The following is a 72,089-nucleotide window of genomic DNA, read 5'->3' as shown; positions in this document are numbered from 1 at the left end:
AAGTGGAAGGATGATAGTAACCTCAAGTGGAAGGATAATGTCTTTGTTGAAGTCATTACTTCTTCTCATTCTTCAGGTCTTCGGAGTAATACTTGTACGTCTCAACATTCCTAGACTTTCTAGTCTAACCTAAATGAAGTTGACTCGAGTATTTAATCAAGCGACTATAAATGAGTTTTGATACTAAAATATGAAAACCAAACTTGACATACCAACGCTTGTTGGGTTCAACCGAACTATGCTCTAACAATCTCCCCCTTTGTCAATTTTGTTAACAAAAGTCTATTACATATGGAGATAAACGAATTACAAAATAACTCATTCTTCATACGCTCGATTCCAAGTTTCAACAACACAATAACCTACATATATTTCAAAAAATAAATGCCGTTGTTGACATTTGAATAATAAAAGATTTACTTCTCCTAAAGGCAAGCTAGGTAAATATTCAATCCAAAAATCTTTGTTATTCCCCTTTTTGTAGTATGAAATACTACACATCATGATGATATGTTTCTCCCCCTTAGTCTATGCTTTACTCTTTTGTTAGATATAACGTTTAAGCACATATATCCTTTCCTAGTGATTGAAAATCACTTGTTTACTCCATATATTTCTCCCTTTTTTGTCACAAAATGATAAAGGTACGAGCAAGCAAAAGAGCAAACCGAAAGGATCCTACAAATCCATAAGACTTGTATAACCTATAAGAGTTAAGCACAAAGGTTTCACATACCATTTTAAATAACCAATACTAAAACCGAAACTACAAAAGAAATCTAGCTTTAGTATGTTATCAAGGAAACGATTTCCCGAAGCAATTTTCCCTTAGTCCGATAAATCAACTAAGATAACTTAGTTATTAATCGAACCGATTGTGTATGTACAATCGCTTGTTTCAACAAGACACAAATAGAAATCAGAATTAACTCTATTTCTCTATCAAGATCTAATTATTCCATAAGATAACTTATACCTTTCTCTTTAGACAAGACAAACGCCATGTTAGTTAACTAGTTTTTCTTGTCAAGGAATAGCCGAATCCTACATTTGATAAGTCTACTTAAGATCATAATTAACTTAGTTTCTCTTATCCAGAATCAAATGGACCAAACAAATGATCCCGTAATTTTTGTTGAGCAAAAACAATAGATACAAACCAAAAATTTACTTGCCATATTTTTTTCTCAACCTAAAGCAATCGAAACAAATATAATCAATGTAAACACCGCAATTACACCTAATTTCATTAAGCGGAAACACTTGATACCAAACAATAAAGAAGATACCAAATGATAAGCCAATAAATTGACACAGTTTTTCTTAACTGGAAACAATTGAATCACAGTCTTCAATCCATACAACATAGTGGAACATATCAATTGTACCTAAATTTTGTTAAGCAAAAGCAAAATATATGCAATAAAATCAAGCTTTTCTTAAACAGGAAAAACGATTAACTAACAATAAAAATCGTTACCTCAATTTCCGCAGCCACTTACCCGAAAGATATATCATATAAGCGCAAGTTCAATACAAACTCCCCCATGTATGTTGTCATCCTCTCGCAAGAACAGAAAAACAACAAGAGCAGCCTTTACCAGAAAAATGTGGGATCGGTTTTAACTAATGCGTGCCAATAACAAAAGTTTAAACCTCAAACCCACATGTTATGATAAACACAACTTATGTAAACATAAATTGATATCACCATATTGTGGCTTTTCATACATGAGTTTTAATCGTATCACCTTATGATCCTTTGATAAAGCCTGCCAACAAGGGCTAGAACTTAATCCCGCTATATCAAAAAGCCATACAAATCATAAGGGAAACACAATATGAGATCGAATAATTTAGTTGATATAACCGAAACTAAGCATCTCATAAACCAAGCACACATACATACAGAGTGACTACAATTAGTCTTAACAAGTACATAGAACATTAAGGACAATAATAGGATTATTCACAAGACAGAACCATAATAATATACATAATATTATGCAAATTAGGAGTATGGATACTAATCTGAGATATCTGAATCAGTATCTTTCTCATATGCAGTGTCTTGATACTTGTCAGAGATAGCATACAGTTCACCAGTGAGATGTGGATATATGTTTGTACCATGATCAATTAAGTAAATGTTACAGTCATTCTTCCTTTATAGTCTCTCTTGATTGTTTGAGTATCACCCTAAACTGTTACAGGAGCAGGAGCTAGAGCATTGTACACTTGTCTTCTCATCTTGTTAAGAATTCCTTCACCTAGTTTCTTTGGAACTTTCTCTCTGGAGTTCGGCCATATTATCCCAAAAGAGATGCAGATTCTTATAACCAAATAAGCAAACCTAGGAGTTATCCTACCACTTCTTTGAATTGTAATCATTTGTCTAATTATCAGACCACAAAAATCAAAGTTTTTAATTCCTCTGACAAGATGATATACCGATTCAAAAACATCTCTTATACATATGGACTTATACATATTGCTAGGACAAAGATTTGCATAAGCCAGTTTTCCAAACACCTTGAGATGAAACTCAATATTGTGGATAAGAAGAGTATTACCTGACCATACTCCACATATCACGGAAGAAATGGCGTTGTTTGACTCTGATCACCACATTGTAAAAAGGTGTTTTTGTAAGGGTAGAGAATTAGTTCTGAAATTACCTGTTTGTTAACCTCAAAAGATTTTATACTGTTCATAGTACGGAAACTACACCCTTCTAAATTCATTTTATGCATATTTACATAAAAAAGTTTCACATGGTCCGGAGTAGCTTTGATGGAGCTATTGTGAAGAATCCCCTATTTCTCTACAGTTCACAAAATCCTTGTACTTCTCATCTGTAACTTCAACATAGAGCATCTTCATAATGGGTTCTTTGATTTAGTGAAATTTGGTGAGACATTCATCATTCAAAAAGTAGTTTTGAGATGCAACGTCATAAACTAGGCTACGCATGTTTTCAAAATTGACATCACTAGTAGAGTAGAACATCATATCCCTATGTGAGCTTTCTCCTCTAGCAAAGTTTCTACAATTCACACCCCTATTTATCATCGAATCAAATGGAAAAGAGAAGGACCATTTACAATTAAAAACGCATGTTGAGTCTTGAGTCTACTTGATTGAAAAGAGTTGGGTCGATTCAAGAGATACCCTTTGCTTCTTCTGAATCCTAGGGTGGGAAGATATAAATTTCTCTTATTGAAATTCACATGCAAGAATTTGGAGTTGAGAAATTTCGAACCCTAGTACACTGTTTGGGTTTCTTTGAAACACAAGAATGAAAGAGAATAACCTGTCTCCCTTTGGTTTTATCGTCTGACCCATTTTGAGTTCGAATATGAATTCAGACCCAAATAGGGATGATCTACAAGCACCGATTCTTGGTTAAGAGCAACCTGCTATCAGGCCTTTGACATTTGTCATGCGGTTCACAATTTAAGGAAATCCCTTTGCTAGGAGTTGACATGATTTTTTCAATAAGAGTGAATTTCAGTGGGTTTACAATTGATATTTAAGATTTCATAATCTTCTTGAGATAATTCTTCATAAGAGTTATAAACATCGTTTTCTTTGCAAAACTCAGAAGTATAATTCATAAAGTACTCATGAATGAGTTTATTTCCTATAAAATTGTTACTAGTCTCTTTTGAGTGATCTAGTTCTTTCAGAAACTCATCAGCCTCATTTTGAACCTTACTGCAATTATCCAGAATCTCGAGTGTTTTGGATAAAGACTCATCTTCTTTTTGTTCATATATATCATTCTCATTTGTTAAATCAGAAAGTTGTATTTCTAATTCAGCAAATTATGAGATTTTTTTGTTTTTCTTGCTCGAACAATCTTCTGTGGAGACTAAGATATAGAAGACATTCTTCAAACGTCCAAGTTTCCTTGGAACGAAGAGACTCAACAATTTCATTGTCTGATTTTATTTCAGACACGTTGAAGTCATCAAATCTTGATGATACGTTAATTGAATCTCTCATAGATTCAAATCTTATACGTTGGATCGCACAAAACACATATTGTTAGATATTTCCATTTTTGTCTTCTCTGACACCAATTTAATAGACGAGGGTACCAAATACACCACAATCTTTTAAATATCAACCTATAAGTCCTATACCAAGTGTGATCGTCTATGGTCAAAGTCGAGACAATATGACAACTATGGTATACACTTTGTGTGATCGTCTATGGATACGAGATCGATAAAATACAACAACAAAGTGATCACTTGATAATAGGTACAATATAAAACTGAAACAATCTAAGATTACTATCAAGTGATTAATATTAACGCACAAGTGTATTTACTTTATTATAAGACAATTATAATGCGGAAGTAAAGTAAATAACACAACACATGATTTTGTTAACGAGGAAACCGTAAATGTAGAAAAACCTCGGGGCCTAGTCTAGTTTTGAATACTCTCAGAATTAAGCCACTATACAAAATCTAATACCAACTTCGTATAGTTGAGACCAAGTAGACTACCCTCCAGCTACTTAGTTTCATCAGTATCCCCGCGCCTTTGACTTCTAGAGTCACGCACGTGAATAGATACTCCTTTGGATCGTATTCTAAACAACAAAGGAATGAATCTGTTTGGTAAACACTCTAATCAATCTTTGTAAAAGATATATATGAGTTATTGAAAAAGGCTCTTCCGTTTAAACTAGTAAACTCTTTTGTCTGGTTAGATCAATATAAATCTTGATTACCTAAATAACCAATTTCTATATTCGTAACAAATCAATATAGAACTCAAAGAGTAACTATAAAGCGATGCCGATCTTACACAACTAAACAATAAAGTCTATCAAATATAAACACGATTCTAGATGGATCCTGACCCATCAAGGTTTGTGCACAAATTCACAAGATGCGAAAACTAATAAGAAAATCTTCTTCGTCTTCAAACCTTCAATTGCCTTCAATAACACAACTTGAAACCTCTTGTGATCAATCACACATGGAATGAAGTTTGTTAACAATGTATTATCACAAGATGTCTTTAGATCCAAAAATGGTTCTAAAGATCTCGTCGATACTTTGATCTAGTTTGAGTGACCCTTGTGTCAGAAGAGAAGGCTCTCAATAATAATTAAACTAGGTGCAATCAAATTTTCAACAACCGTTAGTCAATCAAATCAATAATCGAAAACTAAAATAACAATGCTATTATCTAGTTTTCAACCAATGGTACTCGAAGAGCTTCTTTATCCCACAAAAGTCATTAAACATGCGGTCGTAAGAGATTTCGCCTAATTAGGGTACTTTTCTCTCCGGATAGACGGCTCCACCAGAAACAACACGAATGAAGTTTGCCCGACTCTTAGGATAATTTTCAAGAAATGAAAACTCAAGTATTTATAGACCAGGGTTGTTTGGACAACAAGGAAATTCCAAAACTGAAAATATTCCCAAGATATTCATTAAAGTACCTAATTTCGGTTTTCCTATTTCCAATAAATGTTAACCAATATTTTACGGAAACAGCCTTAGAAAATTTCTATTATTAGTGTTGCACATTAACTAATAATATTTTCCAAAGGATATGTTTTGATTTATGGTAATTAAAATATATATTATGAAAATCATAATTAAATGCTTTTTAATATTTCAGTTTGGAATCACCTTGAGTATCAAGGAATATCTTTGAACAATTAATGATAAGAATTATGTGCATGTTCAAATAATGTCGACATCTAGAAGTTTCTTATTATGCAAACCCTAATTTCAAGATCTTACAAAACATAAATGGCATGTTTGGTTGGAGGGATTGGAACCACTTTCCTGGGAATACAATTCCATTCCCATTTTGGTAATAGGAGTACATGTCGGTTAGGAATATGATTCACAAAAAGTAAGGGAATTCTAATCCCATAAAGGGTGGTGGGTTTAGGATTCCCTCTTTTGAGAATAGGATTCATGGGAATAGAGTTTCCTTCCAACTAACCAAACACGCCAAAAGAGATATGTGAATATTGGAAACTCGGTTTTGCTCCTTGGGATCGGTTTTACCATGACTCATAATTTAAGTTGTGACCGGTTATATGCTTCCCAAAATAGGTAGTGACCGGTTACACCATGCTTCCCAAAAATAGCTTGTGATAGGTTACACCTTACTTCCCAAATTAGATTGTGATCAGTTACACCTTACTTCCAACAGTAGCTTGTGACCGATTACAACTAACATCCCAATGTAGCTTGTGACCGGTTACACCTTGCTTCAAAAAGTAGATTGTGACCGATTACAACATGCTACATATTATAGGCTATGACCGGTTATACCTCAATTCTTAACATAAGTTAAGATAGGTTCTACCTTTGGCCAAAGGTTACCATGCATTGTTTGGTGACTTTGGATGGCTAGGATTTGCATCTAGGATGGAAGGGTAGCCGTTGATCGTCGCACGCCTTCGTTTTGGTAGCCGCATGGGGAAGGCCGACATGGTATGGCGCGGCAAGGTGGTTGGCATGCTATTGGCACATGTGGCATGGCATGCCTTGGCGTGGCCAAAACTAGGGTTTTGGGCCAAAGGTTACCATGCGTTGTTTGGCGACCTTGCACGGCTAGGATTTGCATCCAGGATGGAAGGGTGGCCGTTGATCGTCGCACACCTTCGTTTTGGTAGCCGCATAGGGAAGGCCGGCATGGTGGTTGGCATGCCATTGGCATATGTGGCATGGCATGCCTTGGCGCGGTTTGGCGTGGCCAAAACTAGGGTTTTGGGCCAAAGGTTACCATGCGTTGTTTGGCGACCTTGGACGGCTAGGATTTGCATCTAGGATGAAAGGGTGGTCGTTGATCGTCGCACGCCTTAGTTTTGGTAGCCGCATGGGGAAGACCGTCATGGTGGGGCCAAGGGTTTGGCATGCCATTGGCGCATGGTGCGGCTAGAATGGTTGGGACCAAGGAAAGGTGCGGTTGGCTTGGCATAGTGGGGCCAAGGCAAGGTGCGGTTGGCTTGGCATGGTGGGGCTAAGGGTTTGGCATGCCATTGGCGCATGGTGCGGCTAGCATGGTTGGGGCCAAGGCAAGGTGCGGTTGGCTTGGCATACTGGGGCCAAGGGTTTGGCATGCCATTGGCGCATGGTGCGTCTAGCATGGTTGGTATGCCTTGGCGCGGTAGACGTGGCTGGCATGGTTTGCCATTGGCACAGTGGTGCGGCTGTCATGGTTGGTATGCCTTGGCACGGAGATGTGGCTGGCATGGTTCGTCATTGGCACAGTGGTGCGGCTGGCATGGTTTGCATGCCTTGACGCGGAGATGTGGCTGGCATGGTTTGCCATTGGCACAGTGGTGCGGTTGGAATGCCTCGGCGCGGAGACGTGGCTGGCATGGTTTTCCATTGGCACGGTGGTGCGGTTGGCATGGTTGGCATGCCTTGACGCGGAGACGTGGCTGGCATGGTTTTCCATTGGCACGGTGGTGCGGTTAGCATGGTTGGCATGCCTTGACGCGGAGACGTGGCTGGCATGGTTGGCATGCCTTGGCGCGGAGATGTGGCTGGCATGGTTTGCCATTGGCACGGTGGTGCGGCTGGCATGGTTGGCATGCCTTGGCGTGGAGACGTGGCTGGCATGGTTTTCCATTGGCACGGTGGTGCAGTTGGCATGGTTGGCATTCCTTGGCGCGGAGACGTGGCGGGCATGGTTTGCCATTGGCACGGTAGCGTGAGAATTAAGGTTTGGTATAGATGATGTCGGTCAATGCTAAGGGTTCTGCCGTGGAACATGACATATGTAAAAAAAAGGTACCCTGGTAATTCTGACATAGGCATGCTGATTGGTTCAATAAATGCGCTAATGGTCATACTGACGTCATGTCAGATGTGCGGTTTTACGATTTTAACCCTACGCTAAAAACCACCATCAACATTAAGTCCCCAGCTTAGCTCGGAACATGAGCATTGTTGCGAGGTAAGCATAAGATGGTGACAGGCAAGGACATAACTGAAATGACAAGTCGTTGAAAGAAATGGCAAAGAAGACCCGGCTAACCTTTTTCGAGAGGTAAGGAGAGTTTGTGATTCTCGTGTTGGGAAGTTTGCGTATATTCTGCTTGTGGTATTGCAGGTTAGGTTGCGGAGTGGTAGAGGACGGTTGAGATGCAAGTTGTTGGCCTCGATCTGTAATGGTTGCGCGTCTTCTGGGCTAGGCTTTGGAATGCGGGGAGGAGATGCTAGCATAGACTTGGCGTGAGGGGAAGCCGCTGGCATTGGATCAGCTTGGGATTAGCCGTCAGCATTGGTCGGCTTGGACTTGGAGCCGTTAGCACTTGATTGGCTTGGAATGGGAGCCGTCAGCATTGGTCGTCTTGAAATGGAGCTGCTTGCGTTGCTCGGCTTGGAGTGGAGCTAGCTTGAGTTCCTTGGAAGTATGGCGACTGGCTTCAGTTCCGTGGAAGGATGACAATCGGCTTCAGTTCCGTGGGATGATGGCAACTTTGTCTGAATTAGGGTTTGGCATGCCGAAATCCTAATTAGCACCCTTTACTAGAATCGCTGTATAATTCTCGTACGAAATCGGATTTTGACGGTCCGCACCTCCATTCTTAACGGAAAAGAATTTCCTATCTCCCTTCGCGGGAATATTTAGGTTTTGATCTCGCTCGGAAGGTGAAAACAACTCGATAGTAAAATTCAAGAAGAATTGCGGGCCCGTGCAATGATGGAAGCTTGCTTTAGTTCCGTGGGGAAGATGATGACTTTCTTTGGGAAGATAACAACTTGCTTTAGTTTCGTGTGAAGATGATGACTTGCTTTGGGAAGATAACAACTTGATTAAGGTCCCTGGGAAGCTGACGACTGGCTTCAACAAGATAACAACTTGCTTCAGTTCCCTGGGAAGGTAACGACTGGCTTCGGGAAGGTAATAAGTTGCTTCAGATTTTAGCATGCTGCAACCCTAATTAGCGCCCCTTACTAGAATCGCTGTAGAATTCTCGTATGAACTCGGATTTTGACGGTCCGCCCCTCCATTCTGAACGGAAAAGAATTTCCTATCTCCCTACGCGAGAGTATTTAGGTTTTGAGCTCGTTCGGTAGGTTAAAACAGCTCGACAGTAAAATTCAGGAAGAATTGCGGGCCCGAGGTGGCATAGTCTAGAAGGAATATTTATTTTGCTCAAACTCTAGAAACTCCGTCTGCATGAAAAGAGATATTGACCTTCTTCTGTTTTCTGTTGCCCATCCGGATCCGCGCCTTCGTCTGCAGTGTCTCTCCAATGGATTCCAAAATTTACCGAACTTTGTCGCATTCTTGGGACGGATGGATGAAATATGTGTTCGGAAACGACCATGTTAGGGCTAATATTGGAGATTGTGGTTACGTTGTCGGTTAATCCTCAGCTTTAGGTTGTTCAGTTCCTGGACTTTCTGACCGTGATGATGATGTTCTGTGAATGCTTGTATGGTTGAAATCTTTCGACGCCACTGGATAAATAGATGAGTTGGGAGACGTTCCGTTGCTGATGTATTGCTATGAAAGTCTTCAAGGACTTTGTTCCAAGTGACATCCTTCGAACCATCTTCTGAATCTTGGGCTATCCTATGGAATGGGATGCGGTGAGCAGTCTCCAGTTATACTTCTATTTGATCCGATGGTCATGGACGAATATGTGAATGTATCTTTGTGGCGTGCTTTTGGAGTTTTCGGTGCATATGTACGGCTTCATGTTGAGAAATTCTTGCGTAAAACTTCGACAGTGATGATGTTGAAATTATAAATAACCTGGTTGAGGGGAGTGAAAGCGTCCCATGTTGGTAGTCCCCATGTGTAGCATACTTTCATTGCATCGCCTTGAATCCATGTCCACGGTATTTGATGCAAGCTTATTGTACTCTTCTGGATGTGATGTCGGGATGCTTAGAATATCATATGGATGAAATATTTTGGATAGCGAAGAGGTAGAAAATGATAGAGTTATATTATTTATCGTGGCTCCCTCTGTTTCTTCAGGAAAATGTTTCAGTCGCGTCTCTGGAGTTATCTCACGAATCTTTGATGGTCGTCGGAATGGACTGCGATGAGCAGTGCCCAATCGCGCTTTTCTTTAGTTTCTGAAGTTGTTTCCCCTGAGCAGGCTTAGGATCCGCCGCGGCCTCGTAGAGTATTGAAGGCGTCTTCTAAACAGAGAGGTGATGATATTCTTACGCTACACCCTTGCAGAGCAGATGGCTTTGTCGTGTCTATGACCTTTGGTTGACCGTGTCTTCTGAGATTTAACAGCGAAGGGATTCCATGTAGATTCCCAGTCCCCAATTGTGGTTTGCATGTTTCCATCTTGTGTGGTCGGTGGGTTAACCATGATAAGGATATCACCATCGTGTGTTCGTACTTGTGATTTTGTTACTTCTTCCACGTGTGACTAAAATATGGAGGAGTACGGGTTACCTTTACAGTGATTGTTGCCATGGTGAAGCTCTGGCTGGTATCAACAAACGGGAGGCAACAGTTCTTGGCAGCAGATGTGATCAGAAGAGATTGTCCATGGAAGTAAAGGGATTGGCTGGATGAGTAGGCGAGCAAACTGTCTATGACCACAAGCTTTGGTGGGATGGAACAAAAGGTGGTCACGACTACGGAAATTTGCTGGTTGCGATCATAGTCCTTGGCATGGGGAGTGTGGTGGCACGAAACTTGGAAGGAAGGAGTGGCGATTACAGCACGATCCTCGGCAAGGAAGAGCGGCGGCTACGACAAGATCCTTAGAAAAAAGGAGGCGTTGAAGTGGCTTAGGTTCTTGGAGAGGACGTTGAAACTTATGGATAAAAAACGGCGAAGTTTCTTCTTCAGATCCTGGAGCAGCTTATGGAGAGAATGCTGAAGCGGAGCGGCTGTTGGAGCGAACGTTAAGGCGGAGCGGCTGCTGAAGCGAACGTTGAAGCGGAGCCGCTGCTGGAGGATGTTGAAGCGGAGAGGCTGCGTCAATCAGTGTGATGTAAAGCTGGACACCCTTCAAGCAAACAGTGGTTAGGAGCCCCCAGTTCCATCTATCAACCGTGCTTTCCAAGAGAGGTTGGAGTTTGGGAACGGCTTCCTGGCTGGAAACAGCTGCTTTCCTGATGAAGTGCGGTTGAGGATTGCAAATATGTCTTGACGTTGCGCCTTGGGGAAATATAAAATCTCACATAAATGTTTCACCATAGACTGCACGATTTTGCGGGCGAAGTCCCCAGAAATCATGCATCTCCTGACAGGAAAAGAGCCTTTGTGAACTCAGGGGGCTTGCTGATTTTCTTCGATTCGATTTTGGAGAAGTCGTTCCTGATCTTCACGTGTGATGAAATTGGATTGCTGATTCCCTTCTACTGGGCGATCAAGTGCAACGCTGGAAGGATGCAAGCTGCTAGCGCTGGGAAGATGCAGGCTTCCGGCGCTGGAAAGACGTAAGCTGTCAGCGCTGGGAAGATGTAAGCTGCCGGTGCTGGAAGGACGCAAGCTGTTAGCGCTGGATCGGCTTGGAACGGGCGCTGGATTGGCGTGGACACTGGTGTATTTGGTATGGCGCGGATTGTTGGTTGGGCATGGCGCGGACTGTTGGCTTGGCACGGTGTTGGCTTGGCACGATGTTGGCTTGGCATGGCGCTGGCTTGGCGTGGCGTGGCACGAACTTGTTCTTGCGGGCCCAGTTGCCTCTTCCCATACGTAGCTCAAATAGGAAACCCTTCCTTATTCAAATTCCAAAGGTGCCTATGAAAGGGGTTGGCTCTCCTTTTTTATCTCGTACATTTGTTCTCAAAGGACTAAGGACTAAGAGTACTTTCTTCACTAATTGTCAAGTTTTCAAAGCTGAAATTTCCAAAGACAGGGCTCTCAAAGGAAGAGTCTTCGAGCTCCCCGCCTTCACAAGAAGAACTACTAGGTTTATCACTAATCAAACGACCTAGAGTGTTCCTTTTCCAAGACCGCTCTTTAATAACCTTGGGCATACACTAGAAAAACAAAAGAAAAAGAAAGAAATCCTAAAATGAAGGGAAGTTCTATGAAAACACAAACAAGGCTGACTCCACCACAGCAAACCTACTAATTTATAGCAAACAAAAAGCATGATGACTCCACTTAGATTGTTTCTAGACCAGCTTCTAATCCTTCGAAAGGGGATTCGTTACAATTTAAGCAAACCCCTCTAGAACCAATCCGAGTTTAAGTAAGTTGAATCGAGACGAGGAAAGCTCAGTGGAGCTTTGATACCCAAGGCCTCACCGGCGTTACAAGGCGGGGTATTTAACTCACGGAAACCATCATGAACTTTGAAGCATGCTTAAAAGAGTAACCAATATTTTTCGAATGACTTTCCTATTAAGCTCGTTACCCTATAGGTCTCGTTCTAGTCAAATTTTAGGCTTAGGTTCGCGTTTGGTTTCGTTTTCCTAAGGCGGGAAAGAAGGGAACGGTGATGAAACCCGAACCCTTATCTTGTATGGCCAGTCCTTGCCCTTTACTAGGAAATTAAAGCAGCCGTTTTCAAATCCTCAGCATATATGCAAACGAAGGAATACAGTAACTCGCTGACAGGGGATTCACGAGTGTTTTGACAAACTTACCTCCCGTACCATACGGGGGATGAACTGCTGAAGTCGACTCGGGCCACGACTCCTATGTCATATATGAACCCGAGGGGCCGAGGCGATATCGTAATCGCCGTCCTTCTCTGTAAACAATTTATATTTAAACCACCCTTCCGTAGGGTTTTTAAAAAAAATAAAGTCCCAAAGTCCGCAGTCCAAAGTCCAAAAATAAAGTGCAAAAGAAAAAGATAATCTAAAAAAAATTCTAAAAAAAAATTGTCTCTCTCTCTATCTTTTTTTTTTTAATTAATTTTTATTCTTCTTTTCTTTCGCTCCCTTCGCTTTGATTTTACTCCAAATCTTTAAGTATTCACCAAAAACTTTGGCAAATTTTTATTTCGCTCCAAACTCTAAAATCTGTAAGGAAAAGACAAAAACCCAAAAACGTAAAGAAGAACAAATAAAATAAAAATGAAAAACAAATAAAAACCTAAAAAAAAAATCTAAAAATCTAGCATAAAGACAAGTCCGCGTCGGCGGCGCCAAAAATTGATGGGATTTCAAGTTGTTGTAGTAGTAATAGGTTCGTTGAGACTTGTGAAAGCAAAAGATTTCAGAGTTAATGAAATTTAAAGACAAACAAAACTTAATTCAAGATTATTAGGAATAACCAAGACACTGATTCCACTATCATGCATGAATAAATTATGGCAAATGATCCAAAACTCTAATTATCTTTTAAGTCCCTTATTTCTTAATTCACAAATAATCTGGAAAATTCTCAAATATCAATTGTATTCCCTAAGCATAGATTATCAATTGACTAAACAAATTATAACCTATCAGATTGAATCACAACTAATTAAAAAAATTATGCAAACAATTTAAAACTCTGCAAAAGCAGTGATTTAGTGAATTATAAATTATAAATTAGAGAAAATAAAATAGTTACCAATTATTCATGCGTAAATAGCTTCCTCATTGCCTTGGTTGTGGGAGATTGAGCTCATTATCATGTTGGAAACACGCTCAAAAGTTGATTTTATTGCTCAAATGGTGTTTACAAATGATGAAAAGAGAGAAATAATTCAAAACCGAGTTTGTAACGCTTATAATTGTTGCAAACCAAAGAACGATACAACACTACTGTCGCTGATTCTGTGGCTCTCGACCCACGCCTGTGTGTCGTTTCTACTATTGAAAAACGACTGTCTTGGATGGTCTGTTCTTCGTGTTCTTCAGATGAGCAGCAGCAGAAGCAGGTTTCTCTGGTGATCGTATTTCGCCTCTGTGATGTTCCAAATCCATCCCAATCTTTCTGTACCCCCTCTCTATGATCCCAGAAGCCTATATATAACAAATCTGACCGAGAATACATCCTCATAACTCCAAATAATTCCGGCAGTAAAGGAAAATTATTCTCGAGAATAATTTCCTTTTTTTCTTCTCTGCATGCGATAACTTTTGCTGACTCTCTTTATTTACCTTCTGCGTGCTCCAATATAGAGCTAAACTTCCTAAAACATGAGCAGTACACGTCCCAAACTCGCTGTAACTCATATAGAACCCGCGAAAAACTCGTGTCCTCTGTTTGCTTCAATCCAACGATGCAGCCCAACTTAGTCGAAACAACACACCATACCACCCCTGTTAAATCGTAACATGATGATTACAACTCACTAGGGTGATTAAGTCTCGCCAAAACTCCCGGAAATTCTTCACTGAAACTCTCGGAAAAACATGCAGCTTTGTTTTCTTTACCACGGATTCGCTAACCAAATTCAATCGAACCAAAGACCCATACCAAGCCTTTTAAGCTATATCAAGTCATCCCACACAGTTCTATCCATTGAGTCTCCTTCTAACACGCCCAAATCTCGAACCAAAAATCCACCAGTTGGCTGCAACATATTCCCGCCAAATCTGAAAATTTGAAATGAAGAAGAAGGTGCCCCTTAACCAAACCAGGTGTGCAAATAGCAGGTGGCGCTCTGGGGGTGCAAATAGCAGGTAGTGTGCCCCTTAGTAATTGGGTGCTGAGGATGAATTTGGGCTAATCATAACCCTGGGTGCCCCTTAGCCAAATCTGGGGTTCGTATATCAAATTTCCTTCGGGTTTCCAAATAGTACTTTTTGAGCAACTTTTTCACACAAGTGTATTTCTTCAAAAACACCTACACAAACATAAAAACACCATAATAAGTACAAAATCAAGCACTAGCAATAGAGACACTGAGGACAATTCAGACACAAAAATGTGTCTATCAAATACCCCCAAACCTATTATTTGCTAGTTCTCGAGTAAAACTAATAAAAATAAAAGCCTAACTTACTAGGTGGCCCCAGTGACCGAGATATAGTCTCGGGAGGGTTTACCAGAGGTGTACCCACAAAACCATGACTTCTAACTGGTCACAAGTATCCAAAGAGTTATGGGGACATACAGATTCTCAACCTATCTCCAAGTAACTAGAATGCCAGAGAAATTAAAGGTGCCAGCTCTAAAGCTGAACAAAGAATAGGGGAGACACATCCGCAACACTGCTAGATAAAGAGATATCCGCTACACAGCTAGATAAACATTGTAAGATGCGTCCGCTTTACAGCTGGATAAGATTAGGAGAGAGATAAAAATGAGAGGGACAATCTGCTACACAGCTGAACTAATTACGTGTGATGAGTTCAACCAGTGCTAGAAAGATCTTGTGCCGGATGGAAAACGGACTAACAAAGCAGCCAATATGCATCTCTCCTCGACTCTCTCATAGTGCTCAGTCGAAACAACGTCTTCTTCGGTCTTCAATTGTTGATGATAAACTCTCGAACTTCGTAGAACCTTGACAATTAATTCTTCTCTTCGATTTCTTGCTTGAAACTTCCTTATATATTTCTACTTCCCTATGGCCTTATTAAACAAAATTTAAATGTACTCTTTTTTTTGAAACAAAAATAACAAGACAACAATTTACATGGCCATTAGAGAAGGACTTTAGAACTTGGATCTTCATAACTTGTAATGTCTTGGTATCATGAACTTCAACAACGTATATCGTTTGATTTTCTTTGCTCTTGTAACTCAATCTTCAACTTTGATTTTTTGAATTATTCTTTTCTATTGTTGCTTCTAAACCTTAAACGTCTTCAACTTTCTTCATAGATTTTTATGTCGCTCCGCTTGTTGATGATGATAAGTTTCTACTGAGAGAGAGTCGTAATCCAGTAACTAAGACTACATTGTGAGGTTGCTTTGTCTTTCTGGCATTTCCTTCTGACCTACTTGCCTTTCCATCATGGATGGTTAGGTCCATCACGGTTACCCTCTAAAAGAAACAAGTTCTCTCCTGAATGTCAAAGATCTTAATGTCTTTTTCTCTAATGTCTTAGAAGAATGTTATCCCTAGCAGTTCCAATTTCCATCTTCTCGGTGATAAACATGTAAACTTAGATAACCGGATACTATGTGACGCTATAAGTTTCAAAAATGCAACTAAAAAGTTCTTCCCCACCCCCAAACTTAAATCTAACATTGTCCTCAATGTTTCTAATGAAAGAGCAGTACCAAAAGTAAAATAACACGAGGAGAAGTTGGAAAGATAGTACCTGGGTGAAGAGAGAAATCAAAAACTAATATACAACATACAATCGCCTCGATGGTCAATCAAGGGTAAACATGTTCCTCCAGAGGGACCTCCTCAACATCACCTGTAGGAAAGGGCTCTAAAAAGGGTTTCAATCTCTGACCGTTAACCTTCGAAGAACTACTACCATCCGGTGTCTCAATCTCAACAACTCCATGAGGAAAGACAGTGCGAACAATAAAAGGACCCGTCCACCGAGAACGTAACTTCCCAGGGAAAATATGCAAGCGGGTATCATACAGAAGAACTTTTTTGACCTGGAGAAAATGACTTTCTTAAAATATTCTTATCATGCACAAGTTTCATTTTGTTCTTATACTCCTTAGCACTATCGTATGCATCTCTACGAATTTCTTCCAACTCATTGAGCTGGAGTTTCCTATGGGCTCCTACCTTGTCTAGTGAAAAATTTAGCTGCTTAACAGCCCAATATGCTATATGTTCTAACTCAACAGGTAAGTGACATGCCTTGCCATACATAAGTCGATAAGGTGACATTCCAATGGGGGTCTTAAACGCAGTACGGTAAGCCCATAAGGCATCAGTAATCCTAGACGACCAGTCTTTCCGATTAGGATTAACTGTTTTCTCTAATATACGTTTTATCTTCCTATTGGAAACCTCTACTTGACCACTAGTCTGTGGATGATACCGGGTAGCTACCTTATGTGTAATACCGTATTTCTTCATCAAAATATTAAAAGGTCCACTACAAAAGTGCGACCCTCCATTACTAATTATAGCTCGCGGTGTACCAAAATGTGTAAGTATATTATCTTTCAAGAACTCAATCACAACCCTATGGTCATTAGTCTTACACGCAACCGCCTCAATCCACTTAGAGACATAGTCTACAGAGACAAGGATGTATAAGTTACCAAAAGAATTAGGAAACAGACCCATAAAGTCAATATCCCACACATCAAAGACCTCAACAATTAAAATAGGGTTCAAGGGCATCATGTTCCTACGGGAAATGGTTCCTAATTTCTGGCAATGTTCACAAGTAACACAGTAACTGCGGGAGTCTTTAAACAACGAAGGCCAATAGAATCCACATTGCAATATCTTAGCAGCAGTCTTCTTAGCACTAAAGTGACCCCCACAAGCATGATCATGACAAAAGGAAATAATAATGGACTGGTCACTCTCAGGTATACATCTCCTAATAATCTGGTCGGGACAATAAATAAATAAGGATCATCCCAAAAGAAGTGCTTAACCTCGGCTAAAAACCTAGAACGATCTTGTTTACCCCAATGATGGGGCATTCGACCAGTAACAAGATAATTCACTATATTCGCATACCAAGGTAATTGGGTAACAAAGAACAGTTGTTCATTAGGAAAGCTATCCCTTATAGGAAGGTGATCATTAGGGGAATCAACAACTAGCCTAGACAAGTGGTCTGCTACTACATTTTCGGCACCCTTTTTGTCTCTAATGTCTGGAGAAAACTCTTGCAACAAAAGGATCCACCTAATCAATCTAGGTTTCGTATCCTTCTTAGATAAAAGATATTTCAAAGCATCATGATCAATATATATTACGATCTTAGAACCTAAGAGATAGGGTCTAAACTTGTCTAAGGCAAACACAATGGCTAGCAGTTCCTTCTAGGTGGTGGTATAGTTCAACTGGGCATCATTCAGAGTTTTGCTAGCATAGTAAATCACATGCAGTAATTTGTTTTCTCGCTGACCTAGCACAACACCAATAGCATAATCTGAAGCATCACACATGATCTCAAAGGGTAAGTTCCAGTTGGGTGCCTGGACTATGGGGTCTAGAATGAAACTATTGATGAGGGCAAAGAGGTCTAGAAATCATCAAAGACAAACTTAACGTCTTTTGCAAGCAAATTGCAAAGAGGTCTAGAAATCAAGATAAAATCCTTAATTAATCGACGATAAAAACCTGCATGCCCTAAGAATGACCTAATATCTCTTATGGTTTTTGGGACCTGTAAAGTTTTAATAAGGTCAACTTTGGCTCTATCTACCTCTATACTCTTCGAAGATACGATATGCCCTAGAACAATTCCTGAACGAACCATGAAGTGACATTTCTCCCAATTAAGCACTAAATTCTTTTCCTTACACCTAGTTAAAACTAATGACAAATGATGCAAGCACTCATCGAAAGACGAACCAAACACTAAAAAATCATCCATAAAGACCTCTAAGAACCGTTCTACCATGTCATAAAATATGCTCAACATACAACGCTGAAAGGTCGCAGGGGCATTACAAAGCCCGAAAGGCATGCGTCTATACACAAAGGTACCAAAGGGACAGGTAAAAGTGGTTTTCTCTTGGTCTTCTGGGGAAACAACAACCTGATTATAACCGCAGTATCCATCTAAAAAGCAATAACGTCTACGTCCAGCTAATCTCTCTAGCAATTGGTCGATGAAGGGAAGGGGAAAGTGGTCCTTCCTAGTGACCTTGTTCAATTTTTTATAGTCAATACAGATACGCCAACCCGTGGTCACCCGGGTTGGGATTAACTCATTATTCTCATTCTGGACTACAGTGATACCGGATTTCTTAGGAACAACCTGAACGGGGCTGACCCACTTACTGTCTGAAATGGGGTAGATAATGCCTGCATATAACAGCTTAAGAACCTCGGTTCGAACTACTTCTTTCATATTAGGGTTCAGTCGACGTTGCATCTCCCTAGAAGGTTTGGTGTCACTCTCTAAATAGATATGATGCACACAATCAGTAGGACTTATACCCTTAATGTCTGCTATGGTCCACCCTAACGCTTCCTTGTTGTTCTGAAGGACGGTTACTAGCATACTTTCCTGATCACTATCCAAGTCGGATGTTACAATCACAGGTAAAGTCTCAGACGGGCCTAAAAACACATATTTCAGGGTATTTGGTAACGGTTTTAGGTCCAACTTAGGAGGCTATTCTAACGAAGGAACTAGGGTAGGCTTAAAAACTGGTAGTGGTTCGAACTTAGGTTTCCATCCATTATTAGTGTCTAACAAAGGGGTTGAGTCTAACAAAGCATTCACCTCATTAATCACATTATCAATCATCAAAATCAATCCCAAAGTGAGCTAGGCATTTCTCTAATGGATATTATAACAAAGTGTTTGGTAATGACTCCTCGACTAATGTTCCTATCATGTTCACCTCTTCTACGTTCGAGTCATCTAGTTCAGAGGGTAGCTTACTAGTATTAAAAATGTTCAGCTCAATAGTCATATTACCAAAAGACAAATTCATAATACCGTTTCGACAGTTGATGATCGCATTGGATGTAGCTAAAAACGGGCGACCTAAAATCGCTGGTATCTGGTTCTCAGGGTCAGGGACAGGTTGAGTATCTAGGATAACAAAATCCACAGGATATATAAACTTGTCGACCTCTATAAGAACATCCTCGATCACACCACGAGGAATTTTAACGGACCTATCAGCTAACTGAAGTGTCATCTGGGTAGGTTTCATCTCACCAAGTCCTAGCTTAAGGTACACATGGTATGGAAGTAAGTTCACACTGGATCCTAAGTCAAGCAAAGCTTTCTCGAAACGGTATTTACCTATTGTGCAAGAAATAGTAGGGGACCCTGGGTCTTTATACTTAGGAGTAGTGGTATTCTGAATAATAGAACTCACATGACTAGCTAAGAAGGCTTTCTTCTGGACACTAAGTTTTCGCTTTCGCATACACATATCCTTAAGAAACTTGGCATAAGCGGGAATCTGCTTAATCGCATCTAATAATGGAAGATTGATGGTTACCTGCTTAAAAACCTCCAATATATCATTAAAGTTGGACTCCCTCTTAGTTGGAACTATCAGTTGTGGGAATGGGGCTCTAGGAACAAAGTCGGGCTCAATATGACCCTCATTGGTCTCTTTAGAGACTCTATCAGTCTCCTCAGTTTCTGGTTCAGAAGGGTGAACTACATCATGTTCACTAACAGGCATGAAAACCTTGTTATCTATCACTCTACCACTCCTAAGGGTTTTAATAGCATTTACATGTTCGGATGGTCTTTCACCTATTTCATTAATTCCTCTAAGGTTGGGTTTAGTTTGACTAGGAAACTTACCTCTTTCTCTTAAAGACTAATTTATCTGACTAACCTGGGTTTTCAACTCGGAAATAGTCTGAGAGTTAGCCTGACCTATTCTCTTATTTTCTTCTAAACCTTGAGCGACAGATTGCTGAAACTGCACAGTGTTACGAGTTAACAAAGCAAGAGACTCTTTTAAACTCATAATCTTCTTATCCGAAGGGTTCTGAAACTGTGCCGGAGTTGAAGGATTCTTAGTATAGCCAAAACCTGGGGGAACCTGAGAGTTACTAGACTGACCTTGATTCTAGCCCTTAAACCAAGAAATGTTGGGATGGTTTCTCCAGCCAGGGTTATAGGTTTCTGAATATGGGTCAAACTTCTGACGGTTATCGAATCTAGTGTTGTTATAAAGAGCATTGTCTTGCTCCTCAACAGTATGGCCTTCCCAAGAAGGCTCTATTCTACCATTATTACCACTAGAATGACCTAATTCTAAGGCTTCTAACCTTTTGGCTATGGCTGCTATTTTAGCATCTGACTCATAAGATCATTCCACCCTATTGACATTTCCTCCATTTAGAAGAATTGTTTTCTGGGGTAACCTACTATTTTCCCATTGTTGGGTCTTATCGGCAATTTCATTCAAAAATGTCATCGCCTCATCAATAGTTTTATTCTCAAACCCACATGTGCATAAGGAGTCAACCATGGTTGTTGTTGAATAATCTAAACCCTCGTAGAGGATCTGAACTAACCTAACCATATCTAAACCATGATGAGGACATTGAGATATTAAGTCATTGAACCTTTCTAAATAACTATATAAAGATTCTCCCTCTTGTTGAGAAAAAGTACAGATTTGTGTCCTAATAGACGATGTTTTGTGCCTTGGGAAAAACTTCTGTATAAAGGTAGATGTAAGTTGGTCATAGGTTTCAATTGACCCAGAAGCCAAACTATACAGCCAAGATTTAGCTTTGTCTTTTAAGGAAAATAGGAATAACCTAAGTTTTAACACATCATCACTAAGGTTTTTAATCTTCAGAGTACTACAAACTTCCTCAAATTCCCTAACATGAAAATATGGGTTCTCATTTACTTTTCCTAAAAAGATTGGGACCATCTGTAAAGTCCCAGGTTTGAGTTCATAATTTGCCTCGGTTTCAGCTAACTTGATACAAGACGGACGAGAGGTCCTAGTTGGGTTTAACAAAGCTTTCAAAGTTGCCATTTCTGGCACTACCAAAGGACTAGGAGTACTTTCTTCACTAATTGTCAAGTTTTCAAAGCTGAAATTTCCAAAGACAGGGATCTCAAAAGAAGAGTCTTCGAGCTCCCCGCCTTCACAAGAAGAACTACTAGGTTTATCACTAATCAAACGACCTAGAGTGTTCCTTTTCCAAGCCCGATCTTTAATAACCTTGGGCATACACTAGAAAAACAAAAGAAAAAGAAAGAAATCCTAAAAGGAAGGGAAGTTCTATGAAAACACAAACAAGGCTGACTCCACCACAGCAAACCTACTGATTTCTAGCAAACAAAAAGCATGATGGCTCCACTTAGATTGTTTCTAGACCAGCTTCTAATCCTTCGAAAGGGAATTCGTTACAATTTAAGCAAACCCCTCTGGAATCAATCCGAGTTTAAGTAAGTTGAATCGAGACGAGGGAAGCTCAGTGGAGCTTTGATACCCAAGGCCTCACTGGTGTTACAAGGCGGCGTATTCAACTCACAGAAACCATCATGAACTTTGAAGCATGCTTAAAAGAGTAACCAATATTTTTCGAATGACTTTCCAATTAAGCTCGTTACCATATAGGTCTCGTTCTAGTCAAATTTTAGGCTTAGGTTCGCGTTTGGTTTCATTTTCCTAAGGCGGGCAAGAAGGGAATAGTGATAAAATCCGAACCCTTATCTTGTATGGCCAGTCCTTTCCCTTTACTAGGAAAGTAAAGCAGCCATTTTCAAATCCTCAGCATATATGCAAACGAAGGAATACAGTAACTCGCTGACAGGGGATTCACGAGTGTTTCGACAAACTTACCTCCCGTACCAGACGGGGGATGAACCACTGAAGTCGACTCGGGCCATGACTCCTATGTCATGTACGAACCCGAGGGGCCGAGGCGATATCATAATCGTCGTCCTTCTCTGCAAACAATTATATTTAAACCACCCTTCCTTAGGGTTTTAAAAAAAAAATAAAGTTCCAAAGTCCACAGTCCAAAGTCCAAAAATAAAGTGCAAAAGAAAAAGATAATCTAAAAAAAATTCTAAATTTTTTTGTCTCTCTATCTCTCTTTTTTTTAATTAATTTTTATTCTTCTTTTCTTTCGCTCCCTTCGCTTTGCTTTTACTTCAAATCTTTAAGTATTCACCAAAAACTTTGGCCAATTTTTCTTTCGCTCCAAACTCCAAAATCTGTAAGGAAAAGACAAAACCCCAAAAACGTAAAGAAGAACAAATAAAATAAAAATGAAAAACAAATAAAAAACTAAAAACTCTAGCCTAAAGACAAGTCCGCGTCGGCGACGCCAAAAATTGATGGGATTTCAAGTTGTTGTAGTAGTAATAGGTTCGTTGAGACTTGTGATAGCAAAAGATTTTAGATTTAATGAAATTTAAATACAAACAAAACTTAATTCAAGATTATTAGGAATAACCAAGACACTGATTCCACTATCACGCATGAATAAATTATGGCAAACGATCCAAAACTCTAATTATCTTTTAAGTCCCTTATTTCTTAATTCACAAATAATCAGGTAAATTATCAAATATCAATTGTATTCCCTAAGCATAGATTATCAATTGACTAAACAAAGTATAACCTATCAGATTGAATCACAACTAATTAAGAAAATTATGCAAACAATTTAAAACTCTGCAAAAGCAGTGATTGAGTGAATCATAAATTATAAATTAGAGAAAATAAAATAGTTACCAATTATTCATGCGTAAATAGCTTCCTCATTGCCTTGGTTGTGGGAGATTGAGCTCATTATCATGTTGGAAACACGCTCAAAAGTTGATTTTATTGCTCAAATGGTGTTTACAAATGATGAAAAGGGAGAAATAATTCAAAACCGGGTTTGTAACGCTTATAATTGTTGCAAACCAAAGAACGATACAACAGTACTGTCGCTGATTCTGTAGCTCTCGACCCACGCCTGTGCGTCGTTTCCACTGTTGAAAAACGTCTGTCTTGGATGATATGTTCTTCAGATGAGCAGCAACAAAAGCAGGTTTCTCTGGTGATCGTATTTCGCCTCTGTAATGTTCCAAATCCTTCCCAATCTTTCCGTACCCCCTCTCTATGATCCCAGAAGCCTATATATAACAAATCTGACCGAGAATACATCCTCATAACTCCAAATAATTCCAGCAGTAAAGGAAAATTATTCTCGAGAATAATTTCCTTTTTTTCTTCTCTGCATGCGATAACTTTTGCTGACTCTCCTTATTTACCTTCTGCGTGCTCCAATTTAGAGCTAAACTTCCTAAAACATGAGCAGTACACGTCCCAAACTCGCTGTAACTCATATAGAACCCGCGAAAAACTCGTGTCCTCTGTTTGCTTCAATCCAACGATACAACCCAACTTAGTCGAAACAACACACCATACCACCCATATTAAATCGTAACAGGATGATTACAACTCACTAGGGTGATTAAGTCTCGCCAAAACTCCCGGAAATTCTTCACTGAAACTCTCGGAAAAACATGCATCTCTGTTTTCTTTACCACGGATTAGCTAGCCAAATTCAATCAAACCAAAGACCCGTACCAAGCCTTTTAAGCTATATCAAGTCATCCCACAAAGTTTTATCCATTGAGTCTCCTTATAACACGCCTAAATATCGAACCAGAAATCCACCAGTTGGCTGCAACATATTCCCGCCAAATCTGAAAATTTAAAATGAAGAAGAAGGTGCCCCTTAACCAAAACAGGAGTGCATATAGCAGGTGGCGCTCTGGGGGTGCAAATAGAAGGTAGTGTGTCCCTTAGTAATTGAGTGCTAAGGATGAATTTGGGTTATGCATAACCCTGGGTGCCCCTTAGCCAAATCTGGGGTCCGTATAGCAAATGTCCTTAGGGGGTCCAAATAGAACTTTTTGAGCAACTTTTTCACACAAGTGTATTTCTTTAAAAACACCTACACAAACATAAAAACACCATAATAAGTACAAAATCAAGCACTAGCAATAGAGACATTGAGGACAATTCAGACACAAAAATGTGTCTATCAGAAGGTCACCACCGAGCCGGCAAGTCTCCCAAGCTCAACTTTCCAGACAACAACAACATGATACATGTTTTCCACGAAAACACTCGAGACATCAACACATGTCACAAACTAGGGGATGCTCATTGGGTATTGGTTTGGCGGTTTACAGCGTGCGGCGTACACTACGCTCGTTATAAGAAAGTGTCATAAGGATTAGGCAGTTAGTAAATACAGGGAGTAATGGTGAAACACTTTCTTTTATGGAACATCAATTCCAAGCGTTACCGGTTACCACCTCCTCCCATTTACTCACCCGTTTTCCATTTCTTAATAAGACCAGAGTACGTTTCACTTCGACTTGTATAAATAGGCATTACCTATTTCCACCGAACAACAAGTTCTGGTCAGGAGCATACAACACTCATAAAATGTTTGCTAGCTTTCCCATCTGTTAGCTTCCCACTTTCTGATACAAGTCACAAAACAACTACTCTTCTAGAATCAACTATTCTGGTCTCAACACTCTCTTCGCTTCCCTCCCTAAAACCAACCTTTCTCCTCCTCTTTGTGACCGAAGCAAGTCTGGAACGGCTATTTCTTGGTTTAGGCCGGATTTTTACAGATTGATCTCTTGAATCTAAAGTACTCCCTTGCAGTACATTGTTTAGGGTTTAGACTCGTTTCTCACCCACACACCCGAAATTACTAAAATCAGCAGAAACCGTTTTCACCCTCAAACAATTGGCGACCACAGTGGGAGATTGATCTTTCAGTTACAATGTCAATTTTCGACCATCGATATCATGCTTCGACCCAGACATTAAGGCGGTAGAAGCAGGCGAGCCGCTCATGGATCGACGACTCAGTTACCAGACGACCCGATTATCAGTCTTGACACGGCGAGGGATGACTGGGAAATTCCTAGAGGTTAAAGAGAATGATCCAACCAGGGATCGACGACTCGATTATCAAATGAGACGACTGGGGACTTTCCACAATCACGGCGGTGCCTCCTGTAAAACTCGGTCTTACACCCGGAAGATTCCTTTTTCATCAAGAGACCTGAAAAACCGAGTAAGTCTTACCTAGAAAAAATACATGGTTTGCTATTTCAAGTTTTCACGGGAATGATAAAACCGATAGCCATGTTATGTTTCACCCCATGTCATCTACTGACACGCAATGCTCACGGTTCCATGGTTTTCCTGGAATGTTTGCGTCACTTGCAATCGTAACCGAGACAATATTATTCCCAAAACAATCCATTCCAAAACAATTCATTCCAAAAGAATAATCCAAAACCCTCAAGGTAACATTTGTCTATCAACCCAAAAATCCAGGAAATCAAAACCATAAACTAGGCGTTTCATTTGCCTTTCAAAAAAAAAAACCTAAAAATAAGAAGTTCAAAAGACAGAAATACATTCAAGGAAAGTTTTTCAACAATGGATTGCTCTTCTTAGAAAGAGCCTCCTTCGTGCTTTGGAGAGACGCCCTCTTCAACTTCATCTTCTTGGACAATTTTTCTACTTCCGCTTCCTGCTTCTTCACCATATCCGCAGAAGGACCTTCGACTATTTCGACCAGTAACTTTTCAACCTCAGAGAAACCGTCAACGAACCAAGGAACATTGAACTCGAAGTTTACACACATGTCACGATGGAACCTCCAGATCGAGATTACATCCTCAGAAACAGTATTACCGGTCACGTTGCACATGTCGTCAATCGAAGACAAAGCTTCCTCCACACGCTTAACCGACGCAAATCGACCCTTCTTGGTCGTGGCGATATGCCCGTAGCTTTCCCATATCTTGGTGTATAGCGCCGCATGTTTGGCTGGCGCGCTAAATCCCCCGATCAACACATGATCCAGATAAGGAACCAGGTATGGAGGGTTGAAAGTGGCGCCCGCGTCTACATCAACAATCGACAAGGGATTCCTAACGACAATTGCACCTGCAGCCACTGGAGTACTCTCCATTGTCTGAGTCACAATGACGTTTTCATCTTGATCAACATCCATTTCAAGGTCCCCCGGTGCGGCTGCCACAATTGGAGATAAAGCTGTATCACCACCAGTCTCCGTCTCAAGTCCATCTTCAGAAACGGTTTCCCCCTATGACATCACATATTAAATATTTTCCAAAGAGAGAAAAAAAAACATGCGGGAGACTCACTGATTCGCTTTCAGACTGGCTAGAGGAAGATTCAGCACTGCTGTCGGAAGAACTACTCTCGCTATCACTGAACTCTGAGCTTTCATCCTTCTCGAGTTCCCCATCGCCACGGATAGGCTCAGCATCGCCACCTTCCGTCTCGAGAAGCGATGTTTTCTGACTACTTGCAAGTTTGGTAAAGGCGTTCACGTTGCTGAGACCCTAGGAAAGATACAAAGACGGATACTCAGGAAAGAAACAAGGATATACACGATCCAACTAAAGTCAAGAGGAAAATCACACGTACCCGCGTATTGGAAGAACTGAAAGTCGGTAGGGCTGTCGAAACTGAACCATCTGCACAGCTTTTAGATCTTCGCTCCTTCACTTGGGGACTATCTGCATTCGGGCTAACAGATTTTCGCTTGGGCGTATAAGGATCCCTCAACAGTGGATGCTCCGCTAAAACCGCAGGAGAAGGCTTACCGCGACGGTTTTCTACCACATCATTCACGAATCCATGGAAAACGAGAAACTCATCCTGCCAAAATATGTTATATTTGGAGGTTGTTGATGGATTTCATTCTGCAAGCAGGAAAGGAAGACTTTTACCCATCACAAGAACAGTAGCATCGAGAACAGTTGGCAACGAGACTTCTGGAACAACCGGCTGACGAACAAGTGAGACCCCTTGGTCAAAACCCATATGCCGAGCCGCCCTATCGATATTGTAAGAGACTGCTTTGTAAGATCCTCGAAATAAAGACGGCACATAACCGGGCGTGCAGCTTCGCATGAACACCATCTATCCAACACTCATATCCTCTTTATCAGAAGACAAGGACATGCTCAGAGCAGGAGCAAAGGTACTGATCTGAGTTATGGACGCATGCACCAGAGCTCATGGACGAAAATTTACCGTGTGCGAGTTGTCAAGGAATCCAACCAGGTACGAACCAATCTTTGGGCGCCTATTCGACCAGCGCAGAGCCACCCCAAAACTCGGGAAGTACGGCCAACGGTTTTGGAGCATACCTTTCGAAGTGCTCCCACAGCCACGCTTGTAGAAAGGCGGCATGAATATACGAATCCACTTTCATGTAACCATTTGAAGCGCACAAGTCCGCGACCAGGTGATCCAAGTGTGTGTACAGACAACCAAGAAACAAGCCGCCAATAGGGAGAACGACACCTTTTGCCAATTTTATGGCAAACTTGATAAGTTCCTTTCTTATCTCCTTCTTACCCGAGCTGTCATCGAAAATATTTCTGGATAACCAAAGAGTCAAGAACGTCGCGACATGAAGCGTACTATTCTTCTTATTCGGCTCCAACCCATCAGGAAACCAATGAGACACCCACCAGCCATAGAAGCACCTCGTCTCGTTTTCTTTTCGAACGAATCCTTTTGATTTCGCAACCAGCGGCGACACGCATTTCTTCTTCATCTACAGACAATTTGACATCGAGGTTTCCTATTACAGGAAGGTTCAGCAACACGACCACGCTCTCTAAGGATATAGTCATTTCACCCCACCTGCATATGGCCGTGTGAGTGTCTGGACAGCATCTGGAAATAAAAGCAACCAATCCTGGAATATCTTTCCTAATTTTAAGCACTGCGGAAGCCGCGACAGCATCAATGATCCGCGCCTTGGTCAAACTGGATTTTACACATTCCTGGCTCATCATGAATCTCATCCATTTCTCAAAGGGACGCAACGGACTCACAGAGATTTTAAAGTCAACAGGAGAAGCATGAAACTCTTTCCTCTGAAGACAAAACCTTATTACACCTCCTAGACGAACCGCGGGCCTCTCCTTCACTTTCTGGACCAGTCAGAAGAATAGACACATACTTGGGATGATTTCTCCTAATCGTGTCGGATGTTGTAAAGAACTCATCATCTATGTTTGGCTTGGAATTTCCAACATCTTTCGGTACGGCAGAACTTTTCTCAAATGACATCCTAACGAAAATTTTCTCACACTACTTCCACCTTCAAAATAACTACAATGGAACAATACAGAAAGTGCGTGGAAATTATTTTATCAGACACATGAGATCCATTCTGGACGCAAGCCAATTTGTTTCAAATTCATAATGCACATAGGAAAAGAAATGGGGACTGACAGACCCTGCATCACCTCCTCATGCCAAGACTGTACCCTGCAGCGGGAAATTTGCGCCCGGCCGAGGAGGCGCGCCCCACCACGGGAACCATACACACGGTCACACCAAGAAAAAGGAGTAAACCCTAGAAGCTAGGTTTTCGCGGGAAGGGAATGATAATTACCAGCTCATGCATGCTTACTTTGCACGGTAATTGAGGCGACCAACATCACTACGGTATTCACGCCTAAATGTTACTACAAGTTCGTGCAAAGCATACCTACGGCTAGGATTCATACCAACGCAGAAGGACAACATTTCTACAAGTTCACGAAAAGGTACGCCTACAGCTAGGGTTTGCACTAACACAAAAAAAAAACAACAAGAAAAGCAAGTTAATGGGGAAGTGTTGGAAGACATACATGGGATTCGCTCGTTCGCTTTACTGTTACCACACGGCCAGAATAAAAAAAAAAATAGGTGTAAAGTAAAAGGAGAGGTCGGCCCTCCTTTTATAGGCGTGATACTTGGGGGGTTTGAATAAGGAAAGGACTTCCTATTTGAGTCAAGTAAGGAAAAGAGGCAACCGGGACCGCGAAGACCAATCACCATGCCAAGACCGTCCGTGCCATTGCCTTGGCCCCACCATGCCAAGCCATCCGCGCCATGACTTGCCGCACCAACACCGACGACTCGCCAAGCCAACGTCATGATGTTCCCTAACCCAGCCAAGGTGATGCATAGCCAGACTAAGCCGACGATCTTCATCTCACCACTTCACGGTCTACACCACGAATAGAATCTACGGAAGGCCGCCAAACACGAGGATCATGGACTCTCTTTACCTCTCGAAAAAGGTTAGTCGGACCTTCCTGACCATCTTTCCACGACTTGTCGTTTCGATTTTTGTCCTTGCCCGTCACCATCTTATGCTTACCTCACAACAATGCTCCTGTTCCGAGCTAAGCAGGGGACTTAATATTGATGGTGGTTTTTAGCTTAAGGTTAAAATCGTAAAACCGTACAATTGACATGACGTCACTATGACCATTAGCACATTTATTGAATCGATCCTACGTAAGAATTACCAGGGTACCTTTTTTTTTATGTGTCATGTTCCACGACAGAACCCTTAACATTGACCGACATCATCTATGCCAAACCCTAATTCTCATGCTACCGCGCCAAGGCATGCCAACCATGCCAGCCGCACCATTGTGCCAATGGCAAACCATTCCAGCCACATCACCGCGCCAAGGCATGCCAACCAAGCCAGGCGCACCACTGTGCCAATGGCAAACCATGCCATCCACATCTCCGCGCCAAGGCATGCTAACCATGCCAGCCGCACCACTGTGCCAATGGCAAACCATGCCAGCCACATCTCCGCGCCAAGGCATGCCAACCATGCCAGCCGCACCACTGTGCCAATGGAAAACCATGCCAGCGACATCTCCACGCCAAGGCATGCCAACCATGCCAGCCGCACCACTGTGCCAATGGCAAACCATGCCAGCCACATCTCCGCGCCAAGGCATGCCAACCATGCCAGCCGCACCACTGTGCCAATGACAAACCATGCCAGCCACATCTCCACGCCAAGGCATGCCAACCATGCCAGCCGCACCACCGTGCCAATGGAAAACCATGCCAGCCACATCTCCGCGCCAAGGCATGCTAGCCGCACCATGCGCCAATGGCATGCCAAACCCTTGGCCCCGCCATGCCAAGCCAACCGCACCTTGCCTTGGCCCCACCATGCCAAGCCGTCCGTATCAAACCCTTGGCCCCACTATGCCAAGCCATCTACGTCATTGGCCTTGGCCCCACTATGTCTTCCTTCCCCATGCGGCTACCAAAACGAAGGCGTGCGACGATCAAACACCACCCTTCCATCCTGGATGCAAATCCTAGCCGTCCAAGGTCGTCAAACAACGCATGGTAACGTTTGGCCCAAAACCCTAGTTTTGGCCACGCCAAACCGCGCCAAGGCATGCCATGCCACATGTGCCAATGACATGCCAACCACCTTGCCGCGCCACACCATGACGGCCTTCCCCTATGCGGCTACCAAAACGAAGGTGTGCGACGATCAACGGCCACCCTTCCATCCTGGATGCAAATCCTAGCCGTCCAAGGTCGCCAAACAACGGATAGCAACCTTTGGCTCAAAACCCTAGTTTTGGCCACGCCAAACCGCGCCAAGGCATGCCATGCCACATGTGCCAATGGCATGCCAACCACCTTGCCGCGCCATACCATGCTGACCTTCCCTATGCGGCTACCAAAACGAAGGCGTGCAACGATCAACGGCCACCCTTCCATCCTGTATGCAAATCCTAGCCGTCCAAGGTCGCCAAACAACGCATGGTAACCTTTGGCCAAAAACCCTAGTTTTGGCCACGCCAAACCGCGCCAAGGCATGCCATGCCACATGTGCCAATGTCATGCCAACCACCTTGTCGCGCCATACCATGCCGACCTTCCCCATGCGGCTACCAAAACGAAGGCGTGCGACGATCAACGACCACCCTTCCATCCTAGATGCAAATCCTAGCCGTCCAAGGTCGCCAAACAACGCATGGTAACCTTTGTCCCCAAACCCTAGTTTTGGCCACGCCAAACCGCGCCAAGCATGTCATGCCACATGTGTCAATGGCATGCCAATCACCTTGCCCCGCCATACCATGTCGGCCTTCCCTACGCGGCTACCAAAACGAAGGCATGCAACAATCAACGACCACTTTTTCATCTAAGATGCAGATCTTAGCCGTCCAAGGTTACCAGCTAACGCATGGCAACCTTTGGCCCTAATTTGGTCGCGCCTAAACAAAGCCAAAACCCTAAACTGGGCCACATTAAAGTCATATTGATCATACTTTCATGCCACTAGCTACCAAACGAAAGATTGCAATAATCAACGGCTACCTTCCTCTTAAGATGCAAAATCTCGACCGTTGAAGGTCACCACCGAGCAGGCAAGTCTCTCAAGCTCAACTTGCCAGACAACAATAACATGCTACATGTTTTCCACGAAAGCACTTGAGACATCAACACATGTCACAAACTGGAGGATGCTCATTGGGTATTGGTTTGGCGGTTTACAGCGTGCGGTGTACACTACGCTCGTTATAAGAAGGTGTCATAAGAGGCGGTTAGTAAATACAGGGAGTAATAGTGAAACGCTTTCTTTTATGGAACATCAATTCCAAGCGTTACCGGTTACCACCTCCTCCCATTGACTCACCTGTTTTCCATTTCTTAATGAGACCAGAGTACGTTTCACTTCGACTTGTATAAATAGACATTACCTATTTCCACCGAATAATAAGTTCTGGTCAGGAGCATACAACACTCACAAAACGTTTGCTAGCTTTTCCATATGTTAGCTTCCCACTTTTTGATACAAGTCACAAAACAACTACTCTTCTATAATCAACTATTCTGGTCTCAACACTCTCTTCGGTTCCCTCCCCAAACCAACTCTTCTCCTCCTCTTTGTGACCGAAGCAAGTCTGGAACGACCATTTCTTGGTTTAGGCCGGATTTGTACAGATTGATCTCTCGAATCTAAAGTACTCCCTTGCAGTACATTGTTTAGGGTTTAGACTCGTTTCTCACCCACACGCTCGAAATTACCGAAATCAACAGAAACCGTTTTTACCCTCAAACAGGGGGAAATAGCCGTTGCAAAATATCTAGTGGTCAATAATATTAATATCACCAACGATATTATTTAAATCGCTCTGTTTAATGTATAACGCCACCAATAATCATAATATCACCAGTGTTATTCATAATGTCGCTCGCTAGAAAGTCTGTCGCTTATTGGTTTTCCCATAGTGGCGTAATTGGTTTGTCGTGCCACCTGCTATGCCAAACAACTTTTTTTTTTGGCATGCGCATATGAATATGCCTTAAAATAAGAAGGCTATTATTGGGGCGTCACATTCCATTAGAGGGGCGTCACCTAATAGGACAAAAACGGGTCACCCATAAGTAATTTCAAAAAATCCCTTATCTCAAATAATTTTGAAATGACCAAACAACCCTTATTTTGTTAATTTTAATTTAATTTAATCAAAATTACGGTTTGATTCAACTAAACCCTTATTTACGGTTTGAAATGACCAAAACCCTTATTTACGGTTTGATTCAACTAAACCTAGACGTAATACAATATTCAAATCCAATTTTACGGTTTGATTCAACTAAACCTAGACGTAAGAGTACATGTAAATCAAATTTTACGGTTGAATTCAGTTAAACCTAGACGTAAGAGTACATGCAAATCAAATTTTACGGTTGAATTCAGTTAAACCTAGACGTAAGAGTACATGCAAATCAAATTTTACGACTGAGAATACCACATGCAAATTACATTTACGGTTTGGAATCATCCAAACCTAACCGTAATATTTTCGCTAACCGTAACACCTTCATAAACGCAACTAAAACCCTAATTTGACTTTGATTTCATTCAATCTAACCTATTTTTAGCACAAAAACGAGTAAAAACAAGATGGGCTATCGATTAATACCTAACATAAACCATGGGTTTTTGCTGAGGAGTTTGAAATCGTGATTCTTCAAATTCTTGATTCAATTGTTGGTGATGAATTTGATCGTCCGGTGGTTTATTAAGGAGAGGAAGATTAGGTTTTAAAGATTTTTTTCAGTTAAAAGGTGATCTAGACATTTTGTTTTGGTGTTAGGATATCTCATAACCGCTTTTTTGGACACTAAAAACCCAAATAAAACCTCTCTATTGGAATGTGACGCCCGAATAATAGCCTTCTAAAACAAAAAATAGAGAAATTGTAGCCGCTCGGCAGAGCCACATCAAATGGTCCAAGTCTCCGGTCAGCCAAAATAGATCGTCCAATAAAATCTCACTAATCACCGACTCACCGCTAAAACCATCACCAGGCATAACTAGGTCGTATATCCCCTTGTTTCAAGAAACTCATCTATAAATACAACCCCCCCTTTCTTGAACCAGCGAGAAAAAAAGAAGAAGAGATCTGATTTTTTTATCCCGCGAAGTGAAAGCAAAATAATGGCAAAGCCTCGTAAACCTAAAAATGAAGACCAAAAATCAGACAGTAACAAAGCAGTAGTTCTCCATCAAAAACTCTGTCTCTCAATCGACATCGACAAACAAATCATACACGGGTAAGTTAAACTAAAATTTAAGCTCAAATTTGTTGTGTGTAAATTTTCTGATTTTCTGATTTTTTTTTAATGTGTGTGTAGGTATACGGAGTTACGAATTAGTATACCAGAGAATGGAATTATAGGGTTACACGCAGATAATATGATTATAGAGAATGTTATAGTTGATGGAGATAAAACTGTTGAGTTTGAATATTCATCACATTATCAAGCTATTATTGATGATGAAAGAAGATGGTGTTCTGCTGTTTCATCAACGAATTCAGCTGCTGATGCTGCTTGTTCAACTTATATGTCTTCTCTTGATAAAGAAATGACTCCTAATTTGTTGATTAAGATGGTCAAAGAAAACGAAATTAGGGCAGAAAATGGGTCTCAATCTGAAACTGGTTCTAAACAGCAGGTAATTTGAAGTTCTTTTACTTTATTTTTTATGGATGGTTGGTTAGGTTTTTAGTTGTATGGCTTGTTTCAGCTGATTTGTTATACATAAACTTTTTTCTGTGTGATTGGTGTAGAATGTGAAAATGTTTCGGATTGATTATCGGATAGAGAAAGCAGAATGTGGAGTTCATTTTGGGAGTAATGTGATGCACACTAACAATCAAATTAGGAGAGCTCATTGCTGGTTTCCTTGTATGGAGAGTAGCTCGCAACTTTGCTGGTACGTATGGTCTTGATTTAAGTGGTTTTCATTTTTTTCCTTCTCTGTGTTAGTCATATCACTTATCAGCATGAACTTGTAAGTTAATAATTTGTTGAAGAAACAAGCTCTAGTACCATGAGAGAAATGGTATTGTGTACATTCACTATGAAATTCAATAAAATTAATACAAGACGAGTACTGACAGCTGACAGGTACTATTTATACCACTAACAACAAATGCACTGTGTATATAATCCAAGTGTGAGAATAAACACAAGAAAGAGCATATATTCTTACTCTATTGTGGAGAACAATTTACGGTAAACAAGTAATATTTAAGACCATTTACTGCGAGAGAAAGTTACTGAGAAAGGATTTTGAATGTGCAGTTATGATCTGGAATTCACTGTTCCTGAAAATCTTGTGGCGGTTAGCAATGGGACCTTAATTCATCAGGTGAGATAAGTCACCTCGTGTTGCTCGTTAGGTTGTGGAAAGAACCTAAGGGTCTATTATTTCTTATTCATTCTCTTAAGATCTTTTGTAAAGTAATTTATAGATGAAATCACCACCATTGGTTTTGCAGTTTCTTCTTCAGTTATTATAATTGAATATCTTTCTTTTTGCATATAAGCACCAGTGCATCAACTTATCTCGAGTTTTTCTTTTGTTTCTTTTCTTCCCATTTCTCTGTACAGATCATAAGCAAGGATTACCCTCCTCGCAAAACCTACGTCTATAAATTAAGTGTTCCTGTTAGTGCTGGGTGGATTACTTTGGCAGTTGGACCATTTGAAGTTTTTCCTGACCGTCATAGTGGTAGTATATCACACATGTGTTTGTCGTCTAACGTCTCAGAGCTTCGAAATACAATTGGTTTCTTCCATAGTGCATTCAGGTAGAGAGTTGCTCGTACTGTTGTCATTGTTAATCTACGCTTTCCATGTCGTCTTCCTGTAAAATAATAGATGGCATCTTATATTTATTGATGAATTGGGTTTATGGTCGTCCAACTTTTTTTTTCAGTCACTATGAAGATTATCTTGCTAGATCCTTTCCATTTGGATCATACAAGCAAATTTTTATTGAACCAGAAGCTACAGTATCTTCACTTAGCTTGGGAGCTTCCTTGAGTATCTTTAGTTCACAAGTTCTATTTGATGAGAAGGTTCTAGATCAGGTATGTTAACATGTCTGTTTATATTGGAACTGTAGTCGTGGATGTGTAAGCAATATCTGCCCAAAGACATCAACTTGCGTGATCACTTAGTATATGACTTCCTTCATTTTTCAAGCAATCAATTTATCTACGGCAAAACTTTACTGGCTGGCTTGTCTTGCTTGTTGCATCTGTATTCAGTTAATAGTAATTTTCTCTATATTGTAACAGACACTAGAGACCAGGGTAAAGCTGGCGTATGCCCTAGCAAGACAGTGGTTTGGGGTGTACATCACTGCTGAGACACCAAATGACGGTAAGCTGTTAAAAAAGCACCAATTTATGGTTTTATGAGTAGAGCATATATACATTAGAGTTTTTTTTTTTATAGTTATTTTTAGTTGTGCGATATCTTAAACTTTGGATAATTTATTTGGTTGCTTTAACAGAATGGTTGCTCGATGGTCTTGCTTGTTATCTCACTGATACTTTTATCAAGCGATTCCTTGGGAATAATGAAGCTCGTTATCGTCGACACAAGGTTTTTTTTCTTCCTTACTCTGTACATATACAGATTGTGTTCCCTTTCAGTAGGTAATTACCATCAGTACTGATTAGTGTTTATTAGTAAGGAGATTATTGCTGTGCTTGTATGTGAAAGTTCACTTTTATTAGCTTATTGATCAAGCAACCATGAACCCATTAGGCAGATTGCTTAGCATATATTTTTATGGGAATTCGTGCATATGTGCAGGCACTAAATATATAAGCTCAGCAACCTGAGTCATGGTTGCTTTCACAGTTGTTTTCATTGAGGACCTATTTACCTTTACCCATATAAATTATTTTCTGCATGATAGAGAAATTTGGAACATTGCTACCCATGTATCTGCTATTCCCACACTTATGTCTTTCTCGTTGAAGTTTCCATGTTAGTACTTGCAGCCTAGATATTACTGCTTTCGTATTTTGCAACCCATGATGATGTTACAACATACATTGACAAAAGATGATTTCTAGATTCACTACTGACGCATCATTGAATAGTTTGGAAGATCTTCTCACATTCCTATATGCGCTTTAGTAAACGATCTAGAGGTTGCTATATGGAGATCTGGAAGTTGTTACATAAAAACTTGTAGTAGGATGCACAGGCTTTATGTTATTTGGTGTAACCAGTAGATAGGCGCTACAATGGCTCAGCTCATAGTTTTCTAAGTGTTGAATGCCAACTGTCTGGTGTACAAAATTCTTCTTCGAGCAATCACTTGCTAGTCTGCGTTATAACAACGTGTGTTCCTTAACTGCTACACTTTTAGAAATATCTTTCCTTAGTTGCAAGCTCAGATTTCTTTGCTTGTTAAGCGCAGGCAAACTGTGCTGTGTGTAGAGCAGATGTTGATGGTGCTACTGCTTTGAGTTCTTCTGCTGCTTCTACGGAATTGTATGGTACTCATTGCATCGGTTTGTATGGAAAAATCCGAACATGGAAGTCTGTAAGTAAACCTTGCACTTCTACGGGTGTGTCAGTATCTCCAAGTTAGTTCTATTGTTACTTAGGTGTGCGAATTTTGCTGTAATATCTTTCTTAATAATGTTTATAATAGGTGGCAGTTCTTCAGATGTTGGAAAAGCAGATGGGTCCCGATACTTTCTGCAAGGTGAATGAGATTGATAGAGGCAATTAAAGCTGATGTCATTCTTTGTTTTTTTGTCCCCCCTCTCTCTCTCAATTTCAGACCATACACTTTCTAGTTTTTGCATGTCTTTTTCCTCTGGTTTCTAAATTCAGAGCTGCAGCAGTTTTAGTTATTTTTGCGGTATTTCACTCTTGCAATTCTGCCACAGGGTTTACATTAACGTTATTAGTTCCGGTAGTTAAAATAGCTGAACTGTAACTAGTTTGTCGACACACTTGGTATCTTTCTGTGTTGTCGTGTTTATTCAGGACCGAGGTTAATTGAGAAATGTGCTACCCATGTAGCATTTGGCGGGTGCTGATTTACATAGGCTGTTAATTAAACTTCAGTTTTATGGATTCTGGGTTACCTGACAGCGTCACATCTTGTGTGTTTCCATATTCAGATTTTACAGATGATCGTTGTCAAGCCTCAGGATAAAACTCGCTCCTTGAGAACTCTTAGCACAAAGGAGGTGATGACATCCTATCACAGTATATTTATGTTTCTTTTTGCATCTTTTTGCCATGTATCTTTTTGTCATTCTTTGAGCCATGTGTTTGGTCTCATAGTATTTGCTTACTAAAAAATTTAGGGATTAGTTTGTCTTAACTATAGCCATTAGCAAAATTAAGAGTAAGACTTGCATACCAGAGTTCAGGTATATATTTGACTACTCTATATTCTTCTGTATACTATGTGCCTGACACCCGCTATAAATTTTAGTAACAAAGTATGAGAGGCTAGGAACTCTAATTGGAGAAGTGACAACTTAGTGGGATTGGATAGGAAACTCATTTTCAAAGTAATTACTATGTGCATTTGTAAGAGGTTAATTAACCACATATTATAAGAAAAGTATAAATGGCCAATTATGGCCGTGCAATTTCATAAATCTGTATATTGTAATCGTGCCATCATGTAATCACGCCATTATGGTAAAAGTCACAGAAAAATAAGTATGCATATAATTTAATGCTGTAGGATTTAACAAATTGAGATTAAAACATAGGGTGAGGCCACTCAAATATCTTGTGGAAGAGTAAGTGTCAAGTGTCGTTTGTATCCCTAAAAACTCCTGTATATAGTTATATCTGTAGATATGGTTGTTTCAGTAAAGACACAGAAAAATAAGTATTCATATAGTCTTTAAAGCTGTAGGATTTAACAAATTGAGATTAAAACATAGGGTGAGGCCACTCAAATATCTCGTGGAAGAGTAGTGTCAAGTGTCGTTTGTATCCCTAAACACTCCTGTATAGTTATATCTGTAGATATGGTTGTTTCAGTAAAGACACTTAGGGAATTTTTAAGTCTTAACATCTATTTCAATCCTTAGAGCATCCATAATGCTAGTCTAAAAAGCTAAAGGCATATGTTGCTCACAGGGGAAGAGTTCATATTTGACAATTGCCAAATATGCTAAATCTAAATGCCAGATAATGGCAAGTAAATTTAACAATTGCGAATATGGCCAGTTGCAGTTTTAAACTGTATTTGGCATCAGACACAGCTTAAAACTGAGCCTGATGGGAGGCACAAATTTAAACTCCGCCCATTATACTAGGCGCAATTTATGAATGCGCCTGCCTAGTCTGGAGTTTCAATCTCCGCCCACACCTTAATGAAGCTCAAATTCTATAGCCGCCTAGCTATATTTTATCTTTTACCAGTGTAGGTTTTACAAGAATGATATTGCCAAAATTTGGAGGGTGTGGATGTTACAATAGCCTGGTTTATCTCTAGGAACCAAAGCCAAAAAGACTTCCGGCTTATAATGTGTATAGATGATTTGAATAACTCCTTTGTTATCATTTAGTAACTTCGTTTTCCATATTAATTGCATTGAACACTGATGTCAATCATTTTTATATTGTAATTTGTTTTCACTATTGTATCACAACTTTCACCAAGTGTCCTTGCCTGCAATATCTATTAATGGGATCCCTAGTGTCACAACTTTCATTAAGTTACTTCCTGTTTCATTTATGATTTATGTCATTTAGTATTTGATTCTAAAGGAAAACTTGCTCAAGGTTTTCAAGAAGCTACGATTTGTTTTTAATGACAGTAAAAAAAGGGTATGAACTGTGTGTGGTCTGAGCATTGGGGCAAAATCCAGTTCGTTTTTATTCTGGAAATCATAATTATAATTTATGATTATTAAATCATTCATATTTGACCATCACTTAAATAAATGACAGTAGCTTATCAGAATCAGAAAAGATAAACAATTGGATATTTGGATGTTACTCCACTGTAGTTTTCTTGGTTAAGCATGACTTTATGAGGCATTGAGGCATGACACTTTCCTTTTCTTAATTATGGTACTGCAGTTTCGTCATTTGGCTAACAAGGTGGGCAACCTTGAACGACCATTTTTGAAAGAATTTTTTCCACGCTGGGTGGGATCCTGTGGCTGTCCAGTACTAAGGTTCTGTCAGGACTCTCTTTTATTCAGTTCCTTCTTTCCACTTTGCTGAAGACATGCATCACTGTCTACGATTTTCTCTGTTGCACTCTTATCTTTGTGTTGAATCTAGCTTTTTTTATTTCAAGGATGGGATTGTCTTACAACAAACGCAAAAATATGGTCGAGTTGGCCGTGTTGAGGGGTTGCACAGCATCACCAGATGCAATTGCCTCAGTTGCTAAAGCCAACCCTGAGGCTGAAACCCGAGAAAGTGGTGTGGGATGCCCTGGGATGATGAGCATTAGAGTTCATGAACTTGATGGGATGTATGACCATCCAGTTTTACCCATGGCTGGAGAGACTTGGCAATTGCTGGAAATTCAATGTCACTCAAGGCTTGCTGCAAAACGCATTCAAAAGATTAAAAAAGGTTCCAAACCAGATGGCTCTGATGATAATGCTGATGCTGTTCCTACTCCAGATATGCGTCCTAAGTATGTTTTCTTTCTTTTAATTATTATTATCTGTTTTTCATTTATAGTTTCAGTGCCTAAGATAACCTATCCTGCATTTTGAAAAAGATGCCGTGTACGTATTCTTTCTGAGATTTGTTCTCTATTCATTTTGTGGCAGTGCCGAGTCCCCACTACTATGGCTCAGGGCAGATCCAGAAATGGAATATCTTGCTGAAATCCATTTTAACCAATCTGTTCAGATGTGGGTAAGAATCATGATAATTTAGAAGTTATAAAATTTGGATGCTTTTTTGTGTATAATAGGGTATCTTAGTGATCACCTTAGGATGACAACAAGTCAATAATGTCTTGCAGGCTTTAGTTTGAGTAATATAGAAAGTTGTCTTAGTTTAACGTGTTGTTATGTCAGATTAATCAACTAGAGAAGGACAAAGATGTTGTTGCTCAAGCACAAGCTATTGGAACCTTGATGACATTACCACAGCTTTCCTTTGCAGTTATTAATGCTCTCAATAATTTCCTTGGTGATTCAAAGGTCTCTTTTAGCCTCTGATATTAAAATTCTATATGATTTGTCTGTTCTTACGAACTAAATATCTTGTATCTTTCCCTCTCTTTTTGTTGTCTAGGCTTTTTGGAGAGTTCGCATTGAGGCAGCCTTTGCATTGGCTCATACAGCTTCTGAGGTATTCATATTCTTTCCCTGCTTGAGTTTGTTGTTTTGGTAACAAATCTTTGGCTAAAAGTTGATGCAACTCTTAATTGCCTTCTTAACGGTTTGATGCTTGTCATGTACTAAACTCCACAATAATATAATAAAGTCTCCTGTAAGTTGGTGTATGCAATTTATTAACTGCCTGTGGTACCTCAAGAGCTGTTTTGAAGATGGTTTCTTATTTACAAACTTGTTTCACGTGATCAACTTCCTTATTTCAACAGACATGAGTTGTGTTTTTTGTCTAAATTTTCGCCTAGTAATCCATTCGGCGACAAGAAAATAGGAGTTGGCTGGTATTTTGCCTTGCCTTTAGGTTCATCTCGCTATCAACTATTTTCCTCGTAGGAAAAGAGTTAGTTGTGGATATAGTCAACCTGATACTGAAAGCGTTGCTCTCAGCTCATTACTGACTGTAAGCAGTCACTAAGGGTTTGCAAATTGCCTTCTTATCATTACAGGCCTTGTGGCCAGTTGAACATAAATATATAATGCCAGCTCTTGTGGTCAAGTTCTTTGAGTTTCTCTTATTTAAGTAGCTCTCGTTGTACGGATCTTGCTTTTAATTCTTTCAAGTTCTTGACGTTGCAGGAGACAGATTGGGCTGGTTTACTTCATCTTGTTAAATTTTATAAGAGCAGAAGATTTGATGCCGAAATTGGACTGCCAAGGTCAGAGTTAGTTTATGTAATTCGGAGTTTCAGAATTTGTTAGGAGTCTTGTTAATTGCATTCTTGTAATTTTGCTGGTCACCTTGGTATTATTTTGGACTTAGATTCATTTAAAACTTGGTCTTCTGAAAAGTTCTGGAATAAGCCTACAGAATAGGCAGAAGTTTTTGAGATCTAAAAGGTTACTAAGTTTCATGAGCAAATGCTGCATCTTGAGAGTTTAGTCTTGTCTCCACTAAGAGAAAACATTCAATATACAACCAGATGGCTCAGGTTTTTTTGACTACCAAATTATTAATTTACCCCCTACCACCTGACGTGTGTTAGGTTGTAAAAGACCATGTTAGTGTCAGTCAAGTTCAGTCCTTGGTAATTGAGATTGCGCATGCGAGTCACCTGTTTCTAGTTGATATACACGTCTGTAGCGAAATTATTTGGTTAAAATTTCTTAATTTGAGATTTCTTCCTTCACATTCCAGGCCAAATGACTTCCATGATTTTCCCGAGTACTTCGTTCTTGAGGTAATGCATTGAGGTAGGATTTATATTATTTGGGTTCTATCACACTAGCCGATCTCTCTACTATTGCTTTAATCTGCAAGAAGGTTAAAGTTTTCTGTCTTTTCAAGATTTTCAAGATAATGATTTTTTAGTTTCCAAACTTCAGTGTTTACTCTTCTCAAGATGTTTAGTTGAAATAAAGATCCCTGGTATGATATCTGTTGTTTACACATCATGGCTGCTCATGGTTGAGCAAGCTGATGTAAGCGTGGTTCCTTAGGTGCTATTGCTGCCGTCAGTCTGTCACACCCTTTATGTAGACCAGCAAATTGAGAATATTCTGATGAATATAAGCGCAACTGAAATTCCTGGGGAGTTATACATTTGTGTATTGATAAGACCATTCACTATTTCTTGAAGTTCGATCTCTCCCCCGGATGAACCATATAGCCAAGAGAACCCATGAACCAGAATAGAAGAGCTTGCCCCACCCATGAGTAAATATTTCGTAGTAGCCTCATTAGACCGTACATCTCTCTTCTTCTTGACAAAGATCTCCTTTTGGCTTAATGCCTTAACTAGAGTGCCACCAAATTTGAGTTGCGTGGCTTCCTCACATTGAAGATGATGGTTCTGCTTTTCTTATCATAGCTAGTCTCGTAGCTGTTTTTCTTCACTACTCCAATGTTGATAGATTTGACAGTTCTGTCATCAACCAAATGTTCATTGTTATATTCTTGCAGGCCATTCCACATGCAATAGCCATGGTTAGAACAACAGACAAGAAAAGCCCAAGAGAAGCAGTGGAGTTTGTCCTTCAACTTTTGAAGGCAAGTGCCGACGTTAATGCAGTACAATGCGTCCATTATCAATATTCAACTAATGAACTGAGAATGTGTGAATCAATGAATCGAAATAATATTGTCATCATAGACATAATAACAGGGCAATCTAATAATTCAGAACACCATATCTCACACAGTTGATACTCATGTGGTTTATTTGCTTTACTTCCCCACAGTACAACGATAACAATGGCAATCCTTACTCAGATGTCTACTGGCTTTCTGCATTGGTCCAGTCAGTTGGGGAACTAGAGTTTGGGCAACAGGTCTGTGCATAAAATTCTTCTTTTCAACTTACATAGATGCATGATGTGGTATATGTTCCTTATGTGTTGCGTTTTATTGTTTGCAGAATATACTCTCTTTATCATCTCTTCTCAAACGCATCGATCGGCTTCTACAATTCGACAGGTGCTTTGATTTAAAACATTGTGGATTGGGTGGTATTTAGCAACTAGTCCAGTTATTATTACGTTGAATCTAGATCTTAACCACACTCGAATTTAAATTTTGCAATGTGGTGAGGCCACAAAACTTACACTGGATGTAAGAATACATGACTTTTATCTTGTTGTATCCACAGTCCTATATTAATTACATTGTGCAAATTCGCCAGTATTGTCCAATTTGAGTTCGTCATGAGATAATAGTTTCCAGGACTCGCCCTATCACTCTTAACCATTTCCAATCTTATAAGAAACAAAGAGAGTGAGAAGGTAAAGTGATCTAGCAGTATATATATTTCTTGTTTGTGGTAACCAACCGATCAATATTCATATTAGCTGAACATGTTATATTATAAATATTACTCCGTTTTCCTTGAGCTAGAGTACTATGTTAAATAAGAGGAAACCCATAGAGACAGTGGATCAGACTTCTTATTATTATAGAGGCCTTTTTTAATTAATCATCATCCAGAAAGTGGGTAAAATCTGCCTTTTTAGATGCTAATCATTTCGTGCTGTAGTAGGTAGCATCTCAGCTAGAATTTGTATTAATTACATGGATATGGGTATGGCTTATACAGGTTGATGCCAAGCTACAACGGAATTTTGACTGTCAGTTGTATTCGCACGCTCACACAGATAGCCTTGAAGCTCTCAGTGTCTATTCCTTTCGTAAGTAGTTTTTCTCCCGATACAGGACATGTATGCTATTGGTCTACTTGTGACAGAACCCTCATATATATTCTTTAGCTGCAGGAACGTGTGTTTGAACTTATCAAACCATTTCGTAGTTTTGACGCTATGTGGCAAATTCGAATTGAAGCCAGCAGAGCTCTTCTTGATCTTGAATTCAGCTGTAAAGGCATTGATGCTGCATTGTCATTGTTCCTAAGTTATTTGATGGAAGAGGTGTCTTTGCGAGGTTGGATACTGTTCATGTCTTTTATGTCAGTACTCAGTAGTGATATATTCTTGAGCCCTAATTGCATCTTGACATTAGGCCAGGTGAAGTTGGCTGTCCATGCAATGCGTCTGTGTCAGTTACGTCTCGCATCTGAGTCTGAAGATGATATTAAGGGTCCTACTCTCCTGGCTTTGCTTTGTATGCTTGAAAGTCGTAAAGCCTTTAATAATGTCTTCCTTCGGCATCACTTATTTTGCATCTTACAACTCGCTGCAGGGAGGTGAGTCAAACTTCAAGCACCCCATGTTTTTGTTTGCTTTTTTCTTTTTCTCATGTTTGCATGTTAATTGTTTGATTGCTTGCTTCTTCTTTTACCACATATATTGCAACATCCTGTGCAGTCTTGCAGAATATTGATTTCATGCTTAGTTTTTCCAACAGCATATTGGTTTAGGTAGTTGTACCACTTTTCGTTAGACTGAATGATTTCTTTTTTTGGCAACGAATGTGCCATAATTATTGTCTGAGGAGCCAGAAAACATTACTATGTGAGCATAGGTTGCTTTGTGTGTTCAGCTTAAACGAGTATGCATGTGAATATCAACTTAGCGACGTTTATTTTTAGATGCAAAAATAATAAGTTTCAGACATGCTTACCCCTATGATCTGATAAATGACATGCATGTACACTTCATTAGGCGTGTTGAAAGATTTTCTTTTAAATAAGCATTAATATAGGATCTATGCGAAGGAGAAGTACAGTGAAATAAGCATTAATATAGGTAGTTGTACCACTTTTCGTTAGACTGAATGATTTCTTTTTTTGGCAACGAATGTGCCATAATTATTGTCTGAGGAGCCAGAAAACATTACTATGTGAGCATAGGTTGCTTTGTGTGTTCAGCTTAAACGAGTATGCATGTGAATATCAACTTAGCGACGTTTATTTTTAGATGCAAAAATAATAAGTTTCAGACATGCTTACCCCTATGATCTGATAAATGACATGCATGCACACTTCATTAGGCGTGTTGAAAGATTTTCTTTTAAATAAGCATTAATATAGGATCTATGCGAAGGAGAAGTACAGTGAAATAACTTCTCGTGGGAATAGTCTTTGCATGTGAATTTGGTGGCATGTCTTAGACATGGGGTAGGAACATCTGTTGGTAAAGATTCAAATCAGCTTTTCCTGTCGCTGGTCAAGTGTCAAGTTTTTAGTGGTCACTTCACCACCAACCGACCCCTTGTTTGTATAAGCATTTTGGTGACTGAGTGGGGTCGGGATGACAGTGATGCTCTCACCAATCACTGAATGCCATGTAGGCTTGGGCAAAATTTTGAACTTTGAAAGTGCGGCCATATAGTTTTTTGCGTGTTAAGGTTTTCAATATTTGGCCATCAGTTTGAGAAGATGTTTATTCTACAGTGTCAGATATCAAAATGGTCTAAAGTTTTAAGTTTTAACCTTCAAAAAAGTGTTGCTTTGCCATATTTTCTTGGTTTGAAAACTTTACTAAATTATGATGATTTAGTTTCTCCTTTGTCAAGCATCATTGTCATTAATAAAAGAAAAGTTACAAGGTCACGGTAATTTTTTGAGATTATTAATCAATTTCTAACTTCAGGCGACCAACACTTCACGGCGTTCCAAAAATTCACATACCTCCCATGGGAGATCCAGAGACATGTAACGAACAGAAGAATAAACCTGCTCCCGCTCTTGATATTGCCCCTGCTCTTGATATTGCTCCAGCTCCAGTTCCTGCTCCTGCTATGAAGCTAAGGATATCTAGGCCTCAGGAACCATTTTCAGATGTACTTGTAGTACCAATCAACAACTTGCCTGAAACTCCAGCAAATGTTATAGATCTTTCAAAGGAAGCAGATAGTGTTTCCAATGGTAGTGAGAGAAGAAGACCCATCGTTAAGATTCGAGTCAGACAATCTGCTGCATCAAGTAGAGCAGAAGAAGCTGATCATATAGTGGTTGACAAGTCTCAAGGTGGAAAAAACGATGTGCTAGAGAGAGGGGCAAGTAGTTCCATGTCTGTCGATGCACCTCCAAGGAATACAGAAAACATGAGCACCAGCAATCATAATCTCGAAGAAGTGAATTCGTGTCAAGATTTTGGTTCCCGAATGACTGCTAGCATTGGCAGTGTTAGAATTCTTAATGATGAAGATGAAATCAGGAAGGAGTTGCAATGCACTGCTGAGTCAGGAAAAGCTGCTTCTACCGCTCCTCTGCAGCATCAGCTTGAAGACTGTTTCTCGCCTAGCATCAAGGGCAGTGAGGGAGAGGGAGAGACGGAGGTGAAGAAATACATGAGTCTTGAAACCATGTCCATTGAGAGATATGATCACGAGGGACGACAGCCATCAGCTATGAAAGAACCTATTATAGAGATAGAGAAGGACAAGGAAAAGAAAAAGAAGAAAAAAGATAAAGACAAGAAACGCCGACGGGAAGACAAAGAAGGCCATAAAGGACGTGATGATCCCGAATACCTGGAGAAGAAGCGCCTAAAGAAAGAAAAGAAACAAAAGGAGAAGCTAAAGGAGAAGGAGATGACAAAGCTGCAATCTCTTCAGGCCCCGAGTTCATTAAAGGAGGGAATATTGAAGGAGACAGAGATGACAAAGTTGCTGAGTAGGTCGGCTGAGGCATCACAAAAACCGCGTATTAAAATAGAGACATCTCCATCAGAAATACCGCGTGTTAAAATAGAGGGAATTCCAATAGTAAAATCAGCGAAGGTCCAGCTAAAACCAATTGAATCAAGTGGATCTAAGGTAGCGATAAAGACTGAAGAAACCAGGGTTGGCGATAATGGTGAGGGTAGTTCACTTCCCAAAACCAGGGTTGGCGATAATGGTGAGGGTAGTTCACTTCCCAAAATACGTATAAAAATCAAACGAACTTTGAACAATTCTTAGCAAGCACATATCACTTAAAATGTGTATAATCGGCTGTAGTTTTAGTCTACCGCGAGTGCTGCAGAAATTAGTTTGTCTAATATTTTGGGCTTTTTTAGTGGGTCTGTCAGAGTTTAACCTTGATTTTAGGGGGTTATGCTTTGGTTCCTTCTGGTTGGGATTGAGTGGCGGGTGGGATTTTGTATGTGTAGTAGAAAGTAAGCGAGAACTAAGGAAATGATGTAAGGACAGAACTTGGACTTTGGAGGACACGAGCTCTTTATTGAAAATCTAATTTAATTTGCAATGAAAAAGTCCTGAAACGAAGAAAGAGAACACTTATGTTGTTGTACATAAGCTAGTTTCCTAAGCTGGTTTTTTCTTTTCTGTTTGTAATCGAAGTCGAGCAAATGATGGTCAGTTTCCTGTCCTTAAAGACATAAAATTCTCATAAAGATGACTGGATACGAAGTCCATTTATACACACGAAGTCTTCAACTTTGCATTTAAAGCCATTCAATGTTGCAATCTTTATGTGCTGCAATGCACTTTGCAATTTAACCTGAATTCACATCTCTTTGTTTCTTTGTGATGTAAGATGCAGTGGTACTTAGGTAAGCAACTGAAATTCTGCCATTTAAACTTCCTCTCCTTTAACACAAACGGCAACTACTATTAGGATTCTGAATTCGTTTATACCAGAGAAGCAAATGATCAGTGATTCAATCAACATTTGGATTCTAATCCATCAATTGCATCAGGCTGTAGTCGTGTCTCTCTTGATAACAGAAACTGAATTTCTGTAGCTTCGCTCACGAGTCGTATCTATTGTAGTTCCTATTTTTAATCTGAGAATTGCATATATCTGATATAGATCGCTGCGTGTTTTTAGTTACCACCTAAGCTAAAAAGAAAATTTGTTTGGGGACGACATATTTCAGGTGCTCAACTTGAGTAACTTATACCATGTGGTGCTAGAAAGAATGAGTTCTCTTCAGTTCGTTCTCTTACTTTCTTTTTCATCCACTAAGAATGTTCCACCTACGGCCTAATGATGCTGCCTTCCTAGTTTGTGCTTGTTAGCAATTCAGTACTCCGACATAGCCAGATTAAGAAAATTGAGACAGCTGCACAGGACGGCATGGTTGCACTTCACCTCTTTGTCTCTTTAATAAATATTGGGAAAAGATACACCAGAATTCCGAATAGCAATTTCGATCCTTGTGCCCTATTTTCCCGGGCTCCTCCTCAACCTCTCCCAATCAAAATTAATTTGTCACAGTACTTGCTCTCTTTTTTATTTATTAATTGGCCTAACCTACAGTACGTCAGTACCTACAGTTTTTGCATTCCATGGGTAACCCTTCCTTCATTAATGTGATTTGGATGTTCATTAGTTTTCTACTATGTATATATATACAGATACCGGTCCCTCTGCATTTGGTATAACCTTTAATTTCCATTTCTAGCAAAGTTTTAAAACTAATGAGCTGGTAGAGATCGAGAGAGGGGAAGCCAGGGTAGGGAGGGATGAAAAGCCAAGGCAAGCCGATACTCCAGGTCAGTAAACACCTAGCTAATCTTCTCGAATAAAAAACACCTAGCTAATTTGCTCCTTTTTAATATCTCGCTCTTCTTTGTCTCATCAAAGATACATAGGCGTTTGATACGCAAAAGCAATTTTACTGTCAAAAACAACTTTCTTTATCAGCACCCAACTTGTTAATTTCATCAGTTGGGAAAACGAATTGTTGCTTAATTTATGAGAAAACCATCATGCATCTTTTGAAAACGTTTAGGGGTTTAGAAGGTGAAGCACAAAGATATGCACCCAGTGTCTAATTGCCATAATTCTTTTTTTTTTTTTTTTTTTGATGCAACCATAAATTAATTTCAGTATTAAGACTAGAAGTCTTTTCAGAAATTTCAGTATTAGGACTCATTTCAGGGATCGCCTAGTAATCTTTGCATTCCACTGATATAGTGATGGATACCAATTAAGCTTTAAAACTGTAACAGAATATATATGCAAGCAGATGGTAATTCCTTAGAACATGTTTTCAGATTATCGTTGTTGCCTTTCCATGAAACATCCATTGATTTTTTTCATTTAAGTTTCTTTTACCACAAACAATGACTTGTTTTTGTTTGTTTTTTGGTATGTAAAGTAAGCAGTATGCATGGATGAACAAAATTAAATGATGTATAGAATGAAAATGCTCAGTAGCCTGTCGGATTCTTTGCCGTCGAAGAGCTGCAACATATTTTGTCACCTCTTTGGTATTGAACTAGTGGCCTCACATCTACAATTTGTATTGCTTTCCTTTTTTCTTTTTCATTTGATGATCTATGTAAGAGCATAGTCAAACGATAACCGGCTAGTATAGAACGAAAATGCTCAGTAGTCTGCCGGATTCTTTGCCGGCGAAGAGTTGCAACCTGTTTGGTATTGAACTAGTAGTAGCCTCACATCCACATTATCTCTTGCTTTCCTTTTTTTTTCTTTTTCATTTGATGATCTCTCTTGATATCCTTTTCATGTTCTATCCAAATAAATCAAAACTTAAAATTTTCTCATTTTCTCAAATATAAGTAGATCAAGTAGCTTATTAGAATCCATTGAATGGTGGTAACCCTAATTTAAGATTTTTCAGAAAATTTGCTAAGCACCACCTTGCCCTTCAGAGAAGATCTCACCTTTTAAAAAGATTGTATGAAAACAAGAAAATCTAGGTTATTTCTTAACTCCACAGATCAGCATATATACATACTGCACCAAACAAAAGAAGAAGAAATAATTACTACTCAGTACCTGTAAAACAAATACTGTATATCTTTAGTTTGCTCAAGAAGAAGAAGATGATATAGTGAAACCCTAAAAACTGGTAAAAAGAAAAAATAAGTAAAAAAGAATCTTTTGCTCAGATTCAAAAGAAAAGAAAAATCATGTATGAGCATTATTTCTATATACCTTATCTTCATCATGATGCTCTTCTTTAATCTCCAACCCAGGAAAATAGGCTTTAAAATGCTTCATTTTGACAACAAAGTCAGGAAAAGAAGTACAAATAGCAGAAAGGGAAGAAGAAGTGGAAGAAGATGAAAACTCCGAGAAAATGAGAAATGAAAATAGAAAGAAGAAGAAAAACTCATTAGTAACTAGGGTTTGCTGTAGTCCAACATTCAAACAGTATAGAACAAGAAAGAAAACTAGTTTAGGTACTTATTATTATTAGTAGTAGCTACTAGCTCCTCCAGTAAAGAAAGAAGTGGTTGGGATATTCGAGATAAAAGGAAAGATGGAAAGATATCAAACAAGATCCGCCATTAACGCCGGTACTGTACAAGATCTTCACTAGATCTCCAAAAATAAATTAATTACAAAACAGAAAACAGTATCACAAAATATAATTTAAAAATAAAATTATTTAGACTGTTTTTTTTTTCTTCGAAGAGTCACTCGCTGTCTCGCTACCACTGTATATCTCTCTTCGTTTCTTTACAACAGCAACAATTGTAAAACCCTAATTTTTTTAAAAGAAAATCAAAACCCTAGATGTGAAACTACAATATTGAGCTTTCCTTGAACCTCTGGAATAAAGAACTAGGATGATCCAGCAAAATGCAGAGAAAGCCCTAAGAAATTTGTGCCCTAATTGATTTCTAGGGGAGTTTCACAAGTAGGTTTCTTGTTCTTCCGCAAAGACCTCTCTTTTTGTTTCTTTTTTGAGCTCTGTGATTTAGCTTCAGTATATGCTTTTGATATATTCATTTCTTTATCTTATTCAACTAGTACTACAATTTTCTGTAAGTGAATTACATAAAACTTAACCTAGTTAATAATAATAACAACTCTAATCGAAAAGTGGCATATATAAAGTAAAACTAAGCTCAAAAGCAGTAGTAACTACTAAACTGTTGATTCGATCAAAAAAAAAAAAAAAAGTATTCTTAATGACCCTTTTAAACGTACTAGATTAGCCTTGATCATAAGGGCAACCGATGAATAAGAAAAACCCTCAACCTTACACGTTTCACCACAGAGGTAAAGATAGTAAAGTTGATAGTTAACTCTTTGGCTCTTTGCAGAGATGGTAAAATCGTGAGTTTAATCTGACAGCCATGGGTAGAGCGTATAGTTGCCCCTCCATTTGCCAACCGGCTCTGAAAGGCTGTTATTTATTTACGTTTTCACACTAAACATATGAATTTTCCCATTCTAATATAAACAGCTTAAACAATGTATATTCATCAAGTCTTGCTTCACTCTCTTTCGGAGTCTATTAATCCATAATATAAACAAAACTGATAAGATATGTTTCTTCGGCAAAATTTCGTGCTCTTTATAATATATACATACACAATCATGAGGCAGTCTGGTACCACAACACAGACATGGTCATCACTGCTCGATAAAACTCTTAGCTTTAGGTGATTAAAGGATACACATCACTCTATAAATTACAGGATATCAACTGCCCTTGCGAACACGGTTAGGCACCACGATGTATAACAGATATATATAACTGGGTTTTCAAGCTATTAATTGCACACGTTTCTTCTGTAAGACCAAATCTGGGAATAGACAGATCATTCAGGGCACAAGATATATATGTGGATTAGGATTCTCAATCATGCAAATGTCCCTCTAACCAATCACACAAGTTGCACCCACTAGTCACCTCAGTTTTAACCTATGTTTGTTGCTGGATTATTATACATTGCAGCTAATTTACTTCTGTCTTCTTCTAAAAAACATGCTATCCATCACTGAAAACATAGAATTGATCTTGCAGAAACATAGTACTCAATCAATTGATAATCTGTAATCTAGCTAATAGCTTTTCTACGATTCCCCTCACATCATTAAAAAGCTTAATCAATCATTAATATCCAAATGGTAATCTACCCCATTACTACCCCAATAGTTCCATTCATTTGTTTCTTAGTACTAGTTTTTTTTCATGGTTGAATGCGCGTACCACAAAACTGAAGACAATGATTTTTTCTGTCCAAACTTCATAAAGAATTCTTATTTTCTTATGCGATGTTTTTATCGAAAAATTTAATTTGCTACAGTTCAATCAATAACTTGTTGTCTTTTATTTTAAGAGCTGACTATATGATAATGCAATGGAGTATGTTAATGAGAACTTAGGTATGATGAAGAATTTACTATATATGCTAATAAATGTAAAGAGTATATGTTAGAAGTGCGTGGGATTCCAACTCAAAACCAATTGGCAATGAGTGGACTGGTTCCACACCTTATATATTAAGATGTAGGCTAAGGAGTTAGCTATGTGGGACTATTTTATAGTTCCTCCAACATGCTCCCCCTCCACGTGTAGGGCGGAGATAAAGCCACTACAACGTGGACCTCTGTACGGGTGGACGGGCAACCCTTTGGGTCTACTTCTCATTCCACTCTCATACGGGCCTAGCTCTGATACCATGTTTAAAATGTGTGGGCTTCCAACTCAAAACCAATTGGCAATGAGTGGAGTGACTCCACACCTTATATATTAAGATCTAGGCTAAGGAGTTAGCTATGTGGGACTATCTTATAGTTTCTCCAACATGCTCCGTCTTGGCTTCACACCTTATATATTACTTGGAGATGTTCTACAACTCCAAGTAATTCCGTAAAGTTTTGGAACTTGCCTTTGGGAAGTGCCATGGTGAATATGTCCGCCAATTGGTCTTCCGTCTTGCAATACTTGAGTTCTATCTCACCATCTTCAACCGCTTCTCGAATGAAGTGATACTTGAGTTTGATGTGCCTTTCTCTACAATGCTCAACCGAATTTTTGGACATAGCAATTGCGGATTTGTTGTCACAAAAAATTTCGGTGCACCCTTCTTGCTTCTCTTGAATATCTTCCATGATTCTTTTTAGCCATACAACATGAGATGTAGCTATTGATGCCGAAATGTACTCCGCTTCCGCCGTGGATAGAGCTACGGTTTCTTGCTTCTACGATGCCTAAATATGCCCGAACCAAGAGATAAAGCATACCCCGATGTACTCTTCATGTCATCAATACACCCTCCCAAGTCGCTATCACAATAGCCAACTAATTTGACATCCAAATTTCTTGAATACATGATTCCAAAATTCATTGTTCCTTATATGTACCTCAACAACCTCTTTGCCGCGCCAAGATGTAAATGACTAGGTGAACTCATGAACCTAGAAAGCATACTTGAAGCAAACATGATGTCAGGTCTTGTATGTGTAAGATACAACAAGTTTCCAATAAGACCTCTATAGTAAGTCTCATTAACTTTTCTTCCTCCATCATCTTTCTTGAGTTTCTCATTCACTACAATTGGTGTAGATGTGGGGTTACAACCAAGCATACCAAATTTTTTCAACACCTTTTCGGCATACTTGCTTTGAGAAATGGACACTCCATCTTCACTTTGGTGAACTTCAATACTAAGGAAGTACTTGAGCAAACCCATGTCACTCATCTCATATTTCATCATCATTTCTCTCTTGAATTGTTCAATCATATGAACATCATTACCCACATCAATGTCTCTTCCATAACCGCCACAATGGGTTCGAATTTTTCCGATAAGTACATCAATATCTTCTCACAAATTCTTCTTTCCTCCATCTTCTCACCACACATCATCATATTATTAACAATTTCAATAACTCTTGAAGAAAATTCATTCAAGCATTCATTCTCATTCATTTTAAGATTCTCAAAATCCCTTCTATAAGAATGTAATTTTAACTCTCTTACCTTCTTATTACCACCATATTCCTTTTGAAGAATATCCCAAGCTTCTTTAGCTTTTGGAAAATGAATTACTCTTGGTAGAATAGTGTCTCCAACTCCTTGTTGGATGTGCATGGATGCTTTAGCATTCTTCTTCCTGCTCTCCTTAAGTAAATTCTTTTGGTCTTGATCTAGAGTTGATGTATCTTCAATTTCATCATACCCACTTTCTACAATCTCCCACACATCTTGTGACATGAACAAGGTCTTCATTTTGATGGCCCAAAAATCATAATTTTCTCCATGGAAAAGAGGTATTGATGGTTGTTGAATGTATAAACTTGAATTACTACTACTTGCCATTGATTTGGTCGATCATTGATTGAAGAAATTGGGTTTTTCTTTTTTTGGATCTAGTTTTTGAGAATTTTAAATGTTGCTGATTTTTTTGAATTAATGGGTAGAAATTGATTTTTTTTTCACTCTCCAAGATCAGATTCACTTGATCTAGCTCTGATACCAATTGTTAGATATTTGATTGAATTAATGATGATGATTAAGAAGGATTTTGATCATGAAGGAGTGAGAAGCTAATAGTTTCTACTCACTCTATTTTCTTTGATTTCTTTCTTCATAATAATTTCTCTCTACAAATGGTCAATATAAGACCATAGAGATAAGATGACATGTGAACATCTATTGTCCATACAATTCTGCTACTACTTATATTCTTACACTCCTATTGTATTTGAACATTCCATTAACACTCAACAGTATATAACAATGGTGTTCATATATAGGCTTAACAGAGACGAAAATGGTAGCATCTTATGTAGGGAATTGTTTTCATTTGTTAGAGTGCAGTAGCTGAAACAAGTCCTCAATTAAAAATGGTAAAATCAAAAACCTTTTAACTCTATATTGCATATCCTAAAACTTTACAAGAAGATAGCTAGAATTCTAAAATGCATATGCATGTGAAGATCAAGTAAATTTTCATACGACATACTGGTTTGAGTTCAGACTATTTCTTGACTCTCTGCTTGAATATGATATTGTATGTTCAAATTGTGTGCAGACATCAATACTATGAACCATATGATAAGTTTCATAGCCTGGTCTTTTCCAGAAGTTTCTTTTAAATTGCACAATTACAAGCACAGAGTTCTCTTTCCCTTCTGCTAAAATTTGTGAACTGGACACCACTAGAGCAAAATTGCAAAGGAAGATAAAATAAGGTGATTCATAAATAATTGGAAAAGAGTAAGATGACATTGTAGTTGAAGATCAATAATGTGTTTATGGTCAGAAGCACCTTTTTATCATTTTAATTTATCATCCTTAAAACTAACGACTCAAACTTCTTGCTAGACTAGAAGTACAAGGAAGGAGATTCTTATCAAAACGGTATATGCATACGTACATGTCTCCATATATATCGAGTAAAATCTTACATAAGGAACAAATTCGTATTGTCGACAAAGCATTAAAGGGGTGTACATTCATTCGATGACAAACAAGAAAACAATATTACCTATTTAAGTATCTAACTAATTGATCATTGAACTGATTGTTCTTTGTTATAAAGGATATATGTACACAAGGTTTTTCCAATATTTGTATCATTAATGAGGATATGCATTACAACATATATCACAACTAACAAGTTTGGAACAATTAAAAACACATACAATCGAATACTTAGGGAGATTTACATGACTGAATCAAATAGGAACACAACTTACACTCTTATTGCGCAGATAAACCTGAGATGGACTGACATTGTTAAGGGCTTCAAGCAACATTATATATCATCATGCATGAGCCTCTTATCTTCATGAACTTTCATTGTTGTAGGTCCACGGCTTGTCGAAGTTATTAAAAGCTACGAATTGAGATGGCAAATGAGAATCCGAAGTAGTTATACGAAATGGATTAGTTACATGGTCATGAATATTACCTGCTGTCGGGAGATGAATGTTTGCAGACGTAGCACAAAAGCTAGAAATCTCGTTTGTGTTATCGATGTCCCAAAAGCTGTAATTATTGTTGAGGTTTAGGGTATTTGATGTTTTAACCAGCTCATGGTGATGATAGTTGTAAATCTGAGCAGGCGAGCTAGAGTTGCCAGTGATCACAATAGATTCCTCCAGCGAGGGAGAGTGAGAAATGGGTTCTTCAGCTTCAGCTACCACATCCAGTGAACACTTCATATCCTGGCTCTGAGAGCCCGATTCGTCACCAGTCTCGAACTCAAACGGACTCGTAGATGTCGCCAATTGGTTCATCGTCAGACTATTATGGTTGTACAAGTAATTGTTATTGCTTGTGGATGCGGGCATCACAGATTTACTCCAAATCTTTCCCATAGTTCTTTCCCTTGCTCTAGCTCTTGCCTTTGCTCTGGACTCTTTTGCTTGTGGATGGTGGAAAGTAGGCTTCCGCAATGGTCGAACCCTTTTCTCTTTCCTAAGGTTGTTACTTGATGAATTGTTGGAGACATCAATCTCAGATACTACTTCACAGTCTGATGCAGATGATACATTCTTACCACCCCTACTACAACTACTGCGCTTATTGATAGCAGCCGTCATCACAGTATCATCCTCATCAGAAATTCTTAGACTTCTTTTAAGCTCATTGATCTCTTCCTTGCAGTTTGTCAAAAGCCATTCGACTGTTTTGCTAGCTTTATCAAATCCAAGCATGTCTTGGATGGCAAAGAAAGGACGAGCAACTTTGAGGGACAATCTCATTCGCCGATCCCTCGGTCCTTGAGCAGTGACAATCTTGCTGTGACGATCTTTCTTTGATTTCGAACACATCTTACTATTATTCCAAGTAGTGCTGACTAGTTTTTTCTCACTCATCTTCAAATTAGTAGAACATTTCTTGTTCATCTTGTTAAAATCTCCGCTTCCACCCCAGTCAACATTATCTTTGTTGATCATGTTGGTGATGTTATCTTTGTTTGCAACACCCAATGTGCTGTTAGGACCACCTTCAAGTAATGTTGCTGTAGTAGTGTGAAGGTTAGCAGCAGCAGTAGTTGTAGAAGAAGAAAATAACAAGGGCTGTTCTTGTTGCTGTTGAGGGTTCAAGTGGTGATGATTGAAATGAATCTCTTGATGGTGGTATGGCTGCTCTAAGATTTCAATGTCGTTTTCTTCACTATTTTGATCAAAATAAGTGGGAGAGAAAGGATAGAAAGTTAGAGACTGAGACTGCTTAGGAGGTGAAGAAGCTGAAGGGGGAGGAGGTTGATGGTGGTGAGATTGTCTGAAATTGTTGTTGATGTGGTTATTATTGTTAGGGCATACATAAAGTGGTCTATCAAACAAAGGTTGATGTTGATGATCATTGTTATAACAACAACAGCTATAACCACAACTAATGTTGTTCCTACTACTGCTAGTACTACTAATCCTACTGTTGTTTGAGAGAAACATATGTGGTTTGTAGTTGCACCGGACACTTATTCTTATAAAAAACACTAAAAGAAATATATAGCTAGTACTTCCTTGGTAATTTAAAACCCTTATGTGCAAAGACGTGGCGTTGCTTGTGCCATATGAATGATGATTTTTGATGATAATGAATGTGTAGTAGTAATCAATTAAGAGTACATTACCTTGATAATGATAATAATCTTTTTTAGAGTAGAAAAAAGAGAGATATATGAATCTAGCGCTACCTCCTCATAAACTTAACTCTAAAAGATACATGCTTAATGTTTTTTTTGCCAAACTCTGTCGATCAAGGACGAGAGGGATGAGAAAGACAGGAAGAAAGAGTGTGAAGGATATATAGTCTAAGTAGACAGCAAGAAAGACTGGTATATATTCCAGCTTCCGGAGAGATAGAGATAGACAGCAGCTTTCTTTTTCTATGGTTCTATATATCTTGTTTTTAAAATCCTTTCTTATTCAAGTTATAATTGAAACAACTTTTTAGGAAAAAGTTTTAGGTCTGTGGTTTTGGAGGATGTACAGTGTATTGTCGTCTGTGCGAGTGTAATAAGGAAGGATGAGTATCTTTTGTTTTGGTGAAATACTGTGAGAGAGTGGATATGGAAGATGTTAGTGTAGTAGTACTGTAGTAGTACTTGTTCACGTGGGAGCAGGTTAAGATTGATAGCAACACTTCCCCTTCTCTCTCTCTTGTTGAAAAAACTTATAAGCCCGTTAGTTTTCAATCTTCTTTCTTCTTTCCCTCCTAAAGAAGAAGAAGAAGTAGTAATGTAGTATAGTGTTTGATGACTTTGATCAACTCTTAAAGAGAGATCTGACATTGTATTGTACGGATTCTATGAATTTTGCCTATTTGGATTTTGAAGAGTTATTATATCTTGTGAGTGTGTGACATCCAACCTAGCTATTGTGTGCATGTATGATGATGAGTAACAAGCAAAGAAAGAATATTTATGTGGCCATGGAAAAGAGGAAGTGAAATATTTTTTGTGCCGGTTCATAATTAGAAATTACCGGTAGCCGAACCAAAGTCGATCCGGTTCAGAACGGTTTCGGGTTCTAAAATTAGACCACTAATATTATTGGCACCCAACGACTAGAACCCTTTAGAAGCGATAAATTTTCTGAACCAAATCGGTTATACTGGGTTATACTCACTGGATACTGAGTATTCTCTTTTCTTTTCTTCTTCTAATTCTTCTTTTTTTCCTAGTATTTTTATATAAAAACTAAAGGCTTTGGATATTTCTTTTTGTACTTTTTTTTTCTTGATTTCATCATTCATCATAATATTAATAAATAAAAATAAAAACAATTTTAATTACACTTAAATCAAGTTAAGAAAAATAAAAGAAAATTATTAAAAAGTTAGTTATCTTTTTGGACTCAACCGACTCTTATAATGATAACCCTGCGGAAACAAATAGACAATTCTAAATGGAAGTACAAAACCAAGCTGTTGCGCTTGTAAAAAAAGATTATAACATATCGGGACAATACTGATATTATGGATTTTAACGACCGTGAGTACATAAACGAATTTTAGCCGGGTATAACTTTTAGTAAAAGGGTTTCCAACTTTCTTCACTAGTGCGAGGTCGTTTATTCGAGCGCTTGAAACCACACTTAATGTGTTGGAACCCAGAAGAAATGTTGTGTAAATATACATGGGGATTGGGTTGAGTTTTTTGAATGGTCATGACAGACTCAGTGGCTTCAGATATGTTAGGGGATAAGTACGAATGTTGGTAGATGAATCAACATGAGAGATATTGCTTTGCGGAGCAATTGATAGTTGAATAAATATTAGTAGCCGATCGAATATTAAATTATTAATTAAAATATTGATTGCTGGATCTACATTAAATTCTTGGTGTTTGAACCTGTTCAGAATTATTCTCTGCAGAGCATTAGGTTCAAAACCTAATTTTGATCAATGGATGATTAGTTGAGAATCAACCAATATGGATGAGAGAGGGACCAGCTACATGAGGTGATGGACCAACCATGTACTGTCTAGGTGTTCGACTGAGCATTCACCAAAGTCCTTTGCAGAGTAGTTGGTGGAAAGATGATTAATCACTATTTAATCATTATTAAAATAGTGCTTGACTGAGCAATAGGTAGTAAAACCTAATTACGGGGAGAGGAGTGAACGACCAAAGGGGTGTGGAACCGGCCCTTGATGGTCCTGGGACCATCTGATGGTGAATGGATCAGCTTCCCAATTGCAGGAAAGAGTTTGAATCAAATGTGAACCGTATATGATTAGGTCATTAATCACTGAAAGAGGTGGCACCGTCTTCTGCAAGCCAAAGGGCCGACCATGATCGGTCACGGTGGCATGCCCGTATCACCGTGCTGTCCACGGACCAATCCTGAGAATTTTGGTATTTTCTGATGATCAATCGAGCATTATTTGGTCCTTTTATGAAGAATCTGAGTTTAATTGAAATTCTTAAGTTTGGTTGAAAAACAACCATTAAAAATATTATTTAATATTTCTCATGGTAGAAAGACATGGTGGTTGCGAGAACATTTGCTTTGCTAACCATATGGTTCATGGAGCAATATTTGAAAAAAATATAAAAATAGGGAGTTCTGATAGAAAGAGGAAATCCTTGAAAGAGGAAACCCTAATAATAATAAAATAATATTATAATAATATAAAAATAAGGAAAAAAGGATTGTGGGACCAGACAAAATCGGCGCACGACACAGTTTCTTTTTTTTTTAAAATTAAAATTTCTCTCTCTTCCTTTGCCTTATTTGATCAAACTTCCATCTCCTTGTTCTTCCATGTTTTAGACGCTCCTTTGAGCATTATCACTAAATACGCATGTGCCTTTTACTTGGGGGTGCCCCATATGCCCGAAAGATAAATATTTATTATTGCTCCATGAAATTCAGCTGAGAAAAGGATCCCGAATAAGTGAACATTAGGGTTTAAGTAGTGTATTTTTTTCTAGGAATTCAACCGATGAATACTGCTACTAGAATTAATTAGTCGCTTTATACTAGCATGCAATACGTTTAGGAACATTTAACTGATTTAGATATGATGTGATCAACATCATATTTGTTCAGAATATTAATCTGGGCCAGACACCAGAGATGAATTCTGAATTCAAAAGAGACCTTGAGTCTTTCAGCTTAATCATGAAATATATGGAACATTAAAAGCTCCTGCTTCAGAAACCCTAATATCGCTGACATATATTGTTACTTTCATGATATTACAGGACTGCAGTTCATTTCTCTTGCGGAAGGTGAGGACACAAAATTCTTATGATTATGATACTAATCGTAGATGCATAATTTCTGATGTGATTTTACGAATATAACCTTCATAAAAGATCCACACCATCAACAACAAGCTGTTAACTAAGCTATCAAGGAAATTTCAACAAAAGCACAAGTATTACTACTTGTCCTGAAAGAGACTTTCTAGGAAGATTTATCTAAGGAGGAAGGTAATATTTATTCTCAAAGAGCAAGAAACATACAATTGATCTCCTCTCAGAAGTTAGTCATGACAACTTAATTGTCTAGCCAATTTACAGATGATAATGATTATGATGACTGTCCAAAATTTTCATCATCAATCCGGTATTGGAGAACATGTGGTATAAGATACACTTTCCCCTTCATCAAATGGATTTCAACCTGTTTTGCATGTTTAGAACAAACATGCAAAACAGTTTGTTCTATAAATGATTTTTGGATGAAACAGTTTGGATGAGCTCGTTGATGTAATATTTCGTTTTATCTTTCTCTTCTTTTCTCAAGATGTTCTGGTTTTATGTTCCCTCCTATTTTTGATTTCCTTTTTTTTAGTAAGAGCATCTCCAATATAAGGTGGAAGATTTATTTTTTAATGACACGTAGGATTTTAGACTTTCATTTAAAATAAATCCATCTCCAACTGTAGGTCCTACAAAACAGGAGGGATGAAATATTAATTTTGAAGGTTTTCAAGAAAGTGTTATTTAGACCTTCACAATGATCTCCATGTCATATTTTTGATTTTTAATAATCAATTAAAATATGCATAAACGATTAAGATTTCATCACATAAGATTTTTTAAGAGTTAAACTATTGGAGATAGTATATTAGTGACGGGTCCTATATTTCCTCGGTGCATAAATCCTCCTAATTAAGGGTCTTAGTAAAATCTCTACGTAGAATTTTTAACATCCACTATTGGAGATTCTTTAATGAACTTTAGCTTGAAGAAAAAAATCAATTTTTGATGGGGGCGTGGGAGACCAATGAGATGTTGACATTTGTTTTTCCTATTAATTATTTCCAAAAATGTAAAAGAAATGTATTTTTGGAGAAAATCTTGCTTATCTTAATTGTGTAGATTTTATGCTTGGTATTTTTGGAAACATGATTTGTTAAAACAATTAATATGGATGACACGTGTTAACATCTTATTTACCCATGCCCCTATCAGAAAACCGCCCCAATAATTTTTAACACCCAGTGTTTGAGATTCTTTAATGAACTTTAGCTTAAATAAAAGAGAATTAAAATCATAATTTTTTTGAGCATTATTTTAAAAAATGATTATTTTTCAGCTGAATAGAGAATTTTTTTTATCCGGTAGAGATTTGGAAATAACCACTGTACACATTCTTTAACAAACGTTATTACCCTTTTATACCATATGGATTTTACAAATTCTTCGTTTAAATCTATGATGATCCTAGATTCCTAATAGGGTTTATTTTAGCCCACATCATGTTAATTCCGCCGCTGATTAACGTTATAACCGCGACGTTGCCGTTTATGTTATCCCGACCGTTCTTCAAGATATTTCTATATCATCCAGAGACTAGAGTCACCAGACAAAACATGCATACATCATATCCCTTGATGCCCGGTACTGGAACTGGTTGTCCATTCTCCCTAAAAGTAGTGAATCACGCACTACCTAATCATAGCTAGAACAATACCCTATGAAGGTGGTTAGTACTGCTATGAAGGTTGTTGGTACTCTATTGGAAAATGCAGTGCAGTACAAGTGATTTATTAACATAAGTATTAACACATTTCTAAGAAGAAATAAAAATAAGTTTTTATGTTGATTTCTGTTAATACAATTGTATATTTTGATTACTTGTTCTTCAGAGAAGGAAACGTTGCCAGCAGGTTTACATCAAAAGCATAAGTTCACATTGACGGTGTGTCATGTCTGAGAAGTGTATCTAAGCAATTACGAAGATTCTCTAACGAAGGAGACAGATTATCCGGTTCCTTGAGAACATATTTATTGATGTCGAAAGAATCTTTTTTACAGTTTGGAAGGAGGAATATGTGATTAGCTCAGAGATTTCGCTTAAAAAAATAGAAAGGAAGGAGTATGTTGTTTTTCTTCTAGGGGCCATTAAATTGGTCTTCCACTAACCCGAAAATATCCCAAAGTGTTAATGTGCTTGAAACAATTCTTATTATCCATACAAGATAATGCTGATAAGCTTTAATGTCAACATAAGATGATGAAAGACAATTATTTCATCACTACTACCCCAAAGAAGCATCTTAGTCGAGCCTTCTGTTGCTGCTGCATGCTTCATGGACTAGGGGACTAGATGTCCCTTTCTCTAAAAAGCAAACCCTACCCTGGCTCTAAATTTCTCTTTCTCTTTGATCTCTAAAGTTGGTTTGTTTTCTTTAGGTTTGGATCACTTCTTTTTGATCACTTAATCCCTTCCTTATAATGGCCAATGAGGTTATGCTTATCAGGTCATCAGCCTTTTAATTTCTTTCTCCCTTCCACCTGTCCATCTCCCTTTCACCCTCATTGTTAAGGACGGGTGCCTTAATTATGCCCCCTACATCACAAGTCACCACTGTATGAGAAAGATAGAACCCTAACCAATCACCCATTGCCATAACTCCCCAACTGACATCATACTTGAATGGTTTTAGTCCTATCCACACTCAAAAGCTTGCAACACACTTAGTACTTTCCTACATCCCAAACCCTAGGGCTTCTTTCCTTCTTTTTGCCATTTATGCATGCCGTTTCTTTAACCATTCAATACTTATCTTATCTCAGTACTCTTTCAAAGCATTACATGTTGGTTGGCATGAGATAATTATATGATCAAAGGAGAAGACATGACTTTAGAAGTAAGTACTTACTTACATAACTTTTGGAGGTTTGCACTCTGCAAAGAAAAGTTGGGGTTGTTTTCATGGTTAGTTGTCATCACGATGACCATGACAAGCTTAAGAGCAGTAATGGTCACCAAGTGTGACAAATAAGTGTGGGCATGACAGAGAGAGCATAAAACCCTACCAAAAAGAACAAGAACCTATAAATGTCATCATGTTTTGAAGATGATGGTTAATTAGGTCTATCACCATTGAACTAGTGCTTTCGTTTCCTCGGTTGTATAAATCTAGAGGGAGAGACCCAAAGATCACGACTTTTTTGTTGTGTCTGAAGATGATGGAAGGAAGATGCTTTTAGTCTTCAAGCTCAACCCGGCCACGTGGTGTACCCGGTCGACTCTGATTCCGCGGTGAGTGCCCATTAGCAAACTAGCAGCCTCGGAAGTTTAGGGTTGATACGGCAAGAACCCATTGGACAAATGACTTAGTGTTTAGGTTCTCAACCCTTGGACGCAGTAAATAGTCATTTCGGACTTTGACATGATAAATGAGTAGGATTTAGGAAGGTTGGAATGTGATTGTAATTTGCATAAATCAAGTGCTTCAGTATATGCGTCAACAAAGAGCTAAGTGTGCTGTAAAAGCAACCTATTTCTTGCTAGCTAGGGACTCTAATCTACAACTGCAAAACCGTGCAATACGAAATTGTCAATCCATGGAGTGTACTAAATCTATTTGAGTGTTTGCAACCTCATCAGTTTCTAGCTAGTTGTGGGTGCCATCAGCCATTATTTGAAATGTTGATTTCTATGGGGGGATGAATCATGAAACTGAATTGGTAACTTAAAGTCTGTTGGATTAATCTCTTGTATTTGTATGAGATAAGCATTCCTTATTCGTAGCCTCATGCTTTTATGAGCAATATAGATGTAGACAGAGTAGTTAACTTCATGGGTCCTTCCAACTTTAATCTCCTTGTGCTCTTTTCACACTAACATATATAGATCTTTAGTTGACGACAAGCCAGAGCCAACTGCCAAATTGATATACAACAACGTTTGTTTTTTTTTATCAGCATGACCCTGACTACTATTTTCTTCAAATTTTGTTTTAAATCGAGAGTAAATATTTAAGGTTGAGAGTCCATATACAATCTTGTCATTGATGTGGCTCGTTCAGTCGTGTTAAACATGGTTTATGTGAGCCCAAACCACCATGATCTCGCATTTTAATAGAATGTAAGGCTGTCGTCAACTACCTAAACATGCACAGTACAACAAGTCATTCTCTTTTTTGAAGCTGCTTTGAGTGTGGAGCTAAGCCAGTTTTGGTCTTCAATTAGTACATGTACAGTACTTTCTCCAACTCACTTTTTGACTTTACTTATATGTTAGGCACTGGATATCCAATCAACAGTCGCCACCTACTGATTCTACAGAGGAATCATCGCACATGCACGAATATTTGTAGAAGAATCTATCTATATTGGACTGCGGATATATACTGAGACTAGCTAACGACCCATACGCAACATGACACATTTAGGATACCCCATTGTCCTTGAAGATATGGTCATGTGTCTTCCGCTCATAGGTTAGTCGCCTACCAATGGAAATCAAGTGCATGAATATTGTGCTCGGAATAGAAAAAATGTCCAAATCTTTCTCAGAAAAATAAAAATGTCAAAATGATCTTTGTTTGTTACAAGTTATAAACGTACAGAAGAAAGTTCTGCATTGGGAAATTGTATAAAACGCTGAAATATATTTTGCAGGAGGAGTCAAATTTTGCAGCAAACTACAACTTAAGAGTGTGTAGAGGAGTAAGGTTTGAGGTTGAAGAAACCTTCACGGCTTCACCAATCTGCCCGCAACCTTAATTTCCTGGGACAATTATATTATGTCAAAATTACTTTCTAGATGCACAGCATACGGCCCAAATGCTGTATACATTCCTGGTCTGGTGTCATGACTCATGAGCAATATTACAGTTTACTAGTTAAGGACAATATATAAGAATTACTCTGATTTTTGAACCGTCTACCAGTTGTTTTACCGTTTGGAGTTCAATCATAACAAGCCAACTTAAATCACTTCAACAAATATGCAAAATGTTAAGTGTACCGGAATCGATTAACAGGACTGTATCGGTTGAGTTTCTGAAACCATTAATATGGGAGAATACCATGTTTTTGAATACCAACGCCAGCTAAAAAAAAAAAACAAACTTGCCAACATTGTTGATGCGACAGGAGCCTAGTAAGACTATCAAATGTACCCAAACACTACAGCTTGCCTGAGTCTTCAATCATGTATGAACGAATGGAATAGGCAACACAGCCAACAGGTGACAAGAAAAATAACTAAATAAGGTGAGACGTGAGAAAGATCAAGGAAGATGCAGGCCCATAGACTTTTTCCTTTTTTTTTTTGCTTCTAGGCCCATAGGCTCGTTGCTCAAAGACGGTTTGTTGACAATGAGGCAGGGTGTTGGCGTCAGAGTTCTCCCAAACTAATTGCCAATCTGACAGTTGGTTTGAGAGGTTAGGTCATGCTATCACGCACTCGTGCGCATGACAACACAATGAACATGCCTTCTAAGTCGTTAGACTTCACATCTGTTGATATGCATCTCTATATAGTACTAGCAAATAGTTCATAAAGACTAACTTCTAATGGGTTTGATCATATATATACTTGTTCTACGTTAAGCGTTTCTAGTGAAAGCCCATAAAGACCACATAAAGATTGAACTAGTATTGTTGTTTAAAAATCTAACTTCTACGGGGTTTGATCTATAAACGACTTAGGAGCCTAACCACTGGTTGAAGAGCCGAAATTGATTATGTTGAGTGCTACCTGTAAACTCGGATATTTATCTGAAACACACTTCTACAACGGACCAGCCAAATAGGCCGAAATGTACATTGGGTAGATTAGCCTACTGCAATTGTGGGAACCCCATAATCTTTTAATGTTTGAGCAGCTTTTGTTGTTTCACAACGGGTTTATTTGCCGTTTTAACATTGTAGGTAAAAAGAAATCGGTAAAACGGCATGCCCGGCAGTATTGCCTAAAGGATTTTTTTGGAACTAAAAACAATAAGTTCCGTATATATTGGGCTCTTATTTGTAAATGCATTATGGGGGATTATGCGCTCAAAACTTGAGATGGGTGAATAACCCGCTAATGCCAAAATTGACTTGAAGATAAGCAAGAGAAAAATGAAGCTTTATGGCGTCGAAAAACTACCCTTATTTTCTTAAGCTAATTCTGAACAAGGAAGTCTTCACATGTGATCTGCTTTTGAGTGGAAGTTGAAGTTCTCGCGTAATAACACCTTATATTCCGCATTGGTTAGCCTAATGGAATAATACGAAATGATTTACTTTAGATTAATACTGAGTCCTTTTCAGCAGGTATGCATGTTCGGTTAGAAGTAATCCAGGGATAGATTATCCTTGGAAAGCTACTGCTAGATGGCCGCAGCGGTTCCTATGAAAAATTCCACATTGCTGGATGACCAAAGTGGTTAAGTGGGGACATATTAGCTGGGGATCGGGTCATTAAAACCGCCAACGGGTTACCTGTCGAGAGGTGGGAGGATACATTGTACTAGTTTGGTCATGAGAGGAACAAGGCGTGTAAATTTATCTATAATCGGGGGTAACTCCAATCCAGGAGTGAGATTGTAATGTCCCATATACTCTGAAACCAGGGACGTTTCCAATCTGAGGTGAGGGTAGGGGGTGTAAGATTGCATCATCTCAAATTTGGTCGTGGTTGGAAAAATGGAATATATATTATGATGTGATATACCTTAAATTAATACTGTTTTTTATATTTATTTTAATACAATTGGCTTCAGATTTGGAAAGAACTTTGTAGTTAAGCATGGCAGGAAACTCAGGAATAAGTGACTCTAAATCAAGGAGACTTGGTCCTATTAGGATTATAAGACCTAGAGTTTTTGGGCTATATAAGAAGATTCTTTAGACTTTTAGAATGTATACATAAACTTTACAGCAACAAGGAGAACATGGAACTAGGAATCGGTGATACGAATTGATCCTCCTGATATGTAATGTTTGCTTACTTTCTTTTTTGTATAGTTTTCATGGATTTTGAAAAATCAATGATGAACTAAACCTTTCATATCGGTTAGATATATAGTACAAGTCTGAAAACACGATCATTAATTGAAGTATAGACAAATTCATGCGGTTTTTTCTCCGGATTGCTTAAAATTCCCTAACTCACAAAGATCATTGTTTTCGTTGGGTTAAATTTGAGTGGATTTTGCACCAAGTTATTTAGTGAAAATGATTCAAAGAGTGGATGTTGCACCTTTGATGATACTAGGAGTTTTTCCGGAGTAAGTCTGCGATATATAGGATGATTTAGGGTTATTGATATTGATAAAAAATGATTTGGTTAATAAAGTATTGGAAGATGGAGGACGAACTTGTTAGAGCATCGCTCGGTCTAACTCGCAAGCTTTGTCATCTCAAGCTTGTCAATCTTATATGTACAAAACTATATCTTGATTTCTAGTATACTAAAGTCAAGTCTCTAACTAGGATTAGAGCATGTTAGTTGATTATCGGACGTCACTTAATAACCCTCGAAGATCGAAGACTGAAGAACAAACGAAGACATTAGCGAGAATTTCATCAACATAGAGGTATGTAAAGACTGACCTATCCTATTTTCCATTCTATCTTATGAAACTATGTTATATGATTTTAGTAGATTTAATATTGCAAATAAAAAAAATTCAGTTGAAGCTTGTCTTGGTTAAACTCTCGAAATATGATTCGAGTAATGGATGTTTCATGGATCCTTTGCAATCTTAGTTAAGAAAAATTTATTGTTCACAAAGCATTTTTGTTTCAAGTGATCGTTTGGAAATCTCCCAAGCAACAATGCATGCTTATTATGGTTATTGAGAAAGAGATACAAACTGTTTTGCACAAGATACATGTTTGTCACCAAAAGTCGGCCTGCATTCCAAAAACTCTAGAGGTTTATAATCCTTAGAAGTTTGTGACCGGCATACCCAAGGGGTTTGCAAACTATCTAATGACTTCGTGAACTGCCACGGTTTGCAAACCCCTTGGGTATGTCGGTCACGAATTTCCAAGGTTCGGGTCCGTCGCTCTTGAATTTCCAAGGTTTGCAAACCCGGTTTTCAGATGTACAATATTAGCAAAAGGTCACGATTCATTCTACATGTTTGTTCGACTTTGCTAAGACTCTCATAGACACTTTTAGGACAACGTTGTTCACTAAATCATATTGTGTATACAGATCATTGATTAGTTTTGAGTGTTGTTGAACACCACTATATGCTTTTAAGTTCAAAGGCTACATAGCCTCCATGAACCATCATTGTGCAAGGTTCCAAAACCTTAGACCATAATGCATATTCTTCTGTGTAATTTCAAGGCAGACATCCCACATGTTCACATGAATTCCTAAACAAAATTTTATCGATAATGAGAAAGTGTTTTCTTGAATTCCAAGCAACCCTAGCTTGAATTCAAAGCTATCTGGAGCCTTTAAAATCTATAAATAGAGAGACTCTTGCAATTGGATTTCTTAATCCCTAACACTCTTGTAACACCCCGAGTTCCGGACCAGGGTCAAACCCGTATGGAGATCCGAACTCGAAGCGTTACGGGTCGGAAAGAGACAACTTTTATTTCGTTTTCTATATTAATTTCACTTTGCATAAAGAATTGCTTTTGTACATGATTATAAATATAATTAACAAATTTCATACAAAATATTAAAACTAAAATACATATCAAATGATAATAACAAAATACAACACGATCAACAATCCATCTAACATCTAATTTTAAGTTCCACATCCACCGTTTAAGTAATCTGCAAAAAATATCAATTGGGGTGAATTGACGGCTCAATAGGCATATTTCCCTTCCTCTAAAAATATACAAACATCACAATAAATCAAACAAGGAATGCATTCAACGATTTTGATTATAATTTCACATTACCCAATTAATTCTGAATTATTATTCATTTCATTTAGTTTTTGAGTTCACGGTACGAATGTCCTTGGTTCATACACCCATCTATCGTTTGGCACGGACAGCCTCCATCAATGGTCAGGAACAAAAGTTCCTATGGGGATCATACCCATTGCATTCAGGGATCATTACTCGTTTCATTTTCGTTATCCGGCACGAACAACCGCCATTGATGGTCAGGAAACACAAGTTCCTACTGGGGATCATTACCCATTAAAATCACGGGGATCATTACCCGCCGTTAGCATGGAACAATATTCCATCTAACTGTAAAACATGAACTCATCCTTTTAATAGTTATTTTTCTTTTACTATTAATTTATATAATCTTTTCATTCCAGTTATAAGATCATTCATTTTATCAAAACAACAATTATATATAAGCACTCAATTCAATCCAAAAGAGATAAAAGAAGAAGACATTATTTTCAATCAATCACAAATAATATTTACAGAAGATGAGTTAGTAAACCTACCTTAATTTTAATTCAGCATCACATAGATAATACACCAACACACCCATAAATCATGTCATACAAAAATATATTCTTCCACTCCTTAAATCATGATGATTATTGTTCAAATTGTTCACATAAGAAGATACGAAAGGAAAGTTCATATGAAGGATTTTAATGTTTTCAGATGTATATGAAAACAAAGAAGAGAAAGGAAAGAGAACATGATGAAGAAAAGGTTGGCTCTTTACTTATTCTCTCTGTCTAGCCAAATATTTATATATATACACACCATACTTAAATCTATATTTAATACTATCATTTAATTAATATTAATTAATTTCCTTATTAATTTCCTATTGAAATGAAACATTTTATTCTCTCACAATTTTGCTTACGTTTTCTATTCCAATATTATAAATTATACCTCTTTAATGCTCTCTATTACATGCATAATTTAATGAAGAAGCTTCCAGTAAGCTATAAGGGATTTTATATTTTCATCCCATGTAAGTTAGTTACTATTTATAAATTTCCCAAAAATTAACTCTATTGAATGTACAAAAACAATCTTATTAGACTCCATGCATTTTTGACGAATTTTTATTCCACTAGTCCATAATGTATTTACTATATCAAACAAACTTATAGTAACTTAACTATTTTAAATTTCATCATTCAATTAACATTTAATATCATCATAGATTGTCTATGAGAGAAGTGAAACGTTTTGAGCTCTCTAATTTAAGATTTAGTATACGTTTCCTGTTCCAAAATCACATATTAAAATTATATATATTTAATGCCCTCTCTAACATGCAAAACTTTATAAATCATACTGTACATCTAATTAATTTATTTCTATTTAAGTTTCTTATATTTTCCAAGTTCTAAAATTCTAAGCATTCTTTTAAATGATACACTTAATGATTATATGGGCTAACTAACTACTTGATTAAATATATACATATATATATATATATATATATATATATGTGTGTGTGCTTCCATACCGTTTGGATCCATTTTATATACCTAAAACCCAGACTAAAAATGCTGGGTATTACAACTCTTGTGTCCTAGTTTCTAAGCTAGAGTCTTTCTATAACTTAGGCATCCTTTAAAAACACAATTAGGTTACGACTTTGAAGATTTCACTTAAGGATTCGTGAAGCCCGGTCAGGCTATATTCTACGTGATAGTTCGTGAATCCGGATCTTGTTCTTATTGATCTTTGAGGTCTTCGTAATCTTGGATCAGAAACGAGATAGATAAAAATCACAAAGTTCTCTTCGTCTCAGACTTTGTGATTCCTCGAGATAGATATCTAAACTCTTCTTTGATTTGTTTGGATCAGCTAACTGAGTCTAAGTGTTCCAGATTCGTGAGGTTTGATGGACTTTGTCTACTGCAAACAGATTTCCAAACCTAGATTGAAACATATCAAAAGGGAAATCAAATAGGATTTTCTGTCAGAATGAGATATGTACAAACGACTTCACTGAGGTTGAAGCAACTCTTAGGATGTAAAGGACGTCAGCTAAGGGAATCAAGTACGCAGAATCTTGTGAGGTTCAAGAGGCATAAAAGAACACGACTACAACTGAATGCTTAGAGGGTTTATTCGGTCTTAACTATATTCTGCTAGTGTGAAGTCTTATAGTAGGCTAGTGTCTGTAGCGATTTAATACAATGTGGTGTTCAAAGCTGGACGTGGTCCCGAGATTTTTCTTCAGGTGCAATTTTTCTCGTTAACAAAAATTTTGGTATCTCACGCCCCACCCCCACCCCCCGTTCTCGCATTATATTATTTATCTTTATAATAAGATTACCACAAGTAGTACGTGAATCAATCTACATAGTATAAGTCCTTATTATTTGAGATCAAAAACAAGACTCGTTCTTGTTGAATTCATATCTTAAAATATAGATTGCAAGTTTCATACTTGTTAGAGTTTAGATCCTCTTAAT

General features: G+C 38.5%; 2 protein-coding genes and 1 long non-coding RNA gene across 6 annotated transcripts; 1 reads left to right on the top strand and 2 right to left on the bottom strand.

Annotated features, from left to right (window-relative positions):
- Window positions 1–33,691: 33,691 nt before the first annotated feature.
- On the top strand, window positions 33,692–47,761 carry LOC113275639 (transcription initiation factor TFIID subunit 2-like). 4 transcript variants are annotated; one of them, XM_026525177.1, is made up of 26 exons: window positions 33,696–33,903; window positions 33,985–34,306; window positions 34,422–34,567; window positions 34,939–35,005; window positions 35,248–35,447; window positions 35,576–35,729; window positions 35,940–36,024; window positions 36,158–36,249; window positions 37,079–37,204; window positions 37,316–37,369; window positions 37,794–37,862; window positions 39,724–39,821; window positions 39,947–40,294; window positions 40,434–40,521; window positions 40,686–40,811; window positions 40,906–40,962; window positions 41,583–41,662; window positions 42,142–42,184; window positions 42,907–42,993; window positions 43,185–43,274; window positions 43,361–43,419; window positions 44,036–44,126; window positions 44,205–44,376; window positions 44,455–44,638; window positions 45,987–47,194; window positions 47,237–47,761. In XM_026525177.1, exons 1-26 carry the CDS (start codon window positions 33,788–33,790, stop codon window positions 47,296–47,298), a joined length of 4,224 nt encoding a protein of 1,407 aa, XP_026380962.1. In that variant the 5' UTR covers window positions 33,696–33,787; the 3' UTR covers window positions 47,299–47,761. The 4 variants fall into 4 exon arrangements, 3 of the variants coding, with proteins under 3 accessions (XP_026380962.1, XP_026380960.1, XP_026380961.1); XR_003323693.1 differs by lacking the exon at window positions 47,237–47,761 and having other exon boundaries at window positions 33,692–33,903; window positions 44,211–44,376; window positions 44,460–44,638; window positions 45,987–46,345; XM_026525175.1 differs by having other exon boundaries at window positions 45,987–47,761.
- A 1,559-nt stretch (window positions 47,762–49,320) lies between these two features.
- Window positions 49,321–51,070, bottom strand: LOC113273918. The gene is made up of 2 exons (XR_003322672.1): window positions 50,249–51,070; window positions 49,321–50,047 (listed from the first exon to the last, which is right to left on the bottom strand). It is a non-coding gene; the product is annotated as an uncharacterized LOC113273918 (long non-coding RNA).
- Window positions 51,071–55,623: 4,553 nt separating this feature from the next.
- Window positions 55,624–57,478, bottom strand: LOC113273917 (transcription factor TCP18-like). Its single transcript, XM_026523486.1, has 2 exons — window positions 55,972–57,478; window positions 55,624–55,896 (listed from the first exon to the last, which is right to left on the bottom strand). The coding sequence occupies exons 1-2, from the start codon at window positions 57,458–57,460 to the stop codon at window positions 55,847–55,849; spliced, it is 1,539 nt and encodes a 512-aa protein (XP_026379271.1). The 5' UTR covers window positions 57,461–57,478; the 3' UTR covers window positions 55,624–55,846.
- Between the last annotated feature and the right edge of the window lie 14,611 nt (window positions 57,479–72,089).

This window comes from Papaver somniferum, chromosome 4 (assembly GCF_003573695.1).
Source record: "Papaver somniferum cultivar HN1 chromosome 4, ASM357369v1, whole genome shotgun sequence".
Classification (NCBI taxonomy): domain Eukaryota; kingdom Viridiplantae; phylum Streptophyta; class Magnoliopsida; order Ranunculales; family Papaveraceae; genus Papaver; species Papaver somniferum.
This window is presented reverse-complemented; position numbering and strand designations above follow the sequence as displayed.

Coding starts and splice junctions, on each gene's coding strand:
- LOC113275639 (XM_026525175.1), top strand. CDS start 33,788: ATGGCAAAGCCTCGTAAACCTAAAAATGAAGACCAAAAATCAGACAGT. Junction 35,448..35,575: donor TTCTTCCATAGTGCATTCAG/GTAGAGAGTTGC, acceptor TTTTTTTTTCAG/TCACTATGAAGATTATCTTG. Junction 40,295..40,433: donor ACTCCAGATATGCGTCCTAA/GTATGTTTTCTT, acceptor ATTTTGTGGCAG/TGCCGAGTCCCCACTACTAT.
- LOC113273917 (XM_026523486.1), bottom strand. CDS start 57,460: ATGTTTCTCTCAAACAACAGTAGGATTAGTAGTACTAGCAGTAGTAGG. Junction 55,897..55,971: donor CATTCATCTCCCGACAGCAG/GTAATATTCATG, acceptor CTCAATTCGTAG/CTTTTAATAACTTCGACAAG.